Consider the following 72,089-nt stretch of genomic DNA (forward strand, 5'->3'; position numbering starts at 1 on the left):
AAATCCAAGCAACTATTTTGCCAACAACATTAGGGACATTATCAGTGTCACGACCTTTGGCCTTTGATACTTTCAAGAGTTGTCCCTAGGGAAATCATGTGCTGGAATGTTAATCTGTTGCTTCTCTGACCTTCTATACATGTACCACATTATTATTACAACCACATGCTTCCCTTTTCATGCTGTCATTTTGACAATGGGGTCAATGAGCAATTCATCTCTAGACCAGATAGTTGGAAGAAAGTGGATACCAGTAAATGAAATTAAATTGTAAATGGATATTTCTAAAATCACAGTAAGACTGCTTTGTGGCAAGACACCCAGCTTTCTAATTATACACTATGCAAGGTAAAAAGTGTGTGGCATGCGTATAACAATGGTTTAGAGATAATGCATGGAATGATCACAGTGCTGGCATTTGTTTCAAGCTTTTCACAGCTTATTCTTTAAACACACACTGCTCTTTGAATAGCATCTAGGAAGATTTATTACTTGAGTTTTCCTAGCCCACATCATAGCTCATTCTTTCACCTGACATTTGTTTCATCTCCCAAACTTAGCATGACTGGCACTACTTCAATATGCCTTAAAACAAAAATAATAACAACAATGAGCTTTAGCACAGGGAAAATAATTACTTGCTGACAATCAGATGTTGTGCCTTTTATTTGTGCTTTGAAGTGAACAATATTCTTGTCTCACAAGCCTCCTCATGATGACTCCACATACAGAAACATCTATTTCCGCTTTCAGAGGCAGCAGCAGCAAAGAGAAAGGTACAATTCTGTGTTAGTCACACCCAAAATTAGTCCACTACTTGAATTTCCTGTGCGCTCATGAGCTGCATCAATCAGCAAGTGTGCTGTAGTAAGACTTGATAATCTTTGCAAAAGATTTCAATATTTTAATCTGGTTTGATTGTTTTTTCTTCACCTCATTTGAGACATCAAATATTTTGATATTTCCTTATCCAATACAAGCCTCTTTGAGAAGTCTGCCACATCCTTGCTTCTCTAGCACAACAACCTGAAAATATACTTAACATAATCAAATTGTATAGTTTGTTTTAACTATATGGACTACAGTTTTGTGTTCTAAGTCCTTAAGCCTAAGGGAGGTGTGATCCTCAATGTTGTTCAAACATTTCTGGCCACTAGCACATGAATCACAATTAACATGCATCCCAGATTTAAACTACATTGAAAAAGCTTGTTTTGAAATTGTCATCACAGAGGAAAATGACAAAAATGAAGGTCAAGTCTTGATTTTCTAAAGTGACACAATCATTACAAGTAACTTTTATGCATTTTTTCCCCTCTAAAATAGAAGCTAACATGTTTTCTAAGTCAAAACTAAAGTAATCTTTTGAGGCCTTTTATTCTGAGATCACAGTGATGAATAAAAAAAAAAGACTTCTTAAGAAAAAGAATGGAGGATTAAAGGTCAGCAGATCACACAATTCAAATTATATATCCTGGGCAAAAAAAAAAGCTCTGCAGAAGAATGTCAAGAATGTTGGGCTTTTGCCTTACTTTCAGAGAAACATTTCAAATTAATACATGTCTACTGTAGCTCTAATAAATTTGAATGATGTATTAAATTACTGATAACGCAATCTTTAGTTTTGGAGCCTGAACATAATAACAGGCATTTCGCACTTTAGAAAATTTCTCTGACCTTCCTATAGGTGAAGTGATAAGAAACCTTGGTAAAAAGTCTAAGATATATATCCAGTACAAAACATGACAAATCTACAAACCAGACTTAATGTTTAGACAACAACTTGGGGGTCAGGGAAGTCTTTCTCCTGAGTTGACCCAAAACTTTAAAATAAGTAAGATTCATTAAAAAACAGCCATTTAAAGAAGACTGTTTAAATGCTATTCTGTGAACTTGGCCCAAACTCCAGTATCCATTTTCGGCCTTTTTTCACTAGTGATAACATTAGAATTAAAACTGGATGTGGAAAATTATGATAAAGTAATAACGTGGAAATTAAGTAGAAAGGGCTTCATAACAAAGCAAAATATATTTGAATAAAATAAGGGGTTTAAGGTTTTAGAAATGACAGATAGAAACATTCATTACAGCAGAAAATAAAATCAAAAATAAATTTGTTAGTGTACAACAAAATTTTAGCCCATAACCCAATTTTCACCTTGCAAAGATAAGGCAATCCCTAACCACAAAGCACAGGAGAAAATAAGAAATCTTGCCCTAAAAAATATTTAAATTATGGGGAGGAAAATTACTGAAAAATTTGATATTTTGGTCATTTGTCATGGCATTAAGCACTGGCAGCACTGGCAAGAATACAGCATGTGCTGCATCCAGAGAAACAGCAAGTATCCATAGAAGGTGAAAAATTATTAAACAGGGACTTCTTTCTGAAACTGGAAAGGGTGTCATAGAAACTATAAATTCATAAGCTCTAAATCTCTACGTTTTGAAGAAAATGGACTGAGAGCCTATTTAAGGATAAAATAGTACAAGCCCAGGATAAGACTAATTCTGCAAGGTCAAATGAAAAAAGTTTAGAACGGAAATCATGTCAGAGTCCTTTTGAGACCAGTTGTTTGTGATTTAAAGGAGTTGCTAGCAGTTGCTTAGCTTTTCTTAAGGCATTTTTAAAGTGGCTCCAAACCAGACCATTAAGTAGTGTAACAGCAGAGAATGGGGCAATATAACACTGTGAACTAATGAAGGAAGAAAGATAATAGCAAATGAGCCACATAGAATATAAGTCCTTTGCCGTGGTTGAGCTACATAAGACTTTGCAGTGTCAGACAATGAATACAAATAAACCAGGAGAGGGTTGCCTGAAAAGAGCAATATTGCAAAAGAATCATAAATTGAGATATCAGAAGTGTCATGTGTTTTTACATGTCTTTAAAAATTACAAAATTTGGTTATTTAATTTCTGCCAGTGTTCCCAGGTATCAAAGAAGGCCAGAAGTGTCCTGGCCTGTATCAGCAATAGTGTGACCAGCAGAACCAGATTGTTCCCCAGCACTTGGCATTGGTGAGGCCATACCTTGAGTCCTGAGTTCAGTTCTGGGCCCCTCATGACAAGATTGAGGTGCTAGAACAAGTGCAGAGAAGGACTATGGACCTGTTGGGGGATCTGGACCACAAGCCTGATGACGAGCAGCTGAGGGAGCTGGGGGCCTTCAGCCTGGAGAAAAGGAGGCTGTAGAGGGGGTGACCTTATCACTCTCTACAGCTACCCAAAAGGAGATTGTAGCGAGATGAGGGTTTGTCTCTTCTCTCAGGTAAGATGTGACAAGACGAAAAATGCCCTCAAGTTTCTCCAGGGGATATTTAGGTTAGATATTAGGAAAAATTTCTTTCCCAAGGGTCTGGTCAGGAATTGGAACAGCCTGTCAAGGGCAGTGGTTGAGGCACCATAACTAGAGGTGTTTAAAAGATGTGTAGATGTTGTATTTAGGGACATGGTTTACTAGTGGACTTGGAAGTACTAGGTTAATGGTGGGACTCAATGACCTTAAGGGTCTTCTCCAACCTAAACAATTCTACAATTCTGTGGCACTGGATCCTTTAAAATTCATCTTTCCAGGCTCTTATCTGCAAATCCGAAGCACATTTCTAGGAGAACTAAAAGATGACCTTAAGACCCAAATGACATGAATCCAATATCTGAGGTTTTCAGAGGTGTTGGTTACAGAAACAGGTTGTTCTGGTGGCTGGACTGTGGGGTGAATTGCACATGCCGGGTTTTATTTATAACCTTTTTTTTTTTTTTTTTTTTTTTTTTTAAATTTAGTTACACCTGGCAGGCCTTTTGCTAGGCAACAACTGTTGTCCCCACTGAGCCCTTCCTCTTTTTCCACTTCCCTGATGACTTTCCCACCCTCTACCCAAGGGTGCTTACGCTGGAAAACAGAAACATTTAACCTGAAGATGGAAAGGACCAGAAAGGGGGTACCATTGAGCATGACAAGTTTGGAAAAGAGAATAGACTAGGAAAAGGAAATCTCAGTAACAGCTGCTGTGACAGGCAGAAATGTTCCCTGGAGACTGGCACAAGCCTCTCCCCAAAGACCAATACCTAGCAGAGCATAAGCTTCCACTCTGCTCTCTCCTTGCTCTCTTTGCTGGCACTATAGCAGAGTTATTCCTGGCCACTGGAAGAGTGATGTAAAAAATTTTTTTCGTCCCATCTCCCTAGGAATACTACGAGGATGGGAGGAATGAGTTCAGACTTGCCTCACTAGAATCAATTCAGCAGGTAGGAAAGAAAGCAATGTCCTAAATGCCTGTACATCACTGCTGTCTTTTTACATGCTAGCTTGGAGGAAATCATGCCTAGATTGCTTCAGGACCAAATCTGCAGCCCCTGCGCAAGACAGGGGCCCTCTCAGTACAGGCAATACTCTTCCAGTATTATTCCAGTATTGGAAACGTGCAGCTAGAACAATTTATATCACCTAAACAAAAAAACAATGAAGGGATTGAAGTGTTTTTACTACCCATGATGTCCCAATTTTTCTGCACAGGAAGAAAATAACACACCTTTCGTTGCAACAATTAAACACATCCAGATACCCCTGCTTTGACCTGTGGTGTGTCCTGGGAAGCTCTTCCACTGTCTGTGGCTGTCTCTCCTAAATAAAAGATAGTTAAGATGGAGGTTCTGCTTTGCCTCTGCACTTTGTCCTGCCATGAGGAAGATGCTCCTAGAAAAGTGTACCAGCCCTCCGCAAGAGTGTGGCTACCAGATAGTCCCTAGTGCATTACCCTAAATACACATACAACGTCTTTCTTGTGGCTTTTTACTTTTCCTCTGATGTCCCAGGGGATTACTTTGCTGTTATTTCCACCTAAACTGTTAATGGTATTCCTACTTAATTACTGGGCTATTTATCCACTATATATATAACCAACCCACTCCAACTGTCAGATTGAATGCCATATATTTGCTTCCTGATGCTTCTGCTGATCTACTCATTTCAGGACATTGGTTGCTTTAATACCACTGTGTGGGTTCTGTATTCCCACTGTGCACATTTTGTTCATGAAAGAACTGGCATTTATTTTTGTCCCTGAGAAAGGTCATAACTCATGAATCACAGGAATAATTAAGAGAAATTAAAGTATTTTTCCCATAGCACAGATGGTAAGGGTCCCTAAACTGATTAAAGTATATTATCTATATAAAATGACATTTCATAAAGCAACTACTAAGAAAGCTGATTTTTTTGCAATAATTTTTATTTGCAAGAGAAGTGTTTGTTAATATCTATAAAAATGTCATTTATCCCCTGAAAATATTTTTATTCATTTAGTATTTGAGAAGTTACTTTCAAAGTGTCTTTTTTCTAATGCCAGAAGACAAAAATGAAACATCAGTTACTAATGGATTGAGATGCAAATATGCTGGAATGAAAGTATGTTTATGTCACATTTCAGAGTAAGCTTTCAGACAGATATTGACATCAGTTCAAACAAAATGCAAACAGTGATTGTGTGGTTCTCGGTCTTAAAGCATACTTGTCAGAAGATAAACAGCAAAAAAACTAAAAGGTGAATGAAAAAAAATAGAAGTGAATGAAAACAAAAGGAAAAAAGATCAGCAGTATAAGGCAAAATTAGTTCAGCATTTTCATCATGTGCTATTTTGGGAATTATGCTGTAATATCTGCTGCATGTATAATGAATTCAACATGATTAGTCTTTAGCCCTGACCCATAAAAGTGAATGCATTTATTCACTGATTCGAAGTTAAACAAATATTTAACATCTTTTCTGGAACAAATCTTTTAAGGTACATCTCCGTTTCAATGACACTAGCAAAATCTTTGCATTTTACTTCAAAAGTAAGGAAATTTATTCTTCCTGCTGTTTGCCACCTTTTGAAATGAAGCCACCTTTATTACTCTCTATCTCATATTTGTGTTTTGACATTTCCCTTCAGGTCCACCTAAGCCAACCGCCTTTTTGTCTGATGAATGTATCTCTGATCCAGGGTTCTTCTATACCTACCAAAGCTTTCACTACATGGGATTTTTAAATGTATCTATTTAAACTTCCGGAAATCTCTCTATAGGCATATTTCTCTCAAGGATGTTACATTCGGTATAGTTTAAGCTGATGCCAAAGACTGCTTAAAGAAAATAAAAACTCATACAAACAAATTGTCTCCCCACAGTATCTCTGAGGAAGCTGCCTTTGAGATGTATTCCTGCCAAAAGTGTATTTTCATATCTAAAACCTGCACTTCATGTAAACAATAAATAACTGAAGATACATTCTTTGAATTTGAATCCTAAAAAAATCCACAGAAAATTAAAAGTCAGGAAAAATAATAATTTCAAAGGATCTTGGGGGTAAATTTATCTTTGAATTGTCCATACAGATCTTGTACTTCTAAATAGCAAGCTGGAGGCTTGGATTTTTCTGGGGTTTTTGGTTACTTTTTGGTTTTGTTTGTTTGTATTTCACATTTCAGGTGTGATGTTTAGATGGTTGGTCAGTTTTACATAATTCCAACTGCATACTAAATACAAAAACCACTGTCCCTTTACAAAACATATTACCACTGCTTCAGATGGACTAAAAGCAGATGTGAGCTACACTGTGAGCATTATTTAGACCACAGATTCCAACAAATAGAAAGGCATGTGCTCACTGAAGTCTGGTTCAGGAAGAGTCAAAAGTAGCTCAGTAGTGAGGGGAACTTCTCTTTTATTAAAATGGTACAGGTTGGAAAACACCTTTGCAGAACAACTTGTTCAAGTTGCCAAGCAAAGCTGGCCCAACAAACATAAACTCAGGACTGTGTCAAGCTTTGAATTAATCCAAGAATAAAACAACCCTCGAAAAAGCCCTGAAACCCCCTTCACTTCTTTAATACTTCCATGGCAATGCTTTCCTAATATCTCACTGGAATTTTTCTTGCTGCAGAATAAGGCCGTTGCCTGTCATCCTACCACATCTCTGAGAACAGCCCGGCTCTCTCTTATCTGCAGATTGCAGTGAGATTGTTAAGACAGCAATAAAAGTCTAACATTAGACTTCCCTTTAAGTTTTATGCTGTGTGGAAGAAGTCTCTATCAAAATGGGACAATCCATTTTAAGAATAAATTGGGCAGGAGTAAAATGTAAGAAAAGTAAAACTTACAGCAAGGAAAGAAGGAGCTAAATATAGAATGCACAAAGCGGAGAGATATCTTTATATACTAAATCTAAGCAGCTGAGAAAGGGGCTGCAGAGAGGTGTGTCTGCTGGTGGACAGTCATCAGAGGGCTGTCAAATAAGAGCAAATGGGAAAGCACAGGCAGTATATGTCTTCTGCATAGTAGATGAACCAGTTGCTAATGGCTTCACAGAAGCTGGAGGATCTGAGTCTTCTAAAGATGAGCATGCATCAGTCATGCCCAGAGGAATTCAATGTTCCACACATGGATTTGAGACCTTCTATCCCTAGTGCATATGAAAGTATGCATGTGTGTCGTGATAAGTTCATTTTCCTGAGTCAAAGATCTTTCGTTCAGTGAGCATACTATGACTACTGCAGACATGGTCTCTAACTCTGAGAAGTAAGACATTTGCCATGTTTATATGAGTTTTATAGTCATAAATGTAAAACAGATGCCTATTTTATAAACATGTTCTTCTGGAAATTATGTTGTTTAAACTGTTAAATAATAATTTGTTCTAAGCAGATCAGATTCTTCTTTCCTCTGTACCAGTATAAAAACTCTTCTTACAGAATTTCAAAAGCACCTACTCTTTCATTTGTAGGTTTAGATTTTCTTCAAAGGGAACCATCCCATTATCTTCCGTAGAGTCAGAACCTTCTAAAAGTGTCTCATAAAAGTATTTGATAAAGATCTAAAGAGAGAGGAAATCTTTTGATATATAATGAAATGATTTTGAATCATTCTTCCACATGCAAGAGCAAGACAATGTATCATTTTAAAGAAGCATAATCTACTTGGCACACAGCATCAATACAGAAGCTCTTTTCCTCATTTGCTACTGAGCTAAAGTAATTGCAGTGGCATCAGTTTACAAAATCAATTACTGATCATTAAAACAAAATAATAAATAAGATATACCTTTTTGTTAAAAAAACCCCAAACAGCAAAGGATACAAGTATTGAATTTAAGCAAGAAATATTAATGTGCCCAATACAAAAAAAATTGCGACATAACAATAGGAAGAAGATATCAATATGCTGCTTTTGATCTGGGAAGGACAAGAAAAAGTTCAGTTTACATGAACTTCTTTTCAAATGGACTTTTCTTACGCTAGGTTTCATGGACTAGTGGATGGCTAGAAGATTTGAGGTAAACTTTTGAGGAACTGAGCTGCAGATCAGAGACAAAGCATGTTTTCTCATTGAACACAGCCTGGTAAGATGGGTAGGACTGTATATTTAATGACACACCACAGACTCTCTAACAGCCCATGCAGAGTGAGCGTTCATACACTCATATTCTTCAAATCTTATAAAAGGTACCTGAAACATTGCTTTGTTACATAAATTTAAGGCTAATATTTGTCATCAATATTTTCTACTTTCTACTCCTTCATTTTTACATGATTTTTTCTTGTGTTTCTGCTAACTTGCTCTCTCTCTCAATGTAATCCTCTATGATTATTCCAATTACAGAATTACACTTTTTCTGGTACAATTTTATTTGGTAAAACACAGCATTTTCAAGCTAATTTTATTATTTGAAACTTGTGATTATTTTCACTGTTAGGAAAGTCTAAAATTGCATGGTGGTCACAAATCACACCAATACATAATACAGCACCAAATTTCAAGTGGTTTTCTCTGAGGCCATCTTTGCTAACTGCCCTCTGCATTGCCTGGTTTCTTCAAACTATACTTCAGCGAATAGGGAAGCACAGGAAATTCAGGCAAGTGCTGCTGCAGATCCTGATGCCAATAAAACAAGAATGATGAAGTGCTCACCAAGATAGAAGGCATGAGGTTAAGTGCACAATCTAACCACATTCCTGTTGAATTGCAACAAACACTTGAAGATTGCTTTGTCTTCCAAGCTTAACTCTTTAATTTGTTTCCAACCTCTTCACTGCCTCTCTCTCCCTCCCTTCCTCATTTTCCCCTGTCTCTGTGTTGTGCTGACTGGGCACTCTGCTCTGTTCCACACATGAGACCAGCAGAGCAACACTGATTAGAAACATTGATTATGGTGGATGTCAGTGAGAATCCCAATGCAGCATCAATCCTGATCCTCACAAAAGGGAGGAGAAAGACAGTGAGGTTGGAGGAAAAACAACCAAAATTCAATGACTGCTGGTAACTTCACGATCTTAAATTCACTTACCCTCAAAAACTTCGTTGTTTTGAAATTAAGATATTTCTTCGTGTTAAAATCTGTGTTTTCTCAGATCAGTTTAAATAGAATGAATGATAGAGAATGGCAAAAAAACCCTTACAATTTTGGGAGTCGTCATAAACTTGCTGCTAGGAACTAGTGAGCTGCACTGCCCTTTATTTCTAGGGAAGCTTTAAGGATGGGCATATAGATCTGGAACCGGGGTTGTGTTAGCTGAAGATCTCTCCTGACCGCAGGCAGGGTTGGCTCAAGACTTTGCTAGTGAAGCTACAGCAGAATCTATCTCTGCTAATAACAATCTACTGCATTCCTCTGGTACAGGAACTACTTTGCTTTTATACCTGTGGACAAAAATTATTAATGAAGCTGCCCTTTCTACCATGAACTACCTTCAGGTTTTCGGTGGTTTTACCATGGTATCCTGGATAACACTTACATCAAATCCCATTATGAGCTCTCTTATCAATGTAAGACATTAGGGAAGGGGTCAGTTACATGATCCAGTTGCAATAGCATGATGAATTCCCTATCAGCCTTGCTAGTGTAATAAGCTGTGTGTTGGCTCTTAGCCCACTGCAAGTGTGAGGTAATTTAAATCTCTTCCATTTATGTTTAAGAAAAGGGCTTTCACCTTACTTTGCCAAAAGCTAGAAGCAAGTACACAGCCTGGTACTGCAGTTCAGCTGATATGCAGGAACTTGATATTGTGTTCGTAGTTGTGGGAAAAGTCAATGGACTGACATTTATCATGCACGGGAAGGATGAACTTGCCTATCATTCTGTAGTCAAGAGTAACATTTAATACTGGTTCAGAAGGGAGTGATTCATTCCCAGCCTCTTCCCTACAGTGAGGAAGGACAGGTCCTACTGCCCACATCCATTTAGTCACAGGGATACAGTACTAAGACCCTTAACTCTTTACCTTTCTTCATCTTCTAGGAATAAAGAAAAGATGCATTCCACCAAGCAGTAGTGAGGAAAGTGACAAGCTTGGGTGTTTTCTTGCCTACCGTCCTGGAGATATAGCTAAAATAGTAGATCCATTTTATTTTGAAAAATGCTGACTTTACAAAGCAGTACCGTATATAGGCCTAATGTACACATTATATTAGAAAATGAGGACTAGGTCAGTACTGAGACCAATGTTTTAATATGAGAGACCTCCAATTCATCTTCCGTGTTCTTAGTTTTTCTGGTTTCCTTCTCTTTTACATTTTATATCACTTCTACTCATAAGAAAAACTCTATTGGTGATTCAACAGAGCACCAATTTTCTAACAAGTAGAAGTTTTGAACTCATTTATGATAAAATTTCTATAGTTTACTAAAACTTATTATGCATGCCATGCCACTGCAGACTGCCTCTCAACCTTCCCAAAATATTTCTCATCCTCCATTTTTAAGAATTAGGAAAAGGAGGAAAGAAAATAAAAACCAACTGAAAAAAAAACCAAAGCAAAAAAAACCAAAACCCAACCTAATCAGAATCAGCCACAGGGAGACATCATATTCCAACCAAGTTGTGCATTTTAAAAAGTGTCTTGGCTGCTTCTTTCCCTCCATTTCCTTGAGTTTCTCATGAACGTAATCAAGACCCTCACCACCTAGCTTCACAGACAATAGCAAAGATGTGGTACAGGAATGAAATATGATCACAGAACAAAAATCAGCCTTTGGACAAAGGAGACTCATGATTCAGAAGTGGTCCAGGGCCACACTGAACTTCAGGTACAGTAACCCAACCCCATTGTGAAGCATCGTTCAACTATTTCAGATGTCCGTTTCACAAAGAAATTCATGAATTGCAAATAAACTTGTACTTAGAGATTAAACCTTCTGTTCCCCAGAAGTCAGAGTTCTGGCAAACAAAGAACTTCTAGACAGCAAGGGGAAATCTAGATTCCTGCTGGTTTTCACCACATTATACTCTCTAAGGGTTTGTGCAGTTAGTTTAAATGTGTGTAAAGGGTGGGTATTGGACTGTCCATGTTAGCAGACTTTTGCAATCCTTTCCCTTTTTTGTGAAGAAAACTTCACCTGAAAGAGGAGAAAATAGAGCAATGAGAGCTAAAGAATAAGAGTGGGAAAGAGGAGAAGAGAAGGAAAAACTAGGAAAGCAAAGTAAAAACAGAAAATCCTGCCACAAGAGGGTAAAAAATAATTGCCACAACCTCCCGGAGAAAACTGGCAAAACACTGAGCTTTAGGGTGTGCAGCACAAGAGTAGACAGAGAAGAGTGGAAAAATTACTGAGTGAATAGAGCAAGGAGAGAGAGTGCAAAGGAGAGTAATAGATTATGCCCTTTAACTGTACATCTCCAATTCTCTCACGTAAAGAGATAACCATTATTACTAATTAGAGATAGGAAACAAAAGCTCAAAGGCTAGGATATGTGCATGAAAAAAATAAGAGAGTAGATTAAATAAGGTGTTTGGATATGAAAGATAAAGGAATGACATAAGAAAGACTGCAGGGAAGAATGCGACATAGGAAAGAGAGTGCCAGCAATAGAAGAAGAATAAATAAAAAAGGGCAGAAAAAGAGGCTGAGCAGAAATTGATAGGAAAGTGGGCAGAGAGAGACAGAGAGATGAGCAGCAGAATGAACAGGAAGGAGCAAAATCAAATTTAAAGTGAGGTGAAAGGGACAGCCTTTTGGAAACTTTATAGTGGATCATTTATTTCAGTCATTTTCTGATCAAGCTCTAGGTCAACACACCACAGTGCCTTGAAGACAGACATCAATAAATGGAGTGAAAAAAGAGAAACCAAAGTTTCCATAATGCTCAGGGAGCAACAGGATAACAGTCTTTTAGCTGTAACAGCCATGCAGACTTTATGCCAGATTATATCGCCAACAAAGAATGCAGTTTTAAAATATGCAGACTTACAACAAGTTAAGCCACATATTCACTTACTCCTGGACATCACATTAGACACCCTGGAGTGCCACTTCAAGATGCAAAGAAAACTAAATGTCAGCTCCCTTCTTATAAATAAAAATGTAGCAGGTTCAGTCATCTTTTACCCGGTGATCAGATTTGGCTCCTAGCTAGCTGAAGAGACAGATTGGGCTTGCTCCAAATCCACAAGGTCTTCTTCAAACAGAAAAAGCCCTATTTGCGTGGCATGCAAAATTCCTCATGTCTCAAGCTCTCTAATCTAACTGTGCAGCTCAGTTACAGTCTCAGGCACTAGAAAAGAGTATAATGTTTAATTTGAGTTTACTGAGTTCTGAAACATTAAAGCCTTTCCTTTATACCAGTTTCAAAACTCTCCCTGCACTGTACTTTGCTACTTTGTATCCATTGCATTCTCTAAAAGGAGACTAATCAGTTTACTGCTTTGCCCAGTGTTTGGGTTTTCTCATCATCATTATTTTTTAACCTTGCCTGGCCATATATTTATGTTAGATTAGGACATCAAAAACACTCCTTTCCCCACCTCCCTGTCCCCACACATCCAATTTGAGCTGTTTCAGTGACTTTGATTTGTTTTTCCTTTCTCAAGGAGAGAATTAGTGTAAAACAAGGAGGAAGTGAATAGGCTGTGTAGCATTGAAGAAAATGAGCAAGAGATCGAGAGGTTACTCTCAGAGATGTTACAATCTCTCAAACTTCCACTTTAGTGGAGATCCAGGAGGACTTGGAACACTCAAGTGGTCAAGGATCTGTTGAACATGAAGGCTAGAAGCTGGTCACTGCCCATAGTGGGAGGAAGGCAAAAACTTGACAATGACAGGTAGGACTGGAACATTTTATGACAGATATGAAGCCCTAGAACTAGAAGGACAGTCAACTGATAAGAGGGATGAAGGTCCTTCTGGGATGAAGGGCCCACTCAAGGCAATGCAATCTTACCCGTCCTTCATGAACTTCTCTGTTAAGAGAAAAGAAGGGTGGTTGTCAGACATGGCTCCCTTCTAATGGAAGGGAGGGCCCAATATGCAAACCAGACCCAACCAACAGGAAAGTCTTCTCCCTCCCTGGGGCTCAGGTAAGAGATATTACTAGAAAGCTCTCCAGCCCAGTAAGGCTCTTTGATTGTTGGTTCTTCAAGTCAGTGGTGATAAGATAACAAAGAGACAATCAAAATGGATATCAGGGTCTTAGGATGATTGGTTGAAGAATCAGGAGCACAAGTAGCATTTTCCTTGATTGTTCCAGTAGTAGGAATAATATTGAAAGGAACAGGTAGATCCATCAGGTCAATTCATGGCTCTGAGGTTGGTGTCACTGGAAAAATTTTGGAGTTTTTGACCATGAGGTAAGCTTTACAATATTTGGTTAATGGCACCTGATGGGATGAACCTTTGTAAGAGGGGAAAAAGGGTTCAAACACAGGAGGCGGTGGGGCTCATCGACAAAGCTTTAAATTAGTTTCAAAGGGGGAACGGACAAATCAATGCTTGCCAGAGCCATAGGAAGTCACACCAAAGCTTGAAGGAGGGAATGCCAGCGGGATCTCTCACGCTGCTCCAGGTGTCAGCTACCATGGACCACACCTAAAATGTTTCTACACCAATGCGCACTGTGTGAGGAGCAATAAAGAGGAGCTTGAGGCTTTGGCCTGGTCTCAGAGATTTTACATCACTGGAATAAATGAAACCAGGCAGGATGAGCCCTGTGTCTGGAGTGCCATGTTGGACAGTCACAGGCTCTTCAGGAGGGACAGGCAGGGCAGGAGAGGTGGAAGGGCTGGAATGTACAGAGCCTGAAGTTGGCAATGGCAGGGTGACAGTGTCTGAGTAAGGATTAAGGGACACACAAATAATGCAGGTGTCATTGCAGAAGTCTGCTGTGGCCACCTAGCCAGGACAATGATGCCAGTGAATTATTCTTTGAGGAACTAAGGGACACCTTCAAAGCAACTGCCTTTGTCCTTATAGGAACATCAATGTGCCAAATGTTAACAGGGAGCATCACACAGCTAGCACAAGCAAGTCCCGAATAGTCCTAAAACATCTCAATGAAAACTTCAAGGTATAGTTACTAATGGAGCCAACTAGGAAAGGTGCCTTCCTTTGCCTTGATTTATTGCTTGTTAAGAGACAGGCTCTCATGTGTGAAGATTTGTGGCCATCGTGGCTCCAGCAACCATGAAGCAATCAAGCTTAAAATCTCTGTTGTCATGTTGTGATTCTTGGGACTGAATTGTACCAGGCCAGGAGCTGGACACTGGTGATCCTTGTGGGCCCCTTCCAATGCAGGATGTTCTATGATTCTATGATAAACATATATAAATACACACAATATACTTTTACATCTGTAATATATAATTATATATTATATATTACTCAAAATATATGTATGCACAATACATATTTATCACATGTTTCAAAGAGGGGCAATGAAGCTGATGAAGGGGCTGGAACACAAGTCTTATGAGGAGAAGCTGAGTGTACTAGGGTTCTTTAACCTGGAAAAAAGGAGGGTCAGGGGAAGCCTTATCACTCTCTTTAACTGCCTGAAAGGAGGTTGTGTTGAGGTGAGTGTCAGTTTCTTCTACCAGGTAATATGTGACAAGGCCAAGAGGAAATGCCCTCAAGTTTTGACATGGAGTTTTAGATTAGATATTAGGAAAAAATTCTTAATTGACAGGGTTACCAAACATTGCAACTTCCTGTGTAAGACTTCCCAGGGAAGTGGTGAAGTTGGCATCCTTGAAAGTATTCAAGAAACACGTGGATATGGCACTGGAGGACATGGTTTAGTGGTGAATGTGGTGATGGAGCTAGGTTGTTTTTGGACTTGATGATTTAAGAGTTCTTTTCCAACCTTAACTTTTCATGATTCTATAGAACTGACCATGTACATTTATGAGTTACTCCTCAGATTGTTCCATTGCCACCCTCGCATATCTTCCTTGGTGACAGTTGCACTGAATAATCTGATGATTTGGAACCCACCATCAACAGGTCAACAGGCACAGGGTATTTGGGGACACTTTATTAGCATGCCCTGAAGTTCCAAAACTCTGCTTTGAAGTTGAGCACTAAGAACTTGCTTGAGTTAGCGGGACATCAAAGTAGCTATTCCCATATCCAAAGTAAACAAAACCCTTTTTTTTAACTCTAGAGATTTTATGGAGCAAGACTTCTCTCCAAAAGGCAGGAGCATGGACAAAACTCTTCCACATTCCATATTTCTGTATGTGAGATCTTTAAAAAACTTCTAATCGACTTACTTCTTATTTCCAGTCATCAGCTCTAGTGTCACAAACTTCCCCGGACGTTTATGAGTTATTGATCTTCTTTCCAGCTTTGCTCAAAGAATGGAGGCATGACAGATTTGCTTTACACAGAGCAAAGTCAACCCGAATGTTGCACACATGTTGCTGCCATGTTATTCAGGTCATGTTATGGGGCTTCTTTGTAGATTACAGCACTCCAGCCCTTCTACCCTAAGAAAATTAAAATAAATAAGCTAACTAAAAGACAATAGGCTTTATATATTTTTTACTCGTGTGTAACTAGATTATTTCCTTAACTAAACCCCTTCTATTCTCCTCTGTTGTGTCAGTCTTGACAGAAGTAGAAATCCAACTTACATTTGTCATGCTGCTATCCGTATGACAGTTTCCATCTCTCTTCCTCCCTCCAAATGTCTGGCATTTGTACACAGGAAGAAAAGAGACAGAAACTCCTGAAAACTGGACACTTTTATCCTTACAGCCACATTCATTTACTGAAGAAGAGAATTTGTGCCCACGCTAAGACTATTCCTGTTCTTAGGTCAAAGTGAAAACATTCTCTCCTTGAAGATGAGACTATGACCTTGGACTGAGCACCTGAAGATAGGAGCATGTAGTCCTGCTCTTCTGACTGTTGTTCCTGCAGTGACAGACCCTGCCACACAGCCAGGGTGGATGTGACAAAGAGAGATGACTTTGGACACAAGCTCTCCACCAGAGCCCTAGAGGAGAGTGATGGTGAACAGAAATTGCATATAGCTGGGTAGCTTAAGCTCCCTTCCTAAGACTTTCTCACCTGGTCCAAGGCAGGTCCTTAAATTATATTTTTTAATAAGTACAGCAAGATCATATCTTTAAAGGAGGCATCACTCCCATCTAATCACAAAACACGCAGCTTTTTATTGCTTGGTTTTACTGTCCAGGAGAACCCCAGGACTGTTCACAGCGGGGGCCTGTGATGAAGGTGATAATATTAATTAACTTCACCCCAAAGAGCATGAGTAGGCTCAATTAACTTGCACTTGAAATCGCTGTGAAACTCTCACATAAAAGTAATGGTGTTCTTTATCAGTTATTCCAAGTCAGTTATTCCAGTCTAATAACATTCTTATTACTATTCTTATGTTTATCTTTTGTAAAAAAAAAAAAAAAGAGAAGCTAAAGAAATGGATCCTGTCACTTTTAGATTCCCAAGAAAATTTCTGAACATTTGTACATCACAGATGGTATGAAGCCTAAAATCATTAAAATAAAATCAATGAAGTATCGAAAAAAAGACAAAAATCTAGGACTATACAAGTGAACCAATCCTCCAGAAAATTAAAAAACCTGAATAAGACGTAATAAACAAAAGGTGTCAAGTATTTTAAAAACACTGGGATTGTTTTTGTTGGTTTTTGTTCTAGTTTGGTTTGGCTGGTTGGTTGTGCATATTAATCAACTCAGTAAACCAGTTTTACAAATATTCTGTTGTTAAACAAGGTGATAAAGTAATAAGAGGGTAATTCTCATTTCTACAGTAGTGATCTTTAAAAGGCTGTATTAAATGATACAGTAATCTTTGTCCACAGGCTGGAAAAATATCTGTCTCACTCAGCTGGAGAAAAATTACAAAAGAAAAAATATGAACTGTTCATCTCCTTTAATTATCTGTAACAGCAGTCCCCTACTTCATTATGTTAGCTAAATAAATACCTGGACTTAAATACCGTTGACATAATGAGAACATTGGAGAAGACCCTGATGACAGTGAACAGCTCAAACACATTTTCAAACTCGTAGCAAAAAATGAGACACTAATTCTTACTGATTTTGCTGCCTGGTTTTCAACACCTCTCTGGCAATACAGGACTGCTTAGCTTGCTTCCCACTTACCACATGCAAATATAGACCTATGCAGAGATGAATGCATTTTTAATTTTTAAATACCGAGGTGGGGATTCACTTGTGTCTTACCACACACTCCCTGTTCACAGGGAGCAGTAGCCTACGGGGAATATCAAAGTAAACAAATCACAGTGTTCCCACTGAACAGCTTAGCTGCACCTTCAGTAGTCTTCTTAAGAAACTGACTACTTCCTAAGACTACTGAGTTGAGGAAAAGGATGAGCTGCAGACATCAAAAGGGTAAGGTATATCTTTGAAATCCCTTCACAGTCCAGTATTTTGTTTACGACCAAAGCCCCTGAGCTGCATGTGAAAGCCAGTTTCCATGGATATTTAAATGACACTTTTATCAGGCATATCAGAACAACACACTTTGATGTTTCAAAGTCTTGCAAGGTCACCTCTGAGCCACCCTCAAATTCATTTCTGTCAAGCAATCAACAATTCTTGTAAGCAACAAAGAGTGCTTGTGGCTTGTCAGTGTGACCAAATTGCAAAAGAATTGAAAATGTGAAGCACTGAAGCAGAGAAGATTAACCACACCAGCAACCTGTGACAGAAAACCAAGCACCTTTGCTATCTGTTCTTTCCTTGCCTCCTGCTCCTTCACAGTGCTTTGTTCTCCCTACCCTGCAGAACAAGCCACAGGTATTTTTGTGATGTGCGATGATTCATCTCTGAACTGAAGCACAAGACCAAAGCATTGACTCTGAAAACATGTCCATCTACCTTCCCTACGTTGATGTACCACTGAAATAGATAGGATGGCTCACTTTGTAAATCAGACATGTTTGATGAATTGAGCCTTTGTGTATGACATATTTTATGGGAGAAACTTTTCAAGGCTAGCAAATTATGAAATCTTAGGACTTCAGTTCAAGTTGTCTGTCATCACGTGCAAAAAAAATCAGCTGTAGTAAAAGCTGAAATAAAATTATTGGGAAGAAATTAACAGCAATGAAAATGCTTTTCAAATTAATGCTTCAATTTTGAAATAGCTATTATAAACATTTTTGCTTGCTATGGCTTGCAGTTAAATTTTAAAAATAGCACTTAAATATGCATGTTAATAACATCCAGAAGGCATTTCTTTCAAGCCTGTTTGGGCTGTTGAAGGCCTTAATTTTACCACAGCATTCATTTATGTCTAGCAGTTAGAATTTTCTTTTAAGCTCAAAGGAGCCGAGAGTTGTAACTATGATCTAATTGGTGAGGAATGAAGAATGTTTTTCATGTTTTATAGACACCATGAATCCTGATCATTTTACCGCAGTAAATTATAGAGTGTTCTGCTCACTGTGTCTCCCTCTGGAAGTATGGGCCTATATCTCATTAAACTATAAAAATAAGTTGCAGTGTTCGGCACTCCTCTAAAGCTATCCTGCCAAGGTATGTTATTTTTATATCTCTAATGCATGTCAGAGAGTCAGTCCAGAGAAAGTTAGGTTTTTTACAGTCTAAAACTAAATTAATTTATAGCTACATCCACATGTCAGAGGGGACACATAAGGAACCTAAACTGCTATAGAAAACAATAATTTATTATTGATTTTCAGCTCCTTTTTAAAAGCAGCTGCAATTTATTGGCTTCTCAGTTCTTTCCTCTCTGGTACAAATGATCTAAACAATGCTAGCAATGAAGCAAAGCAGCTCCTGTGGGTATGGCAAATGACATAAAAGTCAGATATGCTTTACCTGTTTTTGGCTTAAGACAAATGGTCCATCACTGAAATGAGAATAAAAAAAAAAAAGATCAGAGGTGGAATGTAATGCTTTTTGTGTTTTAAGATTGGGGGTTTTTTTAAAGATGTGTATGGTTAGGCAAGATCTCTCTTTACATGAATTGTTGACTTTAAAAGCTAGCATTTCACACATTTTGAAAGCTATGTAATTGTCATTTGGTACAGTCTAGCTGAATTTAGCTGCAGTAAAGGCAGTACACTACAAATGATAAATTACGTATGTTTAATCCTATGGTAATGCCTTGGTTTTGTGTAAAAAAAAAATCTTAAAGGCAGATGTTACAGAATTGCTTCTGCAGCCACTGAAGCCTAATTGCCAACCCTTTAAAGCAAGGGTGGAGTGGATTGGAAAAGAAATAAGCAACTCAAGAGCCAAGGTAGGAATGAGCACAGCACTAGGAACACTCTTTGAGGAGCGCAGCAGTAAGATAAGAACAGTAATCTCTTTTCTCCCAGCAGCACCATGATTAACCACAGATATCTCCTTTCAGAGCAAAATAGTCTACTAAATGCTTCTCATTTTAGGAGTATGAAGGAGTATACTAAAAATTATAGCAATAATTTAGAAAACACAGGCTTACGTGTTATTTGTTCTTTCTATGGAGGAAAATAAATTACTCTGTTGCTAGGAAATTTAGCTCAAGTTAGTTCTTCTGTACAAGGTTTTGTTGCCAAGGCCACAGTTCCTTCCCTGAACAGTCTTAGCTCCAAGGTCCTGGACTGGGTCTTGGCCACAGTCCTTCTTTAAACAGGATTTTCTTCTCAGGGAATGAATGAATGGTCAATATCCCAAGAGAGAAAAACAGGTAAATCTTCACAGATTGGTGTGTGAAACTCTTTGCATTTTGCTCATTGGTGGTTACCAGCATGCACACCCTTCCTGAGAACTGCAGGTTACAGCAGATCTTGGTCCATTCGGAAACAACTCGACTCTCAGAGCTAAAGGACGTGCTCATCTTTCACCCCAAGGTCTGACCATGACTGACAAGGAATACAAGGGAAGGTCATCCAGTTACACCAGACAGGAGGCCAGATTCAAAGTAAGTAATTCCATTCTCAGGTCATGAGTTTCAACACTCAGGCTCCTGGACAAGATTTCCATGCTTATCCTTAAAAAAAAAAAAAACAAAGAAGATGAGAAGAGTAAACAGAAATTGACAAAAACTCTCTCACCCCTGCCAATCCCATTTATCTTATGCACAAACAGAAATGGAGAAGTTCTGAAACGAAAAGCAAAAAATGATAAAATTACTACTTCACAGAAGTATTTATACCCAAAAAGAGTAATGGAAACACGGAAACAGAATCAGAGAGGGTGCTGAATGACAGAAATCCTGATTTATTAGGCATAACAGAATACATCTGGAGTAGTTGCATCCCAGTCAGGATCATTAAATCTACGTTTGGAAAAAAATAGGAAAAGAAGCAGCAAGGTCTAACAGCCACCCTACACATTTCAGAGAGCTGCTACAAACACTGTGAGAAGCCTTCTTTCAAAAACAGAAGGACCAGGGATAAAGATAGAATCACAGGCACTTGTTACTGACCAAAGGCACACGAGAACAGCTCTTGCGGCAACGTGCAGGCTGCTCTCGCCTACCAGACACTATGCTACAGGACAAATTTCACTACCCGCCCTTCTAGATGGAATGAAAAACTGGGAATCAAACCCCACTCTTCTTCTCTCTCTGGTCTGGCCTGTAACAGAGCACATGGAGAACTCTGTGCATAATTTTCTTTAATCTACAAAAAAAACCCCAACCAACCAACTAACCAACCAAACAAAAACAAAAAGACAAACAAAAACCAAACAAAGCCCCAAGTAAACAAAAACCAAACAAACAGAAAAATTGGGCAACAGAGGAGAAAGGGTAAACATACTGAGACAACAATTTTGTGGTATATAAATAGATGGATTTTCACTAATCCCTGTACGATTCACCTGTAAGAGAAGCTGATCAGAAATGTAATCCCTTGTTCACATGCAGCTAGTAATAAGTTAGTCCAAACTTCAAGAATTTGTAGGATAGAGGGGAAGAACATCATTAGGAAATGTAGTCAAGCACAGTGCAGGGGTTCAAACAGCCTGTAGTGTATCTCATAGTTCAAAAAGAAGTTAAAAGCAGCATCCTCCATGGGGTAGCACTCAGGCAGCAGCTGACATACATTCACCACAGAGTCACAGATGTACATTTTCTCAAGATAGGTTTCAGACTGCTAACACAGCTCCTCTCATCCCAGAGATGTGCAAAAAATATATCCTTAAAATTGTCAAATTTGTGAAAATATGTGGAAGTTTGAGTCCCAAATATAAATAGATTTACAGGAAGGAGTAGCACCCAACCACGTATAAAATTTATAGATGACTGTAATTACCTGAAGCACATAAGTACCAATATGAGGAATGAGAAAGTATGTATAAATTTTTAGAAACTTGATTAACCTTGTCTCAGCATTACCAAGTATAGCCATTAAGTATTACCCCATATAATTATGGTTTACAAAACTGCAATTTACTAAAATTTGAAAGGGCAAAGATACAGGATTTCATAAAAACTATACAGATGCTGCCACTCAAATATTTTCAGTGCTGTAACTCCAAAAAGTATTTTGTACTTAATTTTGTTTAAGCCTATGTGTTTGTAATCTATCTGAAAATTCAGTATGAATGAGGCTCAGATAAGTCCTGTTCCAGCTGAGCTAAATGCCTGTTGAATTTTAATGAGAAAAATTGTCTCTTTTAATGTGTTTTTGTAAAAACTGATTCTATTAAAGTATGCTATAATTGAATTATATGTTAGGCTATTATTCAGAATTATTTGTTGTATTATTAGCCTCAGATTCCTGCATAAACACTGCAAATTATAAATATTTTAAATAACATCATTCAGAGTAGAAGTAGATAAATAATATAAAATTGACTTCTTTGTGTTATTTGAAAATGAAAGTAAAGGATGTCATTTCACACACACACACAGACACAGGCATAGACACAGACACACACTTTTTATTTTACATTTTTCCTTTCGCTCTGTGTAGATGAACCTGATACTCAAGAAGCAAGGCCAAAACCTTGGAAAGTTATCTCCATCAAAGACAAATTGTTATTTTTACATATATTATCATTGTTAAAGATCAGTTTTTCACAGCTCCAAAATTCTCCCCAGTGGGCAGTAGTCCATCTTACTAAACTACCTACCCATAATTCAACCCAATTTCATGCAATTGTCTGTCTATGCTCATGAAAGTCCATCTCTGAACTGCAATGGAGACTATTTTCCATAGCCTCCAGGGAGGCAGATAATTTTGTTGGCTGCCTCCATTCCATTCGTCTTCCACTAAATAAAAAAGGGATTGCCTTTTCCCTAGTGCTGTCTGCTTTCAGAAGTCCAAACATCCATTAAGTGGAAAGCACTAAATTAGTACAAATACTGAAATGCCTGAGTAGAAAGCTATTCATTCCCATGCAAACTCAGAAACAGCCTTCACAACAACTGTAACTACTGACAGCTTTATCAGCCACAGGACTTGGTCTCCAGAAGCCAAATTCTAATATTCAAGTCTTGTGACAAAAGTTCACGTCCAGAGTGAAACTTGACTAACACTCTTCAAGGAACTCATCTTTTCTTATGGATGCATCCCAGTTTGCATAAAAATTAATAAGAAAAGGAGACTGTTTAAGCTCTCCTTTTATTTTCTGATACTCAAAATAACATTTAATTCACTGCAGAGCAGGACATTATTCCAATTCAGGTCATTTTGAGGCTTTTAAGCAACCATTATTAACCACTGACATAGAAAGAACAGTCTGAATGAATTTATTCATATTTCCAAGGTATTCAATTCTGGTTTGGTATACTCTTTGACATGGAAAAGTTTGATCAATGGCAATAGAGGAAAACAAATTATTTAGTTGCAGGAACTAATTTGAAAGGCTAACTAGTTTTTTCTAAACATTAGATAAGTTCTTTTCTAGAACAAGACAAGATAGCTGAATATTTTCTTGCACAAACAAATAATTTGTAAAATATTTGAAGCTTTTGACCCTTATTCAGTCATGGGCCAAAGAAGAGCTAATTAAAAAATGATATGTGCTCTCTTATTTTCATTTACACTACTGGAATACACAAAAATTCTTATTGCGAAGGATGGTTACACTAAAAGATTGCAAAGACTGAATCCATATTATTGTACAAACAATTAAAAAATTAAAGCAACCACTTATCAAGTGCAAAATGAAGTTAACTTCTGCATGAGTGTATCCACGGACAGCAGAGAAATAAAAAGGCTTTTTTTAATGGAAGTTATAAGCATTGGGTTCATTTCAACATTTTCTGCAAAAGGCTGTGATTTAGTGCTCCAGCAGTGCTGTTTTCCAGCAAAAGCTTTTGCATTACAGCTTCTACCAGGTCCTGCAAACTCAGAGCAGGATTTTACTACTTCCTCCACACAACATTAAGCAGGGATTTCCTTCGAAGTAAAACAAATCACACCGTATCCCTGTAAGTTTAGCCAAGCAAAATTATTATAGATACATAGTCAATACTTAGGCTCTTTCAGCTGAAGGCAGTATTTCTATAGAACTCATAACATGTGTTTGGCATCAAAATATCTGTACCTGGCTACTAGAAGCAGCAAATAAGTAATGCTTTCTTGTGTATACATAGATCTATCAAAAATACATATTTATTTTTCCATATAGCATATCAATAAATAACAGGTTCAATTACTCTCTGCTCATTTCCTCTCTTTTGTGTCAGAACTGTGACATTAATTTTATGGAACTACGCCTAATTTTCATGTCACTGAAATAACTATTCTGTTCCATGACATGAAATGAACAAGGGACAGTACAAGAGACTACATCTTCACCCCTGCCTCTAATGCAACTGCTTTCCAAAAACATGGCTAAATGGTTAGGCAGTGTAGAAGATTCAATCAGCTGATTGAGGGCCTGCTGGCTGACATTGCAAAATCAAGTGCCCCTCATTGAAATTCTCTGCCTGCAGTCCCTTTGCATTTATAACTGTGGGAAATCAGCTCTGCCACCTGAGCTGGCCTCAGCTGCCATGGCGTCACATGAAGATAGATGTGATCACTTACGGAGGTACAATAGGGAGCACTCTTCTGATCTGCTTTCATCTCGCTCCCTGATCTCAGATCAAAGCAGGGAGGCAAGCAGAGCAAGGGCATGTCTACACAGGGACATTACATCAATCTAGTTTGTTCGGTCTGAGTGCAGCAATTTAAATACATCTCACTGAAAGGCTTATGCCCCAGTTTGTCGGGCCAGCTTAAAATATTTTCCTTATTAATCATAACACCCAAACAGCTCTGTACTTGTCTGAATCAACTGCCCCAACTTCCCAGGCAGTATTTCATGTCTCAGTGTTTGCAGCTGTGATTTTTTTGCTGTGCTGTAGGAGGCCTATTTGAAATTAAAGAAATTTGTGGGCGGGAGAGAAAACAAGTCAAATGAATGCACTCCTTGAAAACTTTCCTGGTGTCCATTAACATCATCAAAAGCATTACTCATCTGCTGATGTGCAACATCAATGACTCATTGCTAAACACTGTAGTTATTGTAATATGAACTGAACAGCACACACATATTTGCCATAGTTCCACTGGGCAGAATTTCCCATTTTGCAGAAACAAATGAATGTCAGTACAATTTCAATATAGAAAGATCTGCTTTCCTCATGGGAAAAAAAAATGAGCAGAGGTCATCTGTGCAGCAAGCACAAGGAGCTACAGCTTCACGTCACTGTGGAGCTTTTCTTCAGGTCACAGGAGCACTGTTCTCCCAGGGGGTAGAAGTTCAGCACCTACAGCCATGCATGACTTAATTCCTTTGGTGTCAGCAGGTCAGCCATCAGGAGTCCTGTCCTGGAGCTTTTCCAGGTCACCTGGAGAGTGTTGTCCTGTCTGAAGTCCCTTTAGATGCAGGCTTTCTGTTCTGCTACTTAGAGGTCTGTCAGACCACAAGGGAGGAGTCAGAGGGCAGAAACAGGTGTTCCAGAAAGTTATCTGATCCTAAAAGATTTAGACATAGAACTCTGCCTGAACACAGGAAAGCAAATCCCAAAAACATTTGGCAACTTAGATGAAAATTTTTCTGCTGCCATACTAGACTGGCAGTTGCTGCAAAGCATTTTTTTAGCATAAGGAAATCCAAGGGAAGACAATTTCACGACGAGAGCTCTAATCACTTTCAGCACATCTGAAATCTGTCTCTGAAAATTAAGGAGTTTAAAGACAGAATAATGAACTGTCATGACAAAAACACCCTAGGAGAAACTTAAATTATGAGTTTAAGGTGAAGTGATCTTTTCAGGTCTGCTAGTGAACATTCCAAAATAAATCCAAATAAGGAGCCATAAAAGTTTTTAATAAGATCAATATATTTCTTTAAAATATTGAATTTTCCTACAGGCTTTGAAAATGCATCATGTCACCTACTTAATGCATACAAGGTTTTTAAATAAAAATAACTCAAACTGCTGACTAACCAGGGGAGCAACAAGTTTCTGATATCTGCTGCTGAAAACACATATTCAGAGCCTGAAACTTCCTGGTTGCATTTGGGAATCCATAGGGGCAGATATATTTGTACACCATGCATGATATAACCTCAAATATAGCAGCTATCAAATTCAAGTCACTTATTAGCACAGATTTATTTTCTCTTTCCCATTTAATATCTTCAAAACTGTTCTCCCTGCATAAAGAGTGACATTAAATGGCACAACTACTACAGATACTTGTCTCTCCAATGTCAGCTTTCATCCCACATCTGTCTACAGTTCTGAGTGTCAGCAATGGTTTAGCTGGAGCTGGACTGGTACAAAATTATTTCCAGATAGTCAGTAACGAAAATATTCTTATTGGATACTTCCAACTACTTGAGGCAGCAAGTGTCTGTAAGTGCACAATTTAATAAAAGTCATACAAGCCTTAATATACATATTTTATGTTTCCACAATGTGCCATAAAATATATTTGTGATATTTTCAAAGAGACAAATAAAGTGGCTGGAGGAAACTTTTATTACATTGTATTTTTGATGAAAAAGAAACAACCTGAGACAAAAAAAAAGCTGAAAAGTTATAATAAATTAAAACCGCCAGTTGTCATATTTGATATGCTTTATAGCTCCTTTAACTTTAGAATTAAGGAAAGCATTACCAGAGAGAAATGTTTTCACAAAAAAAGGTGCCCTACCGACTTAGTGTTAATTATACTTACTAAATTCTTGATGCAGATCTCTGTCTTCTTTAATACTTAGATGTTGACATTATGTTCCCAAAAGAATTTTAGTCTTCAACTTTTAACAATATCTGCCAGCCAAATAGTAAGTAAATAAACAAACAAAACTAGTCATTTTGAATTTTAAAACTTGCATGCCAGGAATCACTTGAACTTCAACTACAAGCTGAAACATGATCAGTTGAATGTTCAGCAAATGGCACTTACAGAGCACATCAAAATCTAAAGATGTCATGCAAGTAGCAACAGGCACATGAGAATTGCCTGAGTAAAAATATAAAAATCAAATTTTTATCAAATTCTTGGGTCAACCTGTATTATGTTGTTGGACATAACCTTATCTGTCACATAACAAGCCTACATGGAAGACTTCACTAGTAAAAGGTGGTGTTGTGGAAAATGGGGAGAATAGGAAAGGGAACAGCCAGAAAGATAGATTTTTGAAGAGCTGCAGTGGGTTTTTCTGTGCTCAAGAAAGAATCTTAATATCACTCAGCAGTTTAATCCTCTCCAGCCTTCTGACAATATATGGAGAAGCTACATAAAGCATTTTTTAGTCCTATTCAGAGCTCCTTAGGTAATCTTCATTGCATATAAATAACATTATTACAGCTTCTAAACAGAGAAGAAAAATTCTGGTCAATAGAACATTGTATTATGCAATATATACAGGCAACTAGGGAGCAGGGAAACCTATCTCAGAGTAAACTAACAATAATTCTCCATTACCATCTTCAAAAGACTTGACTGTAGTTCATCTTCACATGGCTATGGACCACAGCTTATGTCATTTATCTTGTCAAAACTTTCCCTTTCCCACAGACATAGAACCAAAGAAATCTGGGCTAGGAGTAGTTTAAAAGCTAACTTAGGAGAAAAATATTTGTGAAAGCAAGAAGGTGGGTTTCATACTAAACAACAAAATAGCATAAATTGCCCCAACCAAATAACCCAAATAGAAAAATTGCTTCTCTTAAAACACAGAACCATCCCCTAGTGGTCACTGCCTTGGAAAGAACAATAGACTCATGGCTTTTATTAACTGAATGTGTAAAAGTGGACGTGATGTTCATATACACAAACATAGCTATTTTGTGTAACCACTATATAGAAGTTATCCAGTTGGCTTTTTATAAAGTTTCAACAGAAGAGAAAAGTGGAAACCACTAGAGAAACACATATACTTTTATCGTTCCTTGAGAGCATACAGTAACCAAACTGAGTTAACTCAAACTAATTTCATTGAGTGAGCTGCATAATCTATTTTCAGAACACCTATTAGAACAACTTCACCTTCTGCATGCACCAGCAGTATGTTCTTGGGTATGTTTCTACCTTAATATTTGGCAACCATGGCTTAAAAAGCAACATGCATAGCACTTGCTGATGTCACTTGCTAGAATGTACTTAGTAAAATTATTTGTGAACTTGTGACCTTCAGATTGAAACAGTCAGTTATAGTAGCCCTGACACATAATACAGAAGTGATTTCATGTCACTAAAACTCCTCAGAAAGGGCCTAGTTTCAATTCCTTCAGGAACTGAAATTGCTCATGCAGCTATTGCTTTGTAGTTGCACCTTATGTGACATTAGTAAACCGTTCATAGCTAAAAAAATAAAAGTATGATAAAAAGAAGATACTAATTATAATGATTTGTTAACCTTTCCTTTTCCAAATGTGTGAGGTGACTTGGAAATAACCCTTAGTCTTTTTAAATTACCTCACAGTCACAGCTTTGTTAAAGTTTGACAGTTAATATTTGTCTGCATTACCACAATTACACCAAACACTCATCACAGCTAGTTTGTGGGTCAGTGCTGGTCTGTCACATTTCTAAAATACAGTCAGATTTCTATTTTCTGTAAAGGCAAATTTTAGAATCTGAACAAAATGACAAATTAACTAATTAGCAAAAGAGAATTGAAAGGTATTTCTGGCCTTGTGAATCCTTTTTTTACTAAGCATAGAATGCCCATTTGTTCAGTATCAGTCATAATTGTTAAGGTAAAATGAATACAATAACTGTCTTGGATACACCATTTTTATGACAGCTTTACAAAAAACCCCAACATTCTAAACCCATCAAAAAACCCAGATTTATTTTCTTTAATTGGCATTGATTTTTCAAATATTTGCAAGTAGGGAGAAGTTACCTAAGTCTGACATTGAAAATGTTCATTTAGCATATACTGCAGTAGCAACAAGTAGAATGCTAAGAAAAGAAGGCCTTGCAAAAATATTTTTGTGATTTTGGGTTTTTTAACAAATTTCCTCCATAGACTGAAGGAAAAATGAAAATATCTTGGCTGAGAATTAAATTGGAAATGGAGGCCTGTCACTGTTGCATATGCTACTTCAAATTAAGTAAGTTGAAAGCATCACTCCTTCATGAAAAACCTCAGGTCAGGTTTCTCTTTGTTGAGAAACCCCAGAGGCAGGCACTGAACAGGATGCTTTAAAGTCCTTTTAACTATTATTCCTAAGATCTCATAGGAATTTATTTTTTGTTATTTAATGTGTTTATGTGGTTCCATACTTTAGAACAAAATGCTAATGAAAAAATTTTGCTAATTTTTCTAATAATAAACAATAAGTTGCTAAAAACTTATATGCCTTGTTCCCAGACATGCAAAAAGTATTTATCAACAGAAAAAAAAGTAGACTCTAATTTGCATAGTAGTGAAAAAATGTGAGCATGTAGGGGGAAAAGCTGAGGAATACTTACATCATTTCGTGACATATCTTCAAGTTTTTTGGCTCCTTTGATTGAGATAGATATCTTCAATTAAGACACATCTGTTTGAATACATTCTTACTGCAAGGGGAGCCTGGTGGCACTCTCACAGATTGTGTTACAAATTCTTTTTCTAGAAAAGTGAGCAGTTTTCGGTTTACACAAAAATATCAGATCATTGGGGTGTTTTTTTTAAAATTCACATTTCTTGGGAATAGCATGGCAGTTTTCTGTGCATTTTAATCCCCTGGTTGAGCCTGTATCCCCAGTACAAGTGCTCTATTGGAACCAGTCAGTCAGGTTTGTGATCACCCCTGCTAAAAGAAAAAGCACACACACTACACAAGCTAATTCCAGTACAATAGCATCCTGTCTCAGCAGTACTAATTTTTGCAGCAATAGCACAGCCTGCTATGCCCCAGCTTCTGCTATCATTTACAGAAACATGATCATAAAAAGGAAAAAGTGAATAACGTATGTTAAGTATTCATATGTAATTTCTATTCAAATATACTTTTTTTCCCTGTTGAATGTGAGCATTGATCTGAGACTCTGTTCAAATACAGCAGCAGAGTCATTTTGATTATTTTTCTGGAAGAAAAAATAGCAACTGCTTCCTACCCACAGGAAAAAAATCTCAAATAAATCAGATCTGGTATGAATGTATCTCCCACAGATATCTCTGCACTAAATTCTTTAGTGACAAGATTGCTAGTATGAGTTACATGTCCAACATTAAAGAGTGAGAAAAAGGTGGTAAGTGGGAAAGTAACATCATTTGCACTGATAAACTAGGACCACAAAGACAGCTGTAATATACAGACAGACAGGATAGATGAGGACATAAAGTAGCAAATACGAATGCTGCAACTCTTTGGAGGCTTTTTTTTCTTATCCTTATACTCACACACCTCCTCCAACAGCCCATAAACCCCACATCTTTAGGATGACAAAAAGAAATCCAAAACACTCATCATTTCCTTTAGAAACATTTGCTTTTTAGGTGAGTGCATTTGGTTTACACAGCAAAGTTTTTGCAGCGGGGGGGGGGCTACAGGGGTAGCTTCTCTGGAAGATTTCCCTGTGCCCAGCAGCTCCTAGACACTGCTGGACAATGCTGTGCCCAACAGCGATGGCAGTAGCATCTCTGGGATAATGCAGTTGCGAAGGGCAAAAAGTTCTGCACAATGGCACTTGCAGCCAGAGAAGAAAAGCGTGACAACATGTGAGAGTAGCAGCCCTGCAGACACCAAAGTCAGAGCAGAAGGAGGGGCAGGAGGTGCTCCAGGAGCCAGAGCTAACATGGCCCTGCAGCCCATGATAGTGTGAAGATCGTCCAGGGGCAGCCATGCACCTGCAGCCCGTGGAGGTCCACGAGGGAGCAGGTCAGTCCCTGAAGAAGACTGTGTCTTCATGAGAAGGCTGCGCTGGAGCAGGGTCCAGGCAGGACCTGTGGACCCATGGAAAGAGGAGCCCATGCAGGAGCAGGTTTGTTGGCAGGACTTGTGTCCCCATGGGGGACCCACTGTGGAGCAGTGCATTCCTGAAGGACTGCGCCACATGGGAGGGAAGCCTGTGGGAAGGATCCAGGTTGTAGAAGTTCATGGAAGTCTGTCTCCTGTGGGAAGCACCCTGCACTGGACTAGGAGATGAGTAAGAGGAGTACTCCACCTGAGGAGGAAGGAGCAGCAGAGACAACGTGTTGAACCGACCACAGCCCCTATTCCCTGTACCACTGCACCACTGAGGGGGGAAGGTAAAGCAACTCAGAATGAAGTTTGGTGCAGGCAGAAGTGAGGGATGGGGAGATCATGTTTTTTAGGTTTGTTTTGATTTCTCATTATCCTACTCCGATTTGATTGACAATAAACTGAATTTATTTTTTCCCAAGTTGAGTTGGCTTTGCCCACCATGGTAATTGTTGAATGATTTCTCTCTGTCCTCATCTTGACCCATGAGCCTTTCTGTCCGGATGTGGGGGTGAGAGATAAAGCAGCTTTGGTAGTCATCTGGAATCCAGCCAGAGTCAACCCTCCACGGTGAGCTTTCAGCTGCACAATAAGTAATTATTAACACTATTTTTGAGAGAGTAAAAATATTTAAAATTTAAATGCTGTAGTGCAACAATGCTGCAATAAGAGTAAATTGAGGAGAATAACATTTCCTTCCTGTTTAGAAAAAATAAAGCCTGGTTGTTAAATGTAAATTTTTAAAATTACAATATAAGAAGTACACAGCCTGCAAAGAAGAGGGTCAGATCAGAGGCTACTTTAGCAAACAGATCATATATATGTCTGTGGGACAGGACTTCATGGGATGCACTTTTGAATACTGAGGGAGCTGGCAGATGCCATTGTGAGACCACTTTCAATAATCTTTGATCAATTCTAGCAATTGGGAGAAGCATCTGAAGCCTGCAGAAAAGCCTCTGTCAGTCCTATCTTCAAAAAGGGCAAGGGCCCAGGGAACTACAGTTCAGTCAGCTTCACCTTGATTCCTGTGAAGTCATTGGATCAGCTAGCCCTGGAAACCATTTCTAGGCACTTGAAGGACAAGAAAATCATCAGGAATAGTCAGATGGCTTTGCCAACGGGAAGCTTAACAAACTAAATTACTTTCTACAGTGAAATTACTTGACTGATGGATGAAGGGAGAGCAGTGGATATTGTCCACACAGACTTTAGTGAGGTCTTTTCCTCCTGTAAGATCTTCATAGATAAGATGTTGAAGTAAGGGATGGATGACCAGTTGATGGAACAGTGGCTGAAGAGTGGTGATCAGTGGCATGAAGTCTAGTTGTAACCCAGTGATTCAAAGTGTATATGAAGCATCAAATCTGGATCTGATACTTTTTACCATTTTCATTAATGGTCTGGATGATGAGGAAGAGTGCCCCCTCAGCAAACCTGAGAGGAATGCTTGATATGCCAGAGGGTCATGCTGCCAACCAGAGAAAACTCAGCAGGGTGGATAACTGAGAGGACAGGAATATCATGGAATTCAACAAGAAGTATGAAGTCCTGCACCTGGGGAACTATTCCACACATCTGGGTATTTGGGGGCCACCCAGCTGGAAAGCAGATCAACAGAAAAGGACCTGGGTGTCCTGAAGGACACCAAGTCAAACATAGACCAGCTCTGTGCCTTTACTGCAAAGACTAGGAACGGTACCCTGGGCTGCATTAGGGAGAGCGTTGCCAGAGATTTGAGGGAGGTGAGACTGCCCATCTATTCAGTACTGCTGAGGCATGGATGGAGTGTTGTTTCCAGTGCTGGGCTTCCCACTGCCAGACAGCCATGGACATGCTGGAAAGAGTCCAGCAAAGGGAAACAAAGATGTTGGACAAGAGCATCTCTCCTATGAAGAAAGGCTAAGGAAACTGAGACTGTTCTGCCTGAGTAAGAGCAGGCTCAGAGGGAAGTCATTAATATACGTATAAATATCTGCAGGAACAATGCAAGGACAGAGCCCAACCTTTTCCAGTGGTGCCCAGTGAGAGGAGAAGAGGAAATGGGCACACACTGAAACACAGAACGTTCCCTCTGAACATCAAGAAGCACTCTTTCATGTGAGGCTGACCAAGCACTGGTCAGCAAAGATTGCTCAGCAAGATGGTGGAGTCTCCTATCTTGAAGATGTTCAAAAACCATCTGGACACAGTCCAGAAAAATGGTCTGGGGAACGGGTTTTGATGGATCCACTTGAGCTTAAGGTTTGGACAAGATGGTCCCTTCTACAGGTCCCTTCCAACCTCAATGATTGTGTGATTCTGTGATATCTTTTAGCTGAAAAAGGAGGTAAATTTTTATTTACACTGTGTCAAAATGTAACAGTTTCAAAAGCACCTTCTAGGTCAGCAATGATAGATTTGGGGTTTGATTCTTTCCCTTGAAACCTTGTTCTTAATTTTACCTAAACAAGTAAATCCTTTGTTGAAATACAGACCCCATCCCTGACATTCGCCTTTAATTAAGCCAGAGTGAGAGCTAGGGAGAGATCCCCTCATGCCTCTTTTCCAGCCAGTGTGGCAGGTCTGCCACTGTGGTGCCAGAGGAGCAGGCCACACTGAGGCTGCTGCTGTAGCTTGTCCCCATGAAGACTTTTGCCCCCCAGAAAGTCCTGTTCTCCCTCACAAAACCACTCACAGGCATGGGGAGCAGTAGCCCTGAAGGGCACTTCTACTAGCCTTTGGTTGGCCACTAACCCACAGCTCTTTTAAAACATTTTCTATTAAAACATGATACAAGCCCATGCAAGTTTCTTTACCCCAGTAATGACCTGAAGCTTGGTCCATGCCATTCAGCATGTACAAAACTATACAGTTGCTAAGAGCCTGATTTTTTGCTCAGAACCTCTGGGAAGATCCTTGCACTGAATTAGTTTATTTTGTGCTGCTTTAATTTGATAAACCCACAGAAAGCCATCTTTTGAGCCAAGGAACTCCTTAAGTTATATCCATAAATGTCAGTGACCCACATGCAGCACACAAAAAGGCTTGATTTTTTAATTAGGAAAACCAACTAAGACAGATGTAGTAGCAACACTTTTTTCTATCTTTTATTTTTTCTCTCGGGTAGCATATGATGGCTGGCAATGTTTTTCACAAACTAATCTCTAATCAGAGCACAGTTCTGATTAATAGGTTAATATATGTACAATTTATTTTTAAGCTTAGTTACCTTCTCTCCTTTTCAAACACTATTCTATATTAATCTTAGTACTCATGTCAACAAGGAAGAGAGCTTCCCCTTTGTCCCTTGGCATTTAAGGCTGCATTCAATGCAGATAAGGTTTGTTTGGGAATGTACAGGGTCTGCTGAAGACAATCACTGGAGATAGAACCTTAATTTAACCTCAAGCCTGTAGTATTTCCCCTGGGACACAGATGACTGATAACACAGCAGAGGGCAAGGAAAGCACAAAATTATTGAGAAATGGAAGCAGCAAATCTTGAGTGTCAAATTTCTTCCTCTAAATCATTGTTTGTAAGGATAGTCATGCATGTCTGACTCAGCCAGGAGACTACAAAGCTTCTTAAAAGAGCAATTTTAAAATGTACTGACAACGGATGTTTTCGAAAGCCATTTCCAAGGCATACAAAATACAGTTGTCATATATTCATCTTAAAAGAAAATGCCATTACAGGATCAAACTGCACTTGCTTAGAGTATCCTATGTACAAGGTAGGTCAGCAGTTGTTAATTGAAATAAGTCCTAAACAGAGAGCTTGATAGCATGTCCCACAGGAACATTAGAAAATTGTGTTAATGAGTATTATTATTGCCTGCTTCTGTAAGAAAATAGATCATTATTAGCTGAGGTTGTATGTGATGTTTTCATGTGTTATAGTCCTAAATGGGCAACACGAAAAATTAGATAGCATTTTGTTTTAAATAAAAAGGCTTTAAAAAAATCTCTGTGCTCTAAACTTAAAATTAAGCTATTCTATTGGGGTTAAAGGTTAAATAGCCCTTTTATTTCCTAATGATAAATTTAATTGTCTGAAGCCAAATTGAATACAAGCTGATTTATGTTTTCCTTTCTATAGGGAAAAAAAGTCCTTAGCAAGCATTGCTAGAAAATGTTGCCCCAGCTTCAGAGTCGCTGCTTTCAGAATGGAAGAATGTCTTCATTTAAAATAGAATAGTGAATACCCTTTATCAGACAAAAAGGTGTAAAGAAAAATACCCAATGTATTACAAAAAAGCTAAAAATCTTGAAATTTATTGCAATGTAAAGTGTAGATTTTCTTTTAATCATATCTTCTAAGTCACAAAACAAAAGCAATTTTTCTTCTTTCTATCAACATAAAGAATCCAAATCCCTGAACATACCTCCCTTCCAAAAAATAAAACCAAAAAACAAAGAAAATATAACAAAGTAAACCAATTATGTGCAGTTGAAGAAGCATTTGCATTTCACTGTTAGAAGTTGTTACCTTTTACTTCCTAATAATAAAAAGCAAAATACCAAACCAATATCCTCAGCTGATATTTTTAAGTATTTGCATATTTTCAGGGAAAACAGTAATAGTATTGTGATAAGACTTTTAGCTCAACAGAAGAGCAGGACAAAATATAACCCCTTAAGACAGCATTCTACACTTCATGTTGAGCAATGGCTAATGAAATCCTAAGAGGGTTTGTTACATAAACCAGTGGACTGAAGAAACCTTTAACATGTAGGAAACTGGAGTTAATTAAACTGTTATGGGTATCCTATCCATCATCCCACCAGACCACTCTATTCTAAACCTATTTAAATTTTGCAACTGAAAAAGTGTACTTGGCATGGCTGATAAACCATGTTTACTGTCCTTATTGATTTGACATTTGTGCATAACCTTTATGCTTTAATTATCTAACAGCATTTCCTGTATCTTTCTTTGCTACAGAAAGTATTTGATTTCCAAGCAATTAGACATATCTGAAAATTAGCAGACAGTAAAAGTGTTCCCTTCAACAAATTAATCCATTTGGGAAAGCAGTGGTTTACCACTGCACTGAAGTTGCTGAGAAGGTTGCTTTATTGAATCTCATTTCAGCCTGCTTTAGCACCTTAGTGTAATCAAAGTGCATTTCAATTCTGCTCATATTTCACTCGGAGGATAGGCTGCATTTAAGGAGCTTCCTTTCTCATGTGACAATTTGGAAACCTAAATGCAGTATAAGAGAATTTAAACTTAAGGTTAACAGCTGGCTACATTTGAAAGCATCAGCAGAAGAAATGAGATCAAATATTTTCTAATATAGCTAGAGTCAAGGAAAAGAAGAAAGACGGTTACTGCAATATAAATTTGCCTTCTATTCTGAATCTTTAATAAGAAGATAAATTTTTTATTTCTTGTTTGAGACAGTTTCTGAGGATTTGCTTTTAATACATTGTATGTGTTAAATCAGTTTATGATATTTTTAAACTTCTATCCATGACTATTCTAGCACTTATGTCTGCCAAAAATCTTCACATTGCAACATTAAAAATCACTGTAGTAAATTTATGAAAAACATGCCTGTTTCTTTGGTTTTGGAGATATTTATCGTAGAGAAAAATGTAACAGTGCAAATTCAGTAATTAAAATTTTTGTATATTTCTCATTTATGAAAGAATATGTTGCAATTTTGTCTTATCCATGAAATGAGATGGGTGACCTGAGATCAGATTCTGGAGCTCACATTTGTGAAAGGCAGCTCTTTATCTTTTCCTGCATAAACAGCTCACCACATTGTGAAAGGGGCCTAAGGCATCTGAGAGAATGTTGTCCCACTGTAGGTGCTGCATGAAAGTGCTCTACAATTATAATCCCTCATAGCAACCACCAAAATATGGAGGCAGGAGTCACATTTTGCTTTAAGAGTGCAGAGCAAACTCCGTGAATTAGTGGTCATCACTGATAACTTTCAATTAACCTCGATACCTGTCATAATTTAAATAGCTTCTCCCCTTCTCAAGATTATCAAATGTCATTACAAAGAAGGGGTGTAATTCATGCTTCAGAGAGGGGCAGGATCAAGATGACAGATATTCGGCTCAGAGCTTTTGCTGGGCTTCAGATCTTACACTGTACCTCTAAACAATGCAACTCAGATCTTCCAGTGAGAAGAGCTACAGGGTTACACAGTGTACACACCTTGTGCTTCACAGGCATCTCCAAAATATGATACCATGATTTAGGTGGTGTAACAGTAGTGCATTTTGTCTGGTGTCACTGGAGGTGTTTTTACACAGCAACTTTACTGCAAATGATTTATAAAGAGCAGAAGAGGGAATTATTTCTTTCAGGTGGAAGAGAAAGACTGTAATCTGTTTCTTTTCTTCACTTTTTCACACTGTGCAAGCAAGAAACAAAGGAAAGCACACAGTGATTCCATATGGCAAGCTGAGCAAAAGCTGAACAAGAACCTAGAGTTAAGATGGCAGAAATTAGTCACTAGTTTTTGACAGCAATCAGCAACTGTGGCTGGTTCATCTTGTTATTTCTTGCTGCAATAGTACTTAGTCGTCAGTTCTCATCCAAAGAGTTCTTTCCAAGCAGAATACCTTTATCTCATTTAATAAGATGATGTTTCTTCTTTCAAACCCAAGCTTTTAGTACTTTTTATCACCTTTTAGCTCAATTAAACAATCTCCTCATGCCTAAAGAAACTTCATATTGCATCAGAGCATCAGATTCTAGATTCAGTCCCAAAGTTCACATGTAGGCAAAATTCTCCATGCCCACCAAATAATTCCAAAGATTTCAGAGACATTTTGGTATGAACACACATTCACAAAGAATAGTACTTGGTAGAAGTCAATGAAAAACTCTTTTTTGCCCTGGTAAAATATAAATTTTTTTATAGTTCAGAAATAACAAATTTTAACATCTTGCTATAACGGGAGAGTATGTATATATATATATACATATATATATGTCTTTAATTATTTTACAGATTATGTTTTTGTTTCCAACATAGTATAAAATACCATACATGACAATATAAGTTAAAAAATATAAAAATATATATTTTTCTCTCAGCTAATTCTTAAGTGGAAACATCTGAATACCCCTCTCTGATGTAGTGGACTGATTCAGGCAGTAGCCTGTCTTGCAGCAGGGCAGATCTCAGCTGCATTGCTTGATGTTTACGACATCTTGTATACGGAAAGTCCTGATTTGGAAACCTATTGTTTGTGTTGGCACCTAAGAACAAGTCTATAATGCAGGCTTCAGTTTCCCTTTGTATTAATGATTTGAAGATGCCTCCTTTCCACATCCCATTATTTTGTTAGATGTGCCATTCAGAATTGGTTTTTGATAAATTCAGCCGGGTGCCTCTGTGACTACTGCATAGGTACAGTAGTTTTAAATATTTATGTTGTGCTGGTGGTGATAATTATTATTCCAACTCAGTATAGCTTTAATGCATTTAAATGTCAGTGTTTCTCAGTTTAATTCATCATACATACATTCAGATGCTTGTATACATATATTCAGTATGCATCTCCAAGGGCCTAAAAAGACCTATTCATATTATAGTAGCTGTGAGAAAGTGAGGGCATATTTCCTTTACATTCCTAACTGTAAAGATTAATTAGGTGCTTGACACACATTAATGATTAAAAAAATTCTTTGTAAAATAATCCATCATAATTCTTTTATCACTACGCCAAGCCAAAGAACTATTTCATTGTAGCATGGTATCTCTGATGGCAAAGTTACAAACTATGTGATAAAATAAAATCCATTTATTTACTCAGTCTTTTTCCCTGAGAAAAAAAAGTGGGTTTTCTGTGATAGCTAGTATGCTTCTGAATACAAGAATGTCATGCCTTATTATCTGTTGGTATGCATTTGTTTGAAAGCCCCTATGCAGTTGCTCATAAATTCAGTTGCCTTCTTAAGCTTAACCATTGCAGCAAAACAAAAGGTTAAAAACAAGGACTTGAACACCTTCCCCAAAGTATTAAGAACATTCTGAGGGCTATCACAAAAAAGAAAGAAAAAAAGAAAAGGGAAAAAACAAACAAACAACAAAAAAAAACCCAACAGAAAATAAGAAAAAAAAGGCAGGTCCTTTTCAAAAACATGACTGGAATGCCTTTAACCTTGGCTTTCCTAGTGGTACTGTTTGCAATTGTTTGCTTAAGCAAACCACAGAAGAAGGAACTCTGAGTTCCCAGGAGGCCTGACAAATGATCTCCAAGGTCAGAAATATGCACAAAAGAAACAACAGCTTCTCACTCTGTGTTCTGTTACAGCATCTCTCCTTACGCTACCTGTGACACTGCCTCAGTCTGGTCCCCTTGAAAGGTTATGAAGGCTGCCACATAGAATGGGTCCAGTGTTGTCCAGAACATGAGACTGAAGCTGCCACTTGTCAATACACAGCTAACAGTTCAGAGAATCCCTCTATCAATTTTCTTGGTGTGTCTCCACCCCAGCTGTTTTCTCAGCCTAATGCTGCATCTCCAGAATGTGTAATAGTAATTGACCAGAACAGAGTGTCAGGACTAATTAACATACTCTCGTTATTGGTGAGAGCACTGGTTTTCAAAGAATGTCCTAGCTGTTATTTATGGCTTTTAATTAAGGTACAATATTATCTAAATAATCAGTGTGTTGTAAAATAGAAGAGTCAAACTACATAGCTGCAATAAGCCAAACATAACATGCACAACCACATTTGCTCAGAACACTTAGACATTTTGCAAGTCATGAGAAATTTAGGAAATTAGTAGGGGTTTTTTAGCTTTTACAAGGCATGTGAAAGCTTTCTATGCCTTCTAAATGGATTTACTCTAACTGCCTAATTCATTATGCTAAAACCATGAAGCAATTTCCTATTCAAAGCCCAACTCACAGTCTCTCTGTTGTCAAGTATTTGAATTTCAGATTAGAAATGTGTTCATTTGGATAGCATGAAAGGAAAGCTTTGTTGTCAGCTTTGCTTTATGTTCTGCCAGCAGCCAAATCCCTCTTCTTCAGCGGTCACCAGCAAAATACCAGACCTCCACTCTGGTCTCCACTATCTTGAAACAAACACAAATGCTTTTGGCCTTTATGGCCTAAATACTGGTTTGAGGTTTGCTGTTCTCTCCTCTCTCTTAATATTTTTCTGGGGATTATTTATGACAGATGATATCAGCAAATGTTTAGATTGCAGTGAGGTTTTCTCATCCCTACATAAGGGAAAGGGAGGGAGGGGGAGAGCATTTCCATAGTGGGGGAGAAGAGCCAGGACATTTGGTTCTCTTAGAAGCTCTGTAGCTGAAGTGGCTGCAGCCCTTTTACCCTCAGCATGTTTGCAGCTATGATCTACACTGAATTTTAGCTATGCCACTGCTTGCTTGTTAGCAGCTATTTCTTTGCCGGCTTGAAAAATATACAGGCAGCTGTCAAAAGTCAGGGGCTGCATTTCATGCAGAGTGTAACAAAGTTATCTAATACAGCCTGTAGGACAAACTCCCCCCAAACATTCATATCTTTGGCTAGTGATGTGGAAATCAAGGAATTCCAGCCACATTTCTCACAGGAAAGAGCTTTTCAGAGTTCTTCCATTACTGTAAGCTGTTTCTGACAGGTTTAGGGTCTACACTGTGGAAGGACAAGCCCAGCACATCCCTCTATTAATTAAAAGCAAACATTCACACAGGGAATGTTGTAACCTAAACATGAACTTTAATGGTTGTAACATAGCTGGAAGGAAAAATAATTACTAGCAGCTATAGAAGACATTGAGATATTTGTAATCCCTTTGCTTCTGAATACAATAACCCCTATGTAGTCATAATAAGCTCTTCAGTATAGGAAATAGTAATAGAAGATCTCTCTCCTGATACTGAGGCTGTGCAAATAATTGATTCCTTAGCCTAACAGATGAAGTAAAAAAGGGGGAGGGAGGAGGGTGAAGATTCGATCCAACCTTAATTTAAATGTTCTTTCTGGTTTTTACTTTTAGCTTGTGTTAATGAAAGAAAGCAGAGGCACAAAGCATTTCATCCAGCTTGGAAAGCCCTGTGGGACTCTGACTGAAACGCCTCGGGGAGCAAAAGGAGTGACCCATGGGACTGGTAGTGGCCCCTTCCTCTCCCACCTGATGTATGAGGTGATGTCCTGGGATGTGCCTGCACTGCAATCCCAGCAATGAGTCAGAGGATGCTGCTACCTCCAGCTACATCTCACTGTGCTGAAGCACACAGGTCCCTTGGGGACCAAACACACATTTTTTGCTCCTCAATCCTTTATGTAAAACTCTGAGTGGCAAACCAGGCTATGGGAGCCCCAGGTCCCCATCTTCTCCAGCAGGAAGATGCCTGGGTCAAAACTTTCCTCCTTGTATAAAGAACTACTCCAGCAGCTGGAGGTGAGGGCCCTAATCAACAGTTTAGACATACCCGAGGGAGTCACCTGGCTCTTTAGTTTCTATACAGAAGTGGCACAGACCCCAGCAAGCCCAAACCTTCTGAGCCTAGAGGCTGCTGGGGAGTTCATCTCAGTTCATTGGAAGTGGGAGGTCTCTGTTGAAATCCCTGTCCAAAACTGGGCACAAAGAAGGTTTCTGTTTCCACTTCTGGCTCCCGGGAGAGTGAGCATCAGCTATTTCACCCAGCTCTAAATGACACATTGTTCCAACATGTGTTTCCAAGTGTTAAAAGTGAAGACAAATGAAGGCATGCAGCTATGGTCATTGATAAGGTTCCTCGCACCCTGTTTCATGGTTAGCAGAAATGAGCCTAAAAGCCTACAGAGTTTAAATTCTCTAATTCAAGAATTCTCTTGCACTCCAATTGTGTATGTTTTACAATATTTAAATGCAAATAACATTCAGGTCAGGTTTCTGACTGGTTGCTAAATATCCTCTAGTGCTTTCATGGAATTTGTTTCCTTAATGTCAGATTATAAGAAGAGAATTAGAAAGCATTAGTATACTTTATATAAAAGTTAAATATGAATGGCAAGAATTCAGGTCCAAACCATTTTGAGTTAAGAATGACATAAAACTATTACATTGCAAATAACATGCTAAAGCTATTACCAATGCTCACATTTTTTTTACCCTGAAGCACAACAATTTTAGTCCATGAAGAAGCTGTTGTTCTACAGTGCTATATGTAAAACTAAATTCATAATTCCCAATAACTTTATCAAACTCTATCATTACATATATTCTGCAGCTATCAGAGCAGTGTGGTTGCCAGTTGATATGACCCTTATGGAAGAACACATGCTATGGTTTAGAGGACCAAAAACTAAATTTTTTTTCAGGACTTCCTCAGAAAAGAGAGGTAGAATTCAAGTTATCATTATATTGCTACCCTAACAAGATAGTGCATTATTCCATCCCCAGAGAGAAGGAGAAGGAGGATTCCCACCATTAGAATACACAAAACTTTTTTACCCACAACTTTGTCATCCATACTGAACTTTGTCATCCATACCGAACAATGGAGTAGCAGCGGGTACGTAGAACTCTTTCCTCTTAAAATCCAGAAGTATAAAAACACTTAAAGGGCTCTATTTTCACATGACAGCCCAGAGAAACTTTATTTTTAAGCAATCTAATTAGACATGTAGTTAAAATACATGGAATACAGGGCACAAAGCAATCAAACTAAAAACAACCTCCTTCATGTTCAGAAGGCAAACAGGAAAGAAGTGACTATGATGAAAGTGCAATATCCCAGTCTAAGCAAAGCACCATCCCTAGACAATTCTAGGAGATGTTTCTAATGAGAAGGTGACATGAAATGATGTTGGAAGGCAACTTTGCAGAAGTGAACCTCATGTGCCTCCAGTCCTTGTGAAGCCACCAGGTGCCAGCAAGGTGCTCTCACCTTAAAAAAGGAAAATGGTATCTTGTGCTGCATTAGACAAAGTATTGCCAGCAAGGCAAGGGAAGTGATGTTTCCCTGTGAACATCAAGAAACATTTGGTCACAGTGAGGGTGACCACACACTGGTGGAGGCTGCTAAGAGAGGTGATGAAGTCTCCATCCTTGGAGAAATTCAAAAGCTATATGGACAAAGTCTTGGGAGAGCAGCTCTAGGTGACCCCCATGACCTTGGGGATTTGACCAGATGGTGCCTTCCAAACCCAGCTGTTCTCTAGTTCTTTGTTGCCTTTTCTATGCTTTGATACATTCTCCAAACAGTATCACTCTTTAGGACCTGAGCCTTTGGATTGTCTGGCATGCTGCTAGAATATGTTAAGTGACAAATAAGAGGTATGCATATAGATATACATATTTTCTTATATGCGCACACACATACAGAAAGACTTGTCTGCAGCATAAATAGTTGAAGACAATTTTTAAGTATCCAATTCCGGTGTCTCCATGGAGGAAAGTGATATTTTCATCACCATTCTTTCCTTTTAACCACTAGAGTCCTACTGCTCCAGATTTCTGAATCTTTAAGAAGATTTAAGAAATCTCTAGTAAATCTTGGCCCATAGACAGCTCTCCCATCACCTCATGTAGTGCATGTAGGGTTAAAGTCAGGTGGTACAGAGACTTGTAAACAACAGTTTGGTGAGAAGTTATAAGAAAATACTGCTGCAGTAAGGGTGATGCCTATTAAATTCAAAGAATGAACTTCAGCTTTCTTCAGCCTAATTGTCTGGTTAGAAACTCATTACACCCTGTAGTACTATCTTCAAAGTGCATTTAAAAATTGCATCAGCAATTTAATTAACGAATAAAAAGCTGCATGCAAATGCTTTCTGATACAAAGTAATTGTTTTAGCCTGACAGCGAACATAAATACTCATGTCTTGATCACTCAAAAGATGAGCAGGCTCTGCTTTAAAAGGAAGGCAGCCTTTTCAACATTATGCAGGGAATTCGTTTTTGTACTCCAATATTGTGCTGTTCCAAATAAAATGAGACGTAAATATTTCTTTGTGTGATCTGCATTCTGATATCCTCTGCTATAAACTCTTTCCTTATGGAGTCCCTGATCCTTATCTTTCCCCCCCTTCTACAAATCACATTAACTAATCTGATTAGTGCCTTCCCCATCTCAACAGTGTTCCTGAAAGATCAAAACCAGACTAGTACCATGCTCTCAGGATGAGAGGCACAGAGCTTTTCAAAGAGGTCTGTTCCCACGCAAAAGGACAATTTAATCGCTCTGCAGCAAATTGACTCAAGATGCAGAAAAGCAGAGAATAGATTTGAGGGTCTCATTTCACCAGAATCAGAGGCAAGGTATTACAGTGTAGCCTACACTGGCTTTAGAAACAAAATATGGTACAATAGCACAATTTGGCTATCCCACCAGGTATTGGATATTGTATTTCATTAAGATATAACAATTATTTCAACACCTGCAAAATTCAAGTTCTGACATTTGTCTCATCTACCCCATGTATCCATTCTCTTGTCTAGCAAAACTTTCTCCCATAAAGCTTACTGAAGAGCATTGTGTGTCACAGTAGTTTTGCTGTTAAAAGTAAGTGAGCCACATTACAGCAGTTCCAGATGACAGAGTACGTAAAGAGGAAAGTAAATAAATGTCACTGTGCCCTACCATTCTCTTTCCTATGGAGTGGAATAAAGAAAAAAAAAAAAAAAAGAAGTGCTGTCTGGCTAGCTAAGTCCTATTCAGAACAACCTGCTAACACAAGACTAAGATCTCTATGACCCAGGTACAGAGCACAGGAAAGAATCATGGGAGGAGGATTTAAAAATACTTCAGGGAGTATACACATACAGTAATACATTTAGAAACGTTAGATTAGTTTAAAATCTTGCTCAGGTATCAAAGAATACAGGAAGTACCACAGAAATAGGATCAATGCAACGCTGATCTTTTTAAAGCAGACTGGCAGAGTAATATATTGTGCCACAGGATGGGCTTTTTAACTGAAATGCACAGCTTGCACAAGCAGAAATTACTCTACATGCTGTATTTGTGAGAAAACCTATTAACATGCCAAACAACATATTTATGCAACTCTGAGTTGCCTCAAACCAGTGAAACAGAGTTTTGTTGATTTCCTAATGAGATTTCCGCTAGTGTTCAAAGAGAGCCAGCCTTGGCTTCGGGCATGAGCACAGACACTTTCAAAACCCCACAGATTTACAAAGCCTTCGGAGAAACAGATAAGTTCTGAAAACAAGCACAGCAGACCTTCTCTTCCAGTTCTCAAAAAAGCCCACCAAAGCCAACAGGTAGCCTCTGTTAAGTCAGGTGATCTCAACTTTGTGCTCTGCTGTTTCTCTGGCAAGGTAAATATTTCCTGGGATGCAATAGGGCAAAGCAAACCCTGAGCAGAGATACCAGCAGAATAACACAGACTAATGGGTAGAGAGACAAACATCTCCTGGTGGAGGGAAAACAAATTAGAGGGGGCTTGGTCAGCTGTTTAGAAGAAATTGGAAGGGGAAGCCTGCTGAGAAAAAAAAAAATTAAAAATCAATGAAAGTAATTTGGATTTAGGAAAGGACATAAATGCAGGTCAGGAAAACAGATGGACAATGGGGAGTGACCTGTTTGGGTTACAAGGCAAAAGTGAGACTTCAAAGATTTCAAATATGCATCTGAACTTTGGAATTCTTACAATTAAGGAGTCAGACTTGGAAATCCTTTGATGTTTGCCCTGCAGAATTTCCAGCTGGTTGGAGAAGGACCCAGAGACTCAGCATATGAGCAGCTCCCTTTCCTGAACTCTCACAAGATAAGAGCCTGATTCACACAGCAGCAGAAGCACAAAACCTCCTCATTTTGGCAGGTGTTGTTGCCAGGCAACAGATCCATTAAGCAGCACAAGCTTAGGGATCCTGATTAACCCATTAGCTTCTCAATTAAAACACTAATTCGGGCACTGGCAGGTTTACGAACCCCACAGGGTGCTTCCCTGCACCAGTGTGACGTCCCAGACAGGCATTGCCCTGTGCCAGCAAGCCCTGCCATAGGGCCAGTGGACAAGGTTTTGCCTGAGAGGACTCCACCACAGCAGAGGCTTGTATGCCTTTCAGAACCGGGAAACAAAAGATGAAGGAGGGAATAATAACTGTGATGAAGGAATGTGAATTATTCATAAGAAATTAATGCAAGCCACCGGGGCAAGCATGGAGAGGGTTTTGTTTTGCTCATAGGATGGGTAGCTGCTCAGCTGCACTGATCACGGGATCTCATCCGTACTGTTCACAAGATGACAATTTTACATCATAAGAGGTCCCCTGATGGCATGTATTAATTTATAATCGACGCAAAAGGAAGGGAGTATTTTTGTGTATCACGCTAGTAAAACACACAAACTACTCCCTCAAGGCACATATACGCATATATTAAAACATTAGCAATGGCACTAGAGTTAATAAGAGCTATGACATACAACACAACTATTCACACACACTTCATGGCAACCCAAAGCCAGTGCCTGGAAGTCACACTATTCTGAAGTGAGGCTAGGCAGCTTAGTTGCAAATAGGGGAAAAACAGATTATTGGATGCCTGGCACATGCTTTTAAAACAAAAAAAAGTTGAACAGTAAGGCCACATACAATGGAGTATCCTTTCAGAAAGAAAACATTCTATGTAAGAAGGACTGTGTATCTTTTAAGTGTATTTATCGACATATTCATTGCATTAGTCATCAGGGATGAACTTATGTAAGCATGAAGCACTGTAAATGTATGTGATTAAATATGATGCAAGAGTATGGCTGAAAACTAGTTCTACTATTTTTTCCCAAGATTATTACATTATTACAATATTATTACATTCTTCTGTTCTTTTAAATTAAATTCATTTTTGATTATGTTTAACCTAATGCAAATAAGTATTTGTTAGTTTGGGTTTCCTCCCTCTCCCTCCTCCTCTTGCTGCACAGAATAGTAAGAGAAAACAAATGTTTGCAAAGTTGAAGAGAACAGAGAAATTGAAACTATACTCTGATATGGATAATCTCAGGAAAAAAGAAAAAAATGCCTGAACCTGTGGTCTATCAATTGCTAACAGTTGTTGGATAGTCTTGTGTTTCAGAAAGCACCCCAGGAAATTACTACATTGTAGTATAACAAGGAAATTAATGAAACAAACTGTTAATTAAAATAAAAAAATAAATAAACCGAAGACAACATTAAATGCATTAGAACATTTAACTTTATTTTTACCAGTTGTGTTGCAATTGGCAAATAATATTTATTCCTGCCTTGACAAAATCTCAGTGGTTTGCAGATAGGAATAAAGAGAAGACTATTGCTGGTTTGGAGGTAAAATAAGGTATTTGCTGTCACAACACTTTGCAGCATGGAAACACAGCTTTAGCTTGAGCAAGGGGATTGATCTTTGGAGAAGTATTTTTAGACATTATCTTTCTCCATTTCATTTCAATCCTAACTGACTTTTTTCCTCCTAAAATTTTGTCACCCATTCTTTTCAGCTTAAATCAGTGCGGCTGGTTGTTGTGAAGATAGAGACTCAAGCCATGAGACACAGCAGAAGATCCTCACAGACATGTAAGTTGAAATTTTATGAGATGTCACCCTTTCAGTCCCACTGGGATCTAAAAGCACTTTGTTTTCATCTGGCATACAGAAAAATGAGTACATTTTCCTGAGAAGAAAGTATTTTATCTGGTCTTTTTTTTCCCATGATATCATTATACAATGGCAAATAGCAAGTGATACACTTATTAAATTCTAGTTTGGTACAGAGCAACCAAAAGGGAATGAAACATTGTCCTCTCTTCCACTGGGGAATACTTTTCTATCTGTTCCCTACCAGTTTGATTTTTGTTAGAGCTTGAAATAGCTGGAATAGAATAGCTCAGTTTTCTTCTATGAAGTTTTATTCAAGTTTTATTACCTCTACAGTCCACAGAGGCTAGTTCCATCATCTTAAGTACAACCCTCAGAGACCTGCAAAAATGAATTCTGTCTATTTACTGCATTTTACCTACATGACATACTTTTACATTTATTTGAGTTTGAGTGCCAGAAGTATGTAAGAATTATATGTTTTGAAATTAACTTTAGATCATGATTTCTTGTAGCATGAGAGTGAAATAAAAAGCTGATTTATAGATGTACAAAAGGACCATACAATGATTTGTATGACAACAACATTTTGCATATAGAAAACACAGAAAATTCCTTGCAGTTAAAGAAATCCACATCACCAGCACAGAAATCTGACCCTCACTTCTTAATTCTTACATCTTTACTGCCTGAATGGCAGAAACACTTTCACTACTGTTGAAGAAAGTTACCGGACAATATTTCTTTACTTTGAAAAGTTTAGAATTCACTGTCACAGATCCAAAACATATTTCTCCTTACTTATAAATGAGAAGACAACTCAGAATCAAATAATGATGTTTTCTAAATTTGTTTTTGCAATAAGAATATCAAAAGCAACACTTGAGACAGCTTATTATCTCTCCACAATTTATTTGGACAATGATAAAGCAGAAAAAGGACTGCTTCTTACTTCAGTCTTCTGACATAACTCAATATAAGTCCAAAATAAATTGAGTGTGTGGGATTTGAGATTATAAGGGGGCCCTATACATGTGTCATCTCTCCCTTACAAGAAGAAAGTCTATTAAGAAGTGATTCCTGAAAAATTAAATGGATATAATGGGAGGTATTAATGTAGCCACTGCAGAAGGAAAGAAGGTGCATTTTTGAGCTATGTTCCAGCGCTTTGTCCTATCAGCAATGGCCCTAAAATCAGTATCAGTCCCAATACAGACTATTGGCTCACTCTTTTAAACTTAAGATAAGTATAAAGTCTAAAAAAAACCAAACAAACCTTTGCAGTGTTGAATTGCCTTTCTCTCCTATTTCCTTTTACAGAGGGTTTTCCTTAACAACCATTCAGTCATTCAGAATATCACTACTTTCTTGTCTGCTTTGCCTTTCAGACTTCCCCTTTTTTCAAAACAAAACATATATATGTGGCACTAAAATGACAAATATTTCTAATGATGACATGCTTGACACATCAAATTGTTTTCCTATATAGTGAAAGGGCTTTAAAAATGACAGCTTGTCAGGTGCTCATGAATAAATGAAGCAAAGCAAAGCAGATGGAAATGTTCAAATCTTGTAGAAGTGGACTCCAAACCTGTAGGCAGACCGGGGAAGACTGTTCAATTTTAAAATTGAAAAAGAGTTGGCAGCATAGGAGAACACTAATAAATACTTACACTTGAAGTACAAGAACCCCTTAGTTTTATATCAGTAACAAAATGACTTTTAACTGGTTGTGAAACATGCCTGTCTGCTTGAAAAATACATCTCTGACACTGAATTACATCAGACCCTTCAACTCCTAATTTTTAGAGGTTATTGCATACAACACTACTGAAGCTGGAAGAACGCCTGAAAGCAAGGTCACAAAATAAGGTTACAAAATTTTGTTCAGTTAGATGACTGGCTTGAGGCTTGGTATCTATCATTGACCAAAACTGCACCTATTCAACTATAAAAAACATTTCCTAGGAAACTTGTGATTAGAAGTCAAAATGGTAAACTTCGGTGACCTAATTTTTCACGTATGGTGATATTTATTTATATTAATTTCAATATTGCTTTGAATTTAAACTTTGAATACTGGTATTGGCATCACACGTGATTGTGATTTTTCTCTTTTGGAAAAGCTGTGAAAACAGAGATCAGTCACAGCTAACAAAAATCCTAGCACAGTACTGTAATTGTGCATTGAACTTGCCCTAGCCTAGCAATTCTGCAGTTTTGTTCTTTTTACAGTCATTCATATCACTAGCTTGTTTTTTAGTTAGTGACACCAGGTCAGATAGCAATGTCCTAAAATATCTCTAAAAAACCAAACAAACAAACAAAAAGACACCTTCATGGGGAAATAATTCAAAGCACTTTTAGCAATCTATAAAAATAAGACTTCAAATATTTTTCAAAGGTAGATCTAAGCTTTAGAAAGTTAGTTCCTAAGCTTTCATGTACTTAGAAAAAGATCCCAAACAAACAACAAAAACCAAACATTAAACACTACGCTGCAAATTTCACTACTAAGCCACAGAATCACAAAATCACAGAAACATCTAGGTTGGAAAAGACCTCCCAGATCATCGAGTCCAACCTTTGACCAACCGCACCGTGACAGCTAAACCATAGCACTGAGTGCCACATCCAGTCACTTCTTGAACACCTCCAGGGATGGTGACTCCACCACCTCCCTGGGCAGCCCATTCCAAGGTTTAACAACCCTTTCCATGAAGAAATTTATCCTGATGTCCAACCTGAACCTCCCCTGGGGCAGCTTGAGGCCATGTCCTCTTGTCTTTTTGTTCATTGCCTGGGAGAAGCCAACCCCCACCTGGCTACAACCTCATTTCAGGCAGTTGTAGAGAGTGATGAGGTCCCCCCTGAGTCTCCTTTTCTCCAGGCTAAACATCTTGGCCCCCTCGACCACTCCTTATAGGACTTGCACTCTCAACCCTTCCCCAGCTCCGCTGCCCTTCTCTGGACTTGCTCCAGCACCTCAATGTCTTCCTTCTACTGAGGGGCCCAGAACTGGACGCAGCACTTGAGGTGTGGCCTCACCAGTGCCGAGTACAGGGGGACAAGCTTTTCTCTAGTCCCGCTGGTCACACTATTGGCGATAAAGGCTAGGATGCCATTGGCCTTCCTGGCCATCTGGGCACACTCTGGCTCACGTTTACCAAGAGCCTCTAAAGAGAAATTCAGGGACCAGCTGCCAACTGGATTTAGCTCCATTCACCACAACCCTCTGGGTGTGGTCATCTGGTCACCCAGCCATCCAGGCAGTTTTTTACCCATCAAAGAGTCCACCCATCCAAGCCATGAACAGGAAGTTGGTATAACTCTTACTCCTTCTAGATAACAGGCAATTTTGAGTTCTAGGTATAAGAAGCTCAAGTTTTACATGTACACAGAGGACCTAGAAATGAAATGTAATAAATAGATGGGATGGACAGAAGGAGACACCATTCTTTTACTTGCGCATTCTAGGCTTCAAAACTGAGCGATGAATACCTTCCACCCACTTACTGGTGTCTGACATCCACATCACCTCTGAATCTGTTCCGAAACATGAGATCAGGGCATTGAATAAGAAGTCCTGAACACATCACATCTTTAAAGTTTTCACTGATCGTTTTACTCCATTTGTCTCCATATGGACCTACTTCGAACACTCAAGTCTCCTTTGTCCCATCTTGTGTGGGTTAAGTGTTCATTTTCAGCTCCTTCCTAAATTCTTTGTTCCCAGGCCTATAATCTCTCACTTGGACCAAAGTGCCTTCTTTGTTCACTCATGCTCCTGTGACAGCCATGGACACTCTGCTTTTCTGGCTGACAGCCACAAAGCTTGCAACACTTAAATACAGCTCTTGTAGTTTTTGTTCTTGTCATTTTCTTCATCTCTCTAGCAATTTAATATACTTACGACAAACCTGAGGCAATTTATTCTTGCTTCCCTCCTGTCTGCCAAAAGTAAGCTTTTCTGTTTCTCACATGAAAACATCATATGTACTTGAGATAACTTCTGAAACTTTTTCTTCAAACACATAAAACTGATCAGCTACAGCACTGACTAGGGAAGATAATAAAGAGAACCAGCAGCTTCTCTGAGTGTTGCACTGCTGCATGTACCCTAAATCAAGAAGGCACACTATTAAATGTAGCAAGAACTAAGAATGACTGCGGTTTTACACTATGTGCAAGGTCTGGAGCCTGTGTTTATTCTCCTTACTTCTGTATTTACATCAATTATCCTTAGCTCAAAATTGTAGTCGACTGTAAATGTGTAATGTCTCAGAGTATCTACAACATCCAATGATTCTTTGACTCTTTTAACAAAATCCAGGTTTGGTTGGTTGGTTTTTATTTTAGAAAAAAAGCAGCGGAGGGACAGTCAATTAAGTTTCATCACACATTTCTTCTCCTCTCATTTGTTGTGTACACACACCAGAGATTGATGGTAAAATAGCAGTAAACTCCTTTTTCATTTTTAAAGGCTATCTCTTTTTTCCAGTCTTAGTCTTGGTCACGTTCTTTTATTCTTCCTTGTTTTTTCCTGAGAAAAACAGTGTTTTCCTGTGTTTTCAGCTTTAAAAATAAAAAAAAAAAAATCCCAAAAGTCCTCTCTATTGAGGTTTGAGCACACCTACTTGAAACAATGTCAAAAGAAGCAAATTGGCCAGAAGAGTGTTTCTCAGTCTGTGGTATTTGGACAGGAGGAACCATTACAGCTACTCTCTGAAATATCTCTCCTAATGTCCCATGACCACTCCCAAACTTAAAAAGTCTAGACTTTCCCATGTACACAAAACAAATACAGTGAGAGAAAAGTATAAGTGAGCATCATACACCGTTTTGTGTTTTTATTTGGTTATCAAAGGAAACTGTTTTGCAAAAGCTCAGCTGGATATACCCAGACTAGCATTTTTAGGGTGAGGAAAGGGGGGAGAGAATACATTCAAAAAACTAGTGAGTCTGTGGATGGAAAATAAAAAAAATTAATTGGCTACTGAAAACCTAAAGTCAGAAGAGGATGAAAAAGAGGGAAACTCTGTAAAAACACATTCTTTCTCTAAAAATCCAGTTTGACAGACAAACTCTTTAATCATTTAAGAGTTATGTCCAGCCAGTTAAAACGCAGGTAAAACACTCTGAGAAGTCCTCTGGATCATTGTTCTGTGTGACCTAGGCTCAAATCTCTTCACAGAGAGTAAGTAGCAGCAACATGAATAATTTAAAGAATGGAAAAGGAGGACATGTAGAGACTTCACTTTCGGTACCAAGAGATGTACTCATAAATCATTGCTGCTTTACAAATGTGGTTCATACCTAGATCAAAATAAATTGCCAGAACCTGGTCCCCATTAGCTTTACCTTCCACTTGCCCAATTTTTTCAGTTTGTATTCATTACAGACAGCTCTTTAAGAAAAACAAATCTGCTCTCTTGTTCTGGCCTTTGATTTTGACTGTCACAAGCATAATTTGCACATTTACCAGGTCACCTAATCTGTACCTGTGCTTGTCACACCCTTGTAATCTAATAATCTGTTTCCTTTTTCTCTAACAGCTCACAGACCAACTCCCCAAAATCCCTTTATCTTTTCTGACATCTCTCTTCTGCCTGAAATTTGATTTTTTTCATGTTTTCTGAAAAGCGTGAGTAGTAGAGGGTTCTTCCTCTCCCCACCCACTTTTTGTGATTTCTTTGCTCACCTCCTGACACACAGCTCATTAGCCTGTGGTATATACCCAACTTCTGCACTGATTGGCTGTCACAGAAGGAAATGGATAGTTACTTCCAAAGAACAGATACTCCTAATTTTCTGCCTTTTATAAAATTCTAGCCTTAGCCATGGTCACTGTCATAAGACTTAGACTCCCGCTCAGTTATGCTAACAAGGAAGTTAAGCTGATATTACTTAATTGTTGGTGCACATTTTCTGTCTGTTGTGATATTTTTCAAACACTGCTGAAACCACTCTCTTGCTCAAAGTTAGGCACACGCTGCGAATGACAACTTAAGTGCTTGAGCATATTACATCCTCAGTGGTAAACCTGAACCGCATATTTCAAGGTTGAATTGCTACAGAACACACACCATACATCAAACAGCCCATGTTCCACAAAGCTTGACCCAGAAGCATCTGCAGATAAGGCACCTATCAAAAAGATGATCTGGGTCTGTAAGCTCATCACTTGGGATGAGAGAAAAAATCTTGTAGAGTATTTCAGCTTCGAATCTCTTAGTTCCCTTATCTTAGGAGTTGCTATATTTAGCCTGGCAAATACTTTTAGCCAATATTTTCCCAGAGAGATACTATGTTTGTCCATTCTTTTGCAGATGTCTATGGCAAGAACAAAAACACAATATAGGCAAAATTCAGGCAGTAGATACTGGCACATGCAGAATGAGAACCACAGACTTGAAAGAAAATGTGCAAGAGAGAAGAGAAACTAACTATGTCCAGGAGTAGAGTTAAATTTGGTAAACATGAATACATGATGGTCTTAAGACAACAGAGAGGCTGAGATGAACAAAACTACAAAAGCAGAGAAAGAACCCATAAGGTCACATACGTCAGATTTTTACTGTATTATTTTATTGTGATTGCTCAAACACTTCTCTGAAAACATCAATAAACACCTTATTTAACCCAAATTCTACTGAACAGGTGGTAGACAAACCAGGATCAAAATTCTGGGATCACCATTCCACCAGTGCTATAAATCTATTAAAATGGACCTGCACATATGGTCTGCATTGTAGGTTATGCAATGGATGCAGTTTTGTTGGTGCATTTGAAAGCTGTAAATGAACACTTCAACACCAAAAGCAAACTTATCAAAAGATATGCCCCTGATGAAAATTCTCAGTAACTGTAGAGTTAGATTAGAAAATAAGGGGCAGGTAACAGAAGAAGAAAACCAAGGAAAAAATAGACATCATGCTATCTTCTCCAACAGGGAGACTGATTATTCACAAGCGGACTTAGTAGAAACACCCTCTTGTGTCTGCACATCACTACTTGTTCTTGACAATGAGCATAGAGCTTCAGCAAAAGAAGGTATCTCTGTCCCTTGAGCTTGTGCTAATACTGTTCTAGTCATGTGGGCAGAGGTGAAAGGGGGCAGAGGTACAAACCATCTTCAGGGATGGGTGGACAACTAAACAAAAACCAGATTTAATCTAGTGTGGTGATGCGATACTTTTATTGTATTTTCATATGTTCTCTGTACCCCAATGGTTCATCCCCACCTTCCCCACTCCATCCCTCCAGCATCCCTCCCTCCTAATCTGCTTATTGGTGCCTAGTTAGGTTACTCCCCTTGTTCAACCCCCCTTTACAAGGCAGGGCGGGTTGCAGCTGTGGCTTGTCCTCTGTGGATACCCTTCAATAAACTTGGATTACCTCCCGTGCCAAGCCTTCCCACTACTTTTTATCTCTCCCTTCATCGAGGGTTGCTGACTGCCACAGTGTCCCCTGAGTAAAGCAGAGGAGCAGCTTTAAAGCTCTGTGCCTCCAGCTGCTGCCCACTCCTGCCACGCACCACTGGAGCTAGCCTGGGCAGTGGACAGCAGCGGTCACTACAACAATCTAGGGCAAAATTCAGAAGTAGACTTGTTAAGCCCTACTTGTCAAAAATTAGTAAATACATTTAGCTGAGTCAGAGTTTATTTGATATACTCCTGGAGGCAGGAACAGTAAGATTTTACAAAATAAGGGTGGAAGATCCTGCGAATCTAATACTGAACTACTGTTTTTAAAGGAAAGTCTCTTCAATGTGTATTTCTTTGTTCTTCTCTATAACCAGTACCTTAGTACAGCTAAATTTGATCCCCTTGTTGATGAGGTGCTAGTTATGCAAATTTAACTTAACTATATAGGATAATGATATAAACAGAAGCTTGTTTTATGTCAGAAAAAGGACAAATTCAACTAGTGTCAGTAAATGCTCATCACTCTTGTGCAGAACTGCAATGTGCAGCTGAATGTTAGTATAAAACAAGAGTTGAAGTGCAATACAGTTGTGTCCTAGATCTTCATGAAGTGCAGAACTGTTTATACATATTAATAGATGCAAGAATATGAATAGCTTGATAGAACTTTCATCCACTTCATAGAGGAAATGCTGGAAAAACATCAAAAATGCATGAAAACTTGATGACCTATTTTTAAAATACTCTAAATAAACTAGATTAATCAATAGGTATGACCTGAGTTAGAGTTACCAGCTCTCCTGCTTTCTTCTGATGTACTGGTATACTTCATAAGCTGGAAACGGCTTACACAGCTTTGGCATTGAATCTTCTTTACTTTGTCACCCACAGTTTGATGACAGGTACATTGACTGCAAGGTTCTCCTTTAGAAGAAGTTCAATATTCCTGGTGTATTTCAGCTACTTTGACACTTCACATACATGGAATATGAAGGTTTTCATGTAATCATATATTTATAAACCAAAATTCTAGTTACTTTAATTGATGACAGGAAAAAGAAAGCTGAAATTTCCTTCAATTATTAAATAAACTGACAATGGCCAATACCTCAGAGGGTTGTGTGGCCCTTCAGAGGGACCTTAGGTTGGAGAGGTGAACCTTCTGAAATCCAGCAAGGGCAAATGCAGGATTCTGCACCTGGGGAGGAAAAACCCCAGGTACTGGAACAGGCTGGGGGTGACCTGCTGGAGACCAGCTCTGTGCGGAAGGACCTAGGGGTCCATGAGCCAACAGTGTCCTTAGGGCAAATCAGGCCCATGGTATCCTTGGCTGCATTAGGAAGAACACTGCCAGCAGGTCAGGAGAGGTGATCCTGTCTGTCTCCTTGGCCCTGGTGAGGCCTCACCTGGAATGCTGTGTCCAGTTCTGGGCTCCTCAGCACAAGAGAGACATGGAGCTTCTGGAATGTGTCCAGCAGGGAGTTACTGATCAAGAGTCTGGACCACCTCTCTTATGAGGAAAGGCTGAGGGAGCTGGGCCTGTTCAGCCTTGGAAAGAGACAACCGAGATGGGACTTCATCAATGTCTATGAGTATCTGAAGAGAGGGTGCCAAGAGGATGGACCAGGCTCTGCTCGGTGGTGCCAAGCAGTAGGACAAGAGGCAGAAATTGATGCACTGAATTTCCACCTGAACATGAGGAAAAACTTCACTGTGAGAGTGACCAAGCACTGGAACAGATTTCCCAGAAAGTCTGTGGAGTCTCCCTCACCAGAGATACTCATGAACCTGGATACAATGGTGCGCCATGTGCTCTGTGAGGGTCCTGCTGGACCAGATGGTTGGGTCACATGACTCAATGTGGCCCCTTCCAACCTGACCGATTCTGTGATTCTGTGAACCCAGACAAAATCTCAAGAGAACTGAATAATTTACAACTCAGTGCTTAAAAAACACATCCACACAAATTTTCAGTAGATTAGCACAGAGTGACTACAATATTGCTACTACTGGTTGCTGCTAGCCTTTCTTTGCTATGTATTCAAGAATCTGCAACTTCTAACAGCTTTTCTCAGCAGAATTATTGTTTAACAGTGAAGGTAATTGAAGAAGGTTAGCTACAAATTCAGAGGTCTGCCAAGTCTACAGTTTCTGTGGAACACATGAATGAACATACAGAAAATGTGGAGTGAAAGTTTTTTGAAAATATTTAACAGAAAAGTCTTTTTCCTTTGAAAACACACTTTGCATGTTACTAGCAAGTCTTTGGGTTTTGTTTTCTAAAGGTCTAACCAGTCCTGCTGAAAGGTGACTTATAAGCATATGTTCTTTGTTGATGTTTATTTAAGTTAAACAGTAGAGTTTTGTAACTTTTTCTTTTTTTCCCAGCATCATTGAGCTCCACATATCATCCACATATTCTTGGTGACTAGTACTCCACATGCAATACATTTGCACAAAGAAAACTACAGTTGCTCTAAGCACAGTCTGCATACAGATCACAAGCTACTTGTAAAATAGCAATTTTTGGCAAGTGTTCACAATGTTAAGGGCTTTTGCAGAGGACACAAAACTTGAAACATGTCAAAAATCACAGGACAACTGATGTATCTGCAGAATCATAGTTCTCCTAGAAATTAAGAGCTATGAGCAAAAGATAAAGCATTAAAATAATAAAAAATGTCCTGAAATAGTTTGACAACACTAAAAATTGATTCTGCTAGATGTTGTATCATTGAATAGTAGGGCACTGCATCAGCACTTACCAGAAAATGCAGTCTAATAAAAAATATCACCATATAAAAAGTTAGAACCCATTTATCTCTACTTTATCAGCTATATTTCACACATATTGTGTAACACCTGCAATTAATGCATATCAGAGACTATGAGAAACATTTTTTTTTTATTTTTTAGATTCTAGTCACTTAACATTTTTACATCTCATTACTTTCAAATAGAATTGTATAACAGTGTTATACAGTACTGTTCTTCCTAAGCAGCTGCAAACCCTCTAAAGTCAGCAAAATGTCCTTCAGGTAATACACTACAAAACTAGTACTGATCTTTGAAATTACTTACAGAGTTCAGTTCTAAAGGACTGTTATTTCTGGCTATTCCACCTACTGGGAAAACATCTTAAGTCATTTCTGGTGCATTACACCTAGAAATACTGAATGCCTAGTCATTGCTTCTCTCTTCTTGCCTCTACCTATGATTCATAAAAAAAGTAAATCTTTCAATTTTCCTAAAAAGTAATTGCAAGCCTGTATGTGCCAAGATGTAAGACACAAACCAGGAAAAAAAAGACAATTTTAAAAATTACAGTCCAAGCAATGAACATCGAACACTGCCAATATGATGAATCTTTAAATCACCCACTGTGTTCTGGTTTTGTAAACACAGATGAGGGCATTTAATGTAACCAAAGACATAAAAAACCAACACATTATGCAAATGCAATAACAAATGTAAAATGATAAATTAGCAAGCAACTATTCAATTATTACTGTGACTAATTCCTGTAGATGGTGCCACAGTAGATGAACCTGAACTTGTTCTGGTTGACTGCGGTGTTCTGTTGAAACGTTTCCATTTGGTTTGTTTGCCGCTTATGTAGATCAGTGAAGTAGATAGCATCTGTTTAATGAGCTCCCACTTCATTACAGAGCTGCACTACTTACTGGGTCATTCTTCTTAAGCATGCAGCCTGCATAATCTGGTGTTGTTTTAAAGCAAATACTAATTTATGATTACCTGTTACATTAGGCCACTGAAAATTGTACTTACACTGGCTTGCATGAGCAGAATACTAATGCCCTTATTATGGATTGTAGTGATGTTTCATGCTTACAGTCTGTGAACACAAATTCCCATGTCAAGCATATTGGCTGAACAATGCATAGAGTGTGAAAAAGAAAAGGGATAAAATACATTCACTTGTAAAACACACAAATTACATTTTCCATAGCCATCAAAAATAGTAATGTAGGGGATAATAAGAAACATTTCAGTGATACTATGCTGCCAGTATAGATGAATCACAACAGAATTATTCATCAAAGTGTCATGATTGTTACGTAACTGATATCACAATGATAGCTAACCAGATCCTTTACTGAATAAAAAGATGACGAAGTCTTAAAAAATATTACAGTTGTTAGAGATATCATTGGTAATCTCCAGATCATTAAAAACCTGCAGATTACAGCTGTAAGTGTGAACAGAGAAGTGATAAATAAAACTTACATTATAGTTCAGACCTGGCCAAATTTCACCTTCAGAACAGCTCCATAGTACTAGAATAGGCATCACCATGCTATAGACAATTTACTTCAGAAAAGTCCACTGGATATCTTTTCCAACATTTAAGCCACAAAAAGTTTCACCATACATTAAAAACACTCAGTACATCCATGTGTTCTGTGACACACAGCAAGGCAATAATTGCTGCATAAATAATTGCATAGTCCTCTTCTCTGTTCACACAGTCCCTACCAGACTCACTTGAGAAAAAATTCTGTCCTAAATCACTAAATTTTTTTTAAGAGTCTAAGTCAGTACTTGTCTGCTCAGAATAACTAGCTCTGGAGTAGAGCCATTGCTATAACTAAAGAGGAGGAAGAAGTCCAAGTGATCTGCAGATCACCCATTGAGTAATAGTGGACACATCCTGCCTAATCTTTCTTCAAGGCTATCTTGAAAACAAGAACATCCTGGAGCAAAAAAAAATTGAGAAATTTAGACTCTCGGAAATGGGATTGAGCTGCTTAACCATACAGGCATGAAATCCCAGTGGAGAACGGTCCTCTTGGACAAAATAGCTACAACTAAAAACCAAAAAAAAAAAAAAAGTCACAAAGCAAATAGAAGCAATACTGTAAAAACATTCAGCTGAAAGGGTTACACAAAATTTAATTGAAAGCTTATGAAAACAAAACCAGTAAATTAGTCACATAGAAAAAGAATCAAGCTAGACAAAACTTAACAAAAAGCATCAAAAATCCTTTCAGAAACACAGCATAAAAATTAAATATTAGAAAAAAAGAGTCCAGAGGACAGTGATGGATTTTGGAAACTTAAAAAAAGGGAATGGCAGCTATAAACAAGGAAAGTCACATTTCAGAAAAGCAAATGATTCTTCAACAACCATATTCACCACAAATGATGTTAAGAAGATATTTACCCTCAACACTTCCTCCAGTCAACAAAGATAAGACATCATCAAAAGCTGAAGAGTTTACAACATTTGTGTTCCAAGTTCTGTCCTCAACTATTAAACAGACAGAAAAGTGTAATTCTCTTCTTAAATGTGCGTAATTGTCTACTTACAATTACATTTGTCTGTTTACAGAGGACCTCCTTCAGAGCAAAGCACAGGGTGAAGAATACAAGTAAGACAGCAATCCTCTAAGTTGCAACAACAGGTAAATATATTCTAATCACCCATGTGGAGTCAGAGTATATTGAAAAACATTAAACTTTCGACCAATAAAAGAGATAGGCTAAGAAGTGAGATGGAAATTCTCCATATATAGCACAAAACAGCAACAAGAACAGTGGATATACATCCAGTAAACTACTGTTCCTCTACGAGAACACTAACATCACACTGTACCACTGCAGCTGTTCTGTTATCCTTTACAACCCTAGCTCAATCCACACCACTGAGAAGTCCCTGCACCACAGTGTATTGCCTGCCTAAGTCTTTCATGCGTTTCAGAGGTTGATGTATCTCTCAGTTTATCAGGGTCAAGTCTCAGTGGCTCTCTTTACCTCTAAGCTGGTAGCCATGGGCCTCCACCAGGAGATGAGCAATCAAGTGCTGCACCATGGGCAAACCTTTAAACCACAGCAATTAAAGATTTCGTGGAACAAAAAAGCCTCAGCATGAAACAAAACTCTAGAATTTTCTGCAATTCCTTTGCCCTTTCAACTCAAACAATAACAGTTTCTTTATTTTTTTCCAAAGTATGAGTTGTTCACTTTGACATAACCAAGACCCCAGCAGACCCTCTGTGCACTTGAGAAATTAAAAGAAGCACTGAGAACCAGGTCATCCCTCTATAAACTGTACTAAGGCGCAAAGGCCCTGACTAGAATGCATTTTTTGTGTCGCTGGCTCATGGTTTTTTTCTCGAGCCATGATAAGATGCAAAGCTTTCCACAAAACTCTCCAGCTTGATCTTTTTGTTTTTCTTCACAGAATCCAAGAGTTTTTGGTTTGGACCAAAGACTTTATTTTGTCATAGTTTTGAAACTACTTATATATTTCTAATTGTCTTACTTCCATTCTTGGTGCCTGAGAGGTTTTGACATACTGCAGCCGGTTATTGATTGTAGAGGGGCTTATACTTGACAATAAAGAAATCAGCCAGAACCCAGGTTTAGAACGATTTCTGAACTCTGAGTAAATGAACTCTGAAAGTAATGATTAGAAGCAGGAACCAGTTAAAAGACTCATCAGCACTGAAATTCATAGGCATCTGTAATATTGCTACGTTGCATAAATAAAGTTTGTTAGAGCACAACGGTACACTTGGATGCAGTGCATGTCTGGAAGAGAGGAAGATGGACTAGAGGCAGATTTGTTTCTAACTGCCAGTCCTGGAATACATTAAATACTTTTCTGCTATTTACACAGATGACAGTAATTAGGACTGTTCAATACAAATTTAAGTACTAAGCTCCATACAGAAACAAGACTAGTTAGAAATGCCTTTTATGAAGAAGCAAAAATTTTTTCACATGGTTCTGACCATGCCAAGAAGATCTTTACAGTTAAAATGCTCAGTTAGAGCAGACACCTGAAGAATGAACTCTCAATGACAAGAAGGTTCCTCAATCACAGTTTTAAACACTGATGGGAATAAAGGATATGGTCCCGTGATCCTTGTGGGCAACTGGTAGTCTAATGGGAATTACAGGTCTTCTGAATACCTACCCATTACTCTCCTCAGTAGATGGTAATATTCTTCTTGACCTAAATGTTGAGCACATGCCACATGCATCCCAACATTGAATTTAGCAGCAAACACAAAGAAATTCAAATAATTCCTGTACATATGGAAGTTTTGAAAAATAAACATATTCAAATTTCAAGCATCAAATATTGAATGTCGCTGACAAAGTCATCAGGTATCTCATCAGACAGTTAAAACGAGAAGGCAAGGAAATTGTTTTGAATTGTTGCTGTCCTTTACATAATATGTACATCCACAGAACAAGAGACATTTGTGACATACTTTTCATCTTTTCTCACTTTTCATATTTTTGTAGGGAAGCATCAAAGTAGTGCTAAAAATGTCCTTTGATGTGGACATGTGGTGATGATGACAGATGCACAAAAAGTGAGAGCAAAATTTTTGTTTGTGCTGTACAGAACAGCTCCAGGAAAAGGAGAAAGTTGACTTAACTTTTTTCACCATTCAGGGAAGAACTGACTGGGATGAAAGCCTTCTGCTTAAGGGAAAGCTATCTTGTAGATAGAGAGGATACCTTCATTTTATTACTTACTCTTTAATTTTCTATAGCCACAATGGTCTTCATGAACCATTCATAAAGTCCTTGTTTTGGTGACAGTTACCCTACAACTTCTTATAGACACTGAAAAGCAAAATTAATGTAAGGCTATTAGTATAAAAGATCAATTTTCCTCTTCTCTTGTCACATCATTCTACCACAAAACATTAAATTAATGGTATCACCAAGTTTAGGATTTCTTTTCCTGGTAAAGAGTTTTTAAGTATCCACAAAAGACTATGGATTAATCAGATACAGTGTCTTCAGCCATATCTGCAAATTCCTTTAATACTGAAAGAAATTTTCAAACATTGGGAGAGACAAAAAACATCTCTGCTCCTGGCAAAACACTGTTATTTGGTAATTAATATTCCATTAATGTAAGGCTTCTATTGGCCTCAATTCCCTCAGCAGAAATCTTTGCAGGTCTCTCATGCTCGGTGACACTCTTCTGTGTGTTACCCGTATTCCTGATGTAACAAATAATCAGATGTCCCTTTTCTTATTAAGGAAAAGAAGCAAATAAATATTATTTATTTCTAATATTTCTAATAACTTATTATAAATTGTGATAAATTGTTTGTTAAAATAAATAATGTGAAAAACACATCTAAAAAAGCCTTCAAGGAAGGTGCAATCTCTGTGTACAGTGACAAATACACTGAGTTGATACTCCCAGATTGATGGAGCACAAAAGCCTGGAATACTGCTCATTTTTCTTAAAACAAGCAAACAAACAAATAAATAAATAGTTGAATAGATAAAGAAATAAGTTTGTTTGCCTATAAAGTGTTAACTTCATTATCCATTTCAGCTGATCCAACAGAATTAGAATTCCTGCAACAAGGTTTGAGACAGAACAGAAAATGAATAAGCACCACAAAACCTGGCAATGCAGATTTCATACAGGAAAATTGTCCAATACATATCCAACTGTGATGAATCCTCCTGATGAAATAGAGAAGTCCTAAGAGCTGCAATGAATTTGGCCACTCCCTGACAGAGTCCAAGTATACCAGGTCTAACAGACTCAGTAGGAGGTCCAAGAGCTGTTCCATCAATTTCCTGAGCATGTAGAACATTTATTTTTTTATTTTATTTTCATGAAAAAGAGATACTGAATCTGTAGGAAAAAAAATGGTAAAAAAGTGGTGGATTTTACTTTTCTTTTTTAAATTGTGTTTGGTTATTTGCTGTCATCCTTTAACTACTGCTTATGGTGCCAGGTTTGGCAATAGAAGGAGACAGAGGGGAAAAAAAAGAGTGCCTGCTATGCCTTCTGCTTTCAGGAAAGGCCACTTAGTAAGCACTCAGACAGTAACTGACCTAGCCAGAGAATTCAGCAAATAAAGAAAGTGATAAGCAAAATTAATTTGAGATGAAAGCTGCTCAGTAACTTCCTATGGAAAATTGACTACCAAATACTTCATTTCACAAGGACTTCCCAAGACAAGTCAACAGTCATGTCACTGCGTATGTTTAGAAATATGGTTCTCTTGACTATGTTGCATGAGATATCTGAAGTGATTGTCTAAGTAGAAGAAATGCTTAAAAAATCACCCAACCATAGTGTTTGACAAAATCAATCAGAATCAACATTTTCCACAGCAATTTCCAAACAATTTGAATTACATCAGCATTGCTATAACAAGATATGGGGACAAAGTAGAGGCCAGAGACGGAGTGGATTCAGAGGTTGAAGAGTTCAACTACACTGAATACAAGGTTCACATCACTAGCTATTTTACATTAAAAAAGCAGACTGGAATATCCAGTTTATGGCACAATTTAACTCTGATTTTTATACCAAACCAGTATTAAAAAATACATACAATTATAAAATGAAAGAAAAAAAAAAAGAATCAGGAAATAAATAATTGATGCTACACATTCTGTTGCTTTGAAAACTTTTTTTTTTTAATGTGAAACAATTTATCTGTATAATGTGAAATAACGTATGGATTGTGAAGCATAAAATTAGATTATATCTCTCAAGTTCTTAACATAAAAGTAGATGGTTCAAATAGCAAAAAGCAGAGTGCTCTTAGGTAGCCTACCCTTTCGATGCTTTTGAATTTACAAAAAATTATCAATACCTTCTCTAGACATTGAAATTTTGACAAAAATGATACATATTTAGTGTCAACTTTTCTAATCAACATTTGACAACAATTTAAGCTCAAAGGACAGCAATAACACACAACACACTAGCATTTCTAAATTACAAAATGTGCTATATATTCCCTGTACAGAAATAATAAATAAAGAAGTAAAATTTAAACCTGCCTGCTTGTTTGTCTTGTTTTCTTTTCCTTCACCTTTGCTTTTAAAAGTAAACCCCTCCTTTGGACACCCAAGAGAAGGGACTATGTGTACATTAGCTGTCTATATTTTCAGAAGAACATTGCACTTCTCATCACATTTTAAGAGTTATCAGTGAAAAGTGCACGGAAACAAATTGGTTAACTCTCCTGCCTTGCAAGACATGAAGTGTGGTAGAAATATTCATTTGAATATGACTGCTAGCAAGATTTCCTTTGGGACATTATTTATCAGTAGCACATATTCTCACACAAAAAGGCTCACTGAAATCTTCCAAAATGTCTCTAATTATCTCAGGTTTACTGCAAAAAAAGTTAAGTGTTCCAAAGGTTTTCAGTAGCTCCTGTGTGAAAGACATTTGGTAATATAATAAGTCAACTCCTTGCAGCTCAGTTCCAGCTCATACTAACATTGGACCTAATCTCAGGTCCTCATTTTCTGTATATAAAGAACAATTCTAGACTTTAAGCCTGATCTGCTTCTCAGTACAGAAATGGAACAAAATAAATATTAGCAAAATAAAGTGTCTCTGGCTTTGAATTACAATTCTGTCATAGCAGGGTGAAAATGGCAGCTTCTTTCAGCTCTGACAAAACAGATTTGTGATGCTACACAGATCCACAGCCCACACTATCAACGAGTGCAATGCATTTTAATTTTCCATGGGCCGGCTGAACACAGCAGACCAAATGCCATAAAATAAGGTCAGCTACAAGCTTCACAATATAAGACAAAATGCAGCATACATGTAGCTTCTAGGACTGTGGCCACAATTCTGCCCCTCGCCATCCCCACCCTGCGATGCAGCTTTGTGCAATAATGATGGCACTTTGATTAGCAAGACTCTGAACACAGAATGGGAGCACAGTAGTCAGCAAGCACCATTTGCTATTTTCCTCTCAGCTGCACAGACATGCTGAAATAATGATCCTGGCAACATGTTAGCAAAACATTAGAAAGACTTTAGTAAGCAAATAATTTAATTACATCCTTTTCTCGGGGAGTTTATATTGCACAACCCCTGACCTTTTATATTGCTGTACCTAAACTCAGCATGGGATTCACGCTTCCCATTCCTGTCACAGAATCTCTCCATCTTGTACCATTTAATATAGTGTGCTCCAGGTGTTCTGTGGTGAATGAATAGTTATATTACTACCTGTCAGACACAATCACACTCTATTCATCATCCACGGCTGGCTGCGTGAAGCCCTGCTTCCAGCAGGCTCCCTCTCTATTTCCTTGTTCAAACGTCTGCAGTGCTTTCGGCCCATCTGTCAAGCCTGTCATTTAGAGGGAAAACAGTATCAGCGCTTTAAATATATGGAGTTCTCTATTGAAACAGTGCTGTGATTGAACTGTCAGCATTCCCAGTATCACAGACAGTAATTCATGACTGGTCAGAGCTCCATTTAGGTTGCTATTACCACGCTGACCTTGCTGGGTCATACTGAGAGATTTTTCCCTTTTCAGTTAGGTCTATAAATAGTGCAATTAACCTTTCAAGAATTACAAAATGTTCTCAGTTCTCCTCCTCCACAAATTCACTTGCTGTTTGCAGCATTTATAATAATCAAGGGGGAAAAAATAATGCAACAGTAAAGAGCATTTTTCTCTCCTGAAGTGTACACCAAGTGTCAGTGAAAAACAAACAAATACTGTAACACCCCTAGTGCCTTTCCCAGGCAAGACTTGCATGGTTATCACCAGGAGCCTTGCCTCAAGTTCCACTTTCCTGGACTCAAGCCTAATGCCTGAGAGCGCTGTAGCTCTGAGCTACACCTCTCTGCTACAGAATAATGGTGAGACTTACTGACTTTTTTGTCATACATTTGTTTTATTTTCATTATATTTTTGCATAACAAAACAAATATTTTTTATTATAAATTTGAATTAGAAACAAAACTCTGAACTAATATAATTCTGAAAGTCAAAAAAAAGACTTAGGCACATTTGCTTCTGGTGTTTTTGCAAAAGTACTATTCAATTTAAGAAAAATAAGGAGCAGAAAAAAAACTCAGTGTGTCAGAGTTTCCATTCCAAAAATCTCCTTTGGGAACAATTGACAAAAAGACTTTTGTATGAACCACTGATCATAGAATCATAGAAACATAGAATGGTCTGGGTTGGAAAAGACCTTAAAGATCATTTTGTTCCAACCCCCTTGATGCAGGCAGGGGCACCTTCTACTAGACCAGGTTGCTCAGAGCCCATCTAGCCTGGCCTTGAACAACTCCAGGAATAGGGCATCCACAGCTTCTCTGGGCAACCTGTTCCAGTCCCTCACCACCCTCACAGTAATTTCTTCTCAATATCTAACCTAAAGCTACTGTCTTTCAGTTTGAAGCCATTCCCCCTTGTCCTGCCACTACATGATCTTGAGATGACTGCATCCAACAGAACAATCTCTGTAATTTATAAATCACCTATTAACCAGTACCTCTTTAGGGCTTCAAGCACTATAAATAGTTTACTTTCTATTTGTTTCTCCTTTTAAAAAAACTAAAAATGCAGGGACAATAAGCTCATGTGCTCCAGCATTGAATTCCTCTGAATTTTGAGGACTCTGAACAATACACTACACTGGTAGAGAATGTATGCCTGAGACCAAGTCTGGGTTTATGTCTTTAACCACATCATTTTTCAGCAGTTAGACCACGATCCTGGGGCTGCATAATCACCATGCAGCATTTCAGAATCTGTCCAGCTGGAGCAGGACTAGCAAAACTGGGGAAGAGAAAGTGTAAATGCTCATGAAGTGTTAACAGGTTAAGAGAAAAATCAAAAGGGTTAGTTTAAGGCACCAGGGGAATACAGCAATGTGGAGAAGAATATAACCCAGCTGCCTCCTTCAGTCTAAGACCAAAACTCTAGTTTGAGCACAACAGCAATGTCTCAGTAGGCTTGCTGGGTTAAAGCTTAGGGCTCTGACCTTGGTTACATTTTCATACGCGGTCACTGTTCTTCTCTGGGAAAGTGCCTGGACTTCTGCAATTGCAGCCAAAGCTGCATAACTGAGCTAGCTAGTCCTAGGTAACTATGAGGTTTCCAGTATTATTAATACAGAAATAAACATTCGAAAATCATTCACAACATGTTTTTTGTGATTTTTTTTTAAAATACACGTTCTAGTATTGCTTACCAGCAATAAATTTTAAAAATGCAGGTAATACATTTAATCAATATCAGCTAAGTTGGATGATTCATCGGAAAGCCCCCTCCCCAAATATGTATTATACATGGCTGCAAAAAATATCATGCTGCAAGCACCCAAGAACCACCAATGACAAGTAGAAGGCTTATACAAAGCTAAATTATTTAGTATATGAATGTGGAAATACAGCAGAGAAAAAGACAAAAAGGTCTTTCCAAAGCAACTGTCTTCTTATTAGAGACAGGGAGTGAAATTAATTATGTAGCTTCAGCCAGTCTGAATATTTGGGGCTCTGAAAGAAAGATACAGTAACATAAATCACTCCCTGTATTGTTAGCAATTTTTTGAATGTTTCCTTCTTTAAAGTTCTCCACCATCAATGCAAATGTCACAGCTTATTACAGATATGTAATAAGTATAATTAAGAAATAATTTCATCTAGTTTCTTCTTTCTTGGAGAGAGTCATAAAACAGAGACACACAGAACAGTGCCCTTGCTGTTGTTTTTAGCATTTTAATGAATATTTCAGGATATGTCTGCCTTTCAATCTGAAGGCAAAAGCTTTCACTTATTATTATAAAGGCTGAATAAGTTTAAGTCCCATCTCATTAACTGTCATAACCAGGCTTTATGCCGTACCATTCAAGTTTCACTGAGCATTCAGAATTGCTTGATTATGTACAGTAAAAACAGTCTGCTCAAACTTTCCCTTTTGGATTAATATGGAGGCAAAAGGACAGAGGTCCTCTTCATGACTCACTCTTGCTTGTCACTGTGTTAACTCATAATGACAGAGGCCTTTTGTTAGTGACAAAAATGTAATGAGCATTTGAAAATAAAATGCTTACATCAGACGGAGAGACACTTTGATTTTGCAGATGAACAATTCTTTCACTCCTTCCCATCTTCCCGCGTTGGTGTTCAGCTGTATAGTATGTTCCTTATAAATTATGCCACACTATGTTAATTACACTATGCTGACATTGCTAGTCATTACTAAACCAGCTACATGCTTTGCGTGCCCAGATTTCAATAGATATTTTGTTGCACAAAATATGGGAAAGTCATACAGGTTACAGAGACAGGTCATTGCTCACATTTTCTCTAGGCCACCCTACTTTGTTCTATATTTAAACCAAACACATGTACAAATCCTGGTTGTGTGGTCTGCATTCTGAAAATGCTGTCATCCATAGTCAAACAACAGTCCTTTCTGGGAGTTTATGACACATTCCTATCAGAAGCTTCTCATTCTTTCACATCCATCTCTCCTGATGCACAGTTCCTAAAGATTTTAGATATCAAGCACATAGATATGCCACTCACATTCACATATAAGCACCGCTACAAATGGATTGTACTGCTTATCTCTTTCCAATGTAAAAATCAGAAAGAGCATTTTCTCCAAAAATAAAAGCTTTGTCTCTCACTTAATCCCTTTCCACAGCTATACCCTGCAAGTGGAAGTAAGATGCCAATAAGGTTAATCAGCAATTATGCCACATTCTCAGAAAATAAATTAGACAGATTATCATTCTTCGTCCAGCAATTTTGTATGCTTTGTTCAGAAAGAACAATACCCTTTTGTGTAAATGTGCGTTCTGCAACACAAAGAAAGAAATCCTGGCACTCCCACTTAAATAATCTCTCCTTATTCACAAAGCAAGATATGCCTCTATGTTTAAAGAAAAAATGTGTTCTTGTAAATGAAAGTATGTGTTTCCTAAGCATCCTAGGAAAACATCCTGTGTTTTTCTGAAGTTTGGAGAATGTAACCTTATTTAAATATGCAATGGATTTTCTGGTCTTCCAACTGTATTACTTAGTTTAATAAACCCCCAAACTTTTCGTCACTTTAGTTTTAGACAAACACAACTAAGACACAAGCTCCATACTTCGGTATGTATTTATTTCGTTTGTCAGAGAGCGATTTTGAAAGGCTTTGTAACCTTGTCAGCGAAGAATCAACATAATGCTTTTAGCTGTAATTACCATTAGCTTTAAGAGTCTGACTAGAAAACAATAGTTCAACAGCTTTGCTTTTCCAGACATATCTGCCTGCCATTATTTTTACAATATAATCCAGCTCTTTATGCATTTCACAACTGGAAACTCTGAAAAACCTTCTGAAATTATGGGAAGATCTAACATTGCTGTATCATCATGACACTATGACACAAATTACGACATCCCTGCATCAGTTTTGAAAGAGTATCCACAACCAGCCACAGGACAAAGGTCATCTGAAAATTTCTAACCTGTGAGTCCATCACTGTCAAAATAAATTTGGCTTCAGTATACTCTCAGTGATTATTTACAGCCCTCTAGAAATACAACCACCTATTACACAAGCACTGATGCTCTGGTTCATGGTCTAGATACTCATTTGAGTTGTAGTTGTTACCTTTCCCCCATTGAATCATCACTATCAAAACGACACCAACTTTTAAGGCTCACAGGAGTGTAAAGTGCAAGCCAGTAGTAAAGACAATTTCAGTAAAGTCAATACAAGCAAGTGACTAATTGGGGTGATTGACAGAAAGGCCTTAGTAACTTTAACTTCCTAGCTGACTTCATTCAATCATAAGAGACCAAGAGAATTTCTTCTAAGCAAATGTTTAATGCAGGTATAAATGGAAAAGAATGAAAGGTTTGATTCACTCAACAAGAAGATTGCTAACACCTCCCCCTTTTTAGAGGCTGAAAGAACATCTTCCAAAGTGGTCCTGACTGGGGAGGTAGGATTCGAAAAAAAAGACCAAATACAGTATCAGGTTAAAAATCCTGGCAGTTTATAAATATTTGCCTTCTGCACCTCACAGCAGGCAAGTTGATGCTGCAAAGATTATTCTTTTCATTCCCTTCATGCAGCAGTTTGTGAGGTCCACCAAGTTGATTAGAGGAATGGAGCACATGTTCTTTGATGAAAGGCTATGAGAATTGGGATTGTTCAGAAGGGTCTGGAATTAACTAATTGTGCTGTTCTAGTAGCTGAAGGGAGACTACAAGAAAAATGAAGAGAGACTTTTTACAAGAACATGTAGTGAAAGGACAAGGAGAAATGGCTTTAAACTGAAAGAGAGTAGTCTTAGATTAGATATTAGGAATAAATTCCTTTCTGTGGTGATGATGAGGCACTGAAACAGGTTGCCCAGAGAAGTTGTGGATGCCCCATCCCTGGAAGTGTTCAAGGCCAAGTTGGATGAGGATTTGAGCAACCTGATCTAGTGAAATGTGTCCCAGGCCTTGGCAGGACAGATGGAACAGGATGATCTTTAATGTCTATTCCAGTCCAAGTCATTCTATGATTCTATGATGACAGGACAGTTTGTAGTTATATTCCCTACCTTTTGAAATATTTTGTACCAGGACATACTTGACCTGAACAGTCTCAAAGCTGCAGATGTCCCCAAAGTGCTTTTTGAGAACAATTTCTCAAGCAAAACCAGAGTCTACATCCAGAAAGTACATATGTACAGAGGAAGAGACCCCAAGTGTATGTAGGCTTAAGAAAGCCAGCTGGAGTAGAAAATTGCCCTGAATCAACAGATCCAAATCACAGCATAATAAAATCAAGGTCAGAGTAATTAGAGCAAACAAACACATGTTAATTGAACTTCTTACACCTCTGCAATTAAGAGTCTTTTTGTTAAATCATTGGAGTTAATAGCCTTTGAGATTTATGAAAGGAAACAGATCAGTTGTTCTTTGGTACTTCACAAAAACTCCAACCTCTTCAGTCAGGCCCCAGGGAAGAGCAAAACAACTGGAGTCTCATTCTCCATAGAAAAGTACCTAACCACTGGAGAAAGTAAACTGTGAGGTTTCACTGCAGTCCTGGGAGCAAGAGGTACCTTACAGCAAACACAGTCTCACTTCTGGAAAGAGGGTTTGCACCCATGAACACGTATGGATGTATCTGCTGTACCACTGGAAATACAATTAGTGAGTTTAATAACCTTGTGAATAACAACTCAGTAATATATAGTGGGTTTTTTACCATTTTGATGAAATAATTTTTCCTCTTTTGATTTTTTGATTAATCCACTATAATTATTATCTAGTCTCTCTCAGATGCTGATTATTTTCTCTCTTTTATAGAAATTAGGAGGTTTGGGGTTCTTACTTTTCTAGATTATTTGCCACTGTAGACCTTTGTCTATAGTGACAGCACAAGTTTTGTTTCTACCTCATTTTATCTACCCCAAATAACTCAGTGCCCAAAGATCCAGTTCATGTAACCAGAATCCCATGCATGTAACCAGAATTAAATAAAAGTATTCAATATGTTTGAAATTATAAGATGAAAAAGAAACCATACCAAATCAAATTACACTGGGTAAAAGACAAACAGAATACTACTCATATTACAAGAGATGGAATTAATATCATCATACAAATGAAATAAGTAACCTGTCTGTCCTTTGAAGCCATTAATTACAAGATTTCCAGTGGTTTAGAAAATATAGATTACCAAGTATGAGGACTAGAGGCTGTTTTCTAAAGAATGAAAGATGTCTTTACACAAATGTTTTT

General features: G+C 38.1%; 1 long non-coding RNA gene across 1 annotated transcript; it reads left to right on the top strand.

The window, feature by feature from the left end:
• The first annotated feature begins 18,709 nt into the window (after positions 1–18,709).
• LOC109950948 lies at positions 18,710–43,535 on the top strand. The gene is made up of 3 exons (XR_002273297.2): positions 18,710–18,803; positions 20,126–20,196; positions 40,601–43,535. It is a non-coding gene; the product is annotated as an uncharacterized LOC109950948 (long non-coding RNA).
• The last annotated feature ends 28,554 nt before the right edge of the window (positions 43,536–72,089 follow it).

This window comes from Corvus cornix, chromosome Z (assembly GCF_000738735.6).
Source record: "Corvus cornix cornix isolate S_Up_H32 chromosome Z, ASM73873v5, whole genome shotgun sequence".
Classification (NCBI taxonomy): domain Eukaryota; kingdom Metazoa; phylum Chordata; class Aves; order Passeriformes; family Corvidae; genus Corvus; species Corvus cornix.